Source organism: Haemorhous mexicanus, chromosome 1 (assembly GCF_027477595.1).
Source record: "Haemorhous mexicanus isolate bHaeMex1 chromosome 1, bHaeMex1.pri, whole genome shotgun sequence".
Taxonomy (NCBI): domain Eukaryota; kingdom Metazoa; phylum Chordata; class Aves; order Passeriformes; family Fringillidae; genus Haemorhous; species Haemorhous mexicanus.
In genome coordinates, this window is record NC_082341.1 from 112,606,462 (window position 1) to 112,667,409 (window position 60,948).

General features: G+C 38.4%; 1 protein-coding gene across 3 annotated transcripts; it reads right to left on the reverse strand.

Annotated features, from left to right (window-relative positions):
* Positions 1 to 9,814: 9,814 nt before the first annotated feature.
* Positions 9,815 to 52,135, reverse strand: SS18 (SS18 subunit of BAF chromatin remodeling complex). Of its 3 annotated transcripts, XM_059859607.1 has the most exons (11): positions 51,958 to 52,135; positions 48,406 to 48,482; positions 47,167 to 47,251; positions 35,537 to 35,690; positions 28,956 to 29,177; positions 20,805 to 20,972; positions 19,985 to 20,089; positions 17,717 to 17,809; positions 16,857 to 16,979; positions 14,024 to 14,157; positions 9,815 to 11,878 (listed from the first exon to the last, which is right to left on the reverse strand). In XM_059859607.1, the coding sequence occupies exons 1-11, from the start codon at positions 52,024 to 52,026 to the stop codon at positions 11,852 to 11,854; spliced, it is 1,257 nt and encodes a 418-aa protein (XP_059715590.1). In that variant the 5' UTR covers positions 52,027 to 52,135; the 3' UTR covers positions 9,815 to 11,851. The 3 variants fall into 3 exon arrangements, with proteins under 3 accessions (XP_059715590.1, XP_059715599.1, XP_059715608.1); XM_059859616.1 differs by lacking the exon at positions 17,717 to 17,809 and having other exon boundaries at positions 51,958 to 52,133; XM_059859625.1 differs by lacking the exons at positions 17,717 to 17,809; positions 19,985 to 20,089 and having other exon boundaries at positions 51,958 to 52,134.
* Between the last annotated feature and the right edge of the window lie 8,813 nt (positions 52,136 to 60,948).

Consider the following 60,948-nt stretch of genomic DNA (forward strand, 5'->3'; position numbering starts at 1 on the left):
ACTCTATTATAGGTGCTGAAGAGCATTTCAGATACAAATTTATTTGCAGTGGAGTAATGTTAAACAGGTGTTTGTGTTTCAAAACGGGAGGATGAGATGCTTGTGTTGGTACCTGATCTTATCATACCAGTGCACAAATTTTGAGTTGCTCTGAAATGGGAAGAGGACTAAGTAGACATTTTTTAGCCATTCAGTTACACGGAAATAGCTATATGCGTATGCTTCTGGTTTGAAATCCCACCACTGTTTCAGCCTCATTTCATCACATGAGAAGGTAGACTAGGGCTTCCACACACTTCCTTGCTTTCATCCCTAAGCACTGGATGTTCAGACAGGAGCAGAGCAAGGATGGATACCTTGGGTGTAATTTCCAAAGACCCCTGTAAAAGCTGGGACACAAATTAGGATGGGGACCACCCAGTGAAGCAGAGGTGCCCAGACTTGCCTGTGTACAACTTCTATAGCACCTTCCACACTCATTTAAGGGATGCTTTCATTAGCCAGTGTGGAAATTCTACAATATGGGACATCGGAGGAGCTCTGGCCAGAGACAGCCAGGAGAACCTCTCTGGACTCGAAGCACAGCCCTCCCTGATCCTTTCCACTCCTGCCCATGCTGGGATCTTCCCCAGCCAACCCCAGCAAGCCAGGCGCTGTGCAGGCAGGAGAGGCAGCTCCAGCCTTGCAAAGCCCAAGGCTCCAGCCCCAGCTGTTTGCTGCTGGCACTTGGGGAGCAGCTGCAGCTCAGCGATGGGCAGCTTTGGGCTGTCCTGTCTGGGTTATCCCCTGCATCTGCTGTCTCTTACTCTTGCCATGCTGTGCCTGTCAGGTGTCCCAGGACAGTACTGCTGGCAAGAGCTTGAGAGATTTGTCTTCTTGTTTAGGTTTAGGGTTTTTTTAAGGTTTTCTTTTTCAAGCCAGTTGAAATTCTGGATTGTGTCCAAGTCCTGGCACAAATGTGAAGGTAAGGCACTGAGGTACTGGCAGAAGGTGGCAGTGCCTTAAGCTGGTACTGCCAATGAGGACACGGGCAATTTCTCAGATGGAAATCACTGGCCTCACAGCCATATTTTGTTAACAGAGCTGAACATTTCCGTTCATTGCAAGCTGGCTTTGTTTGAGTCCTACTTCTGATTTTCAGAGGAAGAAAAACAATTCTAAGTCACTGCCTCAGAAATTAAGTTTTGGGGTTTGGTTTTTTTTCATAATAATCTTCCCTAGCTCTTGCACAATTTTACCTTTTTTATCTATAAATGTTAGCATTGTCACCTTAGTCCAAAAGTCAGCATTGCAGTCCTGCCCTGCTGATCCTCAGCCATCTGCTGAAAGACACAACACAAAGCTCACAACTGTAGAAAGGAGCTTGGACAAACTTCATTCTAAGGCAAAGACTCAGATTTCATTGATCTACAACTTGACATTCAGTTCCTGCTACTGAATAGAAAAAAGGCATTTATAACCTATTAAAAACCCAAGGATGATTTTAGTCTTCTTTTTTTTTTCTTGTTGGAGAAATCAGTCTTTTAGAATAGCCTGGGAGTTGCAAATAAAAAAGAACTTTGCTATGTTTATTTAGAGAACCTAACCCCTTGGAGCCAGCATTTTCACTAATGCATTTTACATTAGCGGGCTGCATCAGGAAATCCTGACTTTTGGTGCCAGGGGGGTAATTAATATCAGATCATGTTTGCAAAATGGTTGTGTTTATGTGGGAATGAGGACTGAGCTCTAACTGGCAGGGTTTGAAGTTCTCAACTTTTGCTACAAAGCTTCCATGACTTGCTAGGATGGGATGCTGAAATTAAAGAACTAGGACTTGGTAACTTGGTACAACTACAGCTGCTGAGGAGAGCTGCAGCCTTTAGGATTCTGTTCAGAAGCCTTTAAGGGGATTCTGAAGAATCTTAAGAGTGGGAAGGGATTGGAGGTAACATGCAAATTGTTGTTTTGCACCTGCGATCTCAGATGTGGCAGCAAGTGCCCAAAATGTGCATACTAGGATTGTCATTTCCCAGTGTATCCCACCTCCACTGCTCCCAAATCCCTGTGCTTACTAGATAAGGAGTATCCATAGGTGATACAAACGCGTTTTATCAGCACACCTCAGAAGCAGTACTTGCTTTTGTGCACGCATCAGCCAGCATGGTCCAAAACAGGCATGGGTCAATTAAGGAACTTTGAAGCCCAATTTCTCCTGAGCTCTGTGTTTTGCAGGGGATCTGCAGTGCCACTCCAGTGTTCCCCACTCGAGGAAGTGCAGTTCCCCCTGCACTTGCCACTCAGCTGCTCTGCACACTTGCTTCTTCCTGAAAAGAAGGAGGAAGCATACAAGATCTTCTTTAACTCCTCTTCCTCCCAACTCAAAGCCAGGGTATTTAGGGAATGTGAACTCTTCTCATGATGGTAATTCAGTCTCCTTTGCGAGCACAGGCATGGTCTGCAGCTCCAGCTGGGTCATCTCCAGCTCATCTCCAGCTGAAGAGGATGATGGAAAGATATCCTGAACAGCATTATGTTCTTAGTATCAAAAAGAGAAATAAACTACAGATGGTTTGAGCAACCTGATCTAGCGGAAGGTGTGCCTGCCTGTGACAGCGGGGGTGGAACTATATGACCTTTAGGATTCCTTCCAACCCAAGCTACTCTTTGATTCTAAGATGGTGCCCAAGAGCAGCCCATTTAGTAAAGACCTTGGTTCCTCACTTGCCCAAAAAATCACAGTTTCTTAGCACCAGATAGGAAACTTGGAATAAAGTTTAATAAGGTTGAAAATCACTCAGGAGTACAGGACGCACTGAATCATAACATTACAAATTGGTGTAGGCAAAGTTTAAAATTAAAGGATGTTTTCTGAAGTTGAAAATAGGAAGAGTGCAACTGAATAACAGCAGCAACTGATGTTCAAAATGGGTTTTATCTGCTGGTTTCCCAGCATCCATTTCCATGGGATGTGGCAGCTGGCAGGTTCTCTGCAAGATCATTTATTTACTCTCTCCCCATCTCTCTCCTTTGCTGGAAGTTCATTACTCCCTCAGCGCTGGTGGGGATTAAAAGTAAAGGTGTAATCTATGTTAGAACTAATATATGTTTTGTACTATAATGAGCCAATATACTATTATGGATCTTGTGGTCAGCTCACTGTGTTTGATAAATATGATCAATAGATGTTATTCCCCTCTGAGAGACCCCACCATCATCTTTCCATACTCACCTCTTGCCAGTAGTCATTTGGGGATAATTATCCCCACCAAGATCCTACCTCTAATGTGCCCACTGTCTTTCCTTCTGTCATAAATTGGCCTGATAAGATAACAAATCTGAACTCTATTGCTATTATTGCTGTTATTTTACTAGTTCCTTGATCCTAGAATAGGGCTAGCAATCTTCATGGCAACAATAGTAAAATTCTATGTACCTAATGAATTTCTCCTCATCTGGTATTTGTGTAACTGATTATTCCTACCTGAGTCCAGGAACAATGTCCTAAGCTTGAATGCTCTTCAGCAACACTGTCTACAGCTTTTGTTCTCTGAGAAGTAAAGGATCACCTCTTCTTTTTTTTACCAGTATCTCTCAATAATTATAGTTCAGTTTGTCGCTTGCCTTGATTTTATTTCAATGTGTTCTACTGTTATTTTAAGCCAATTCCTAACAATGAGAGCCTTCAGTGGTCCTTTGTTTGAAGACACTGATGAGCTCTTGATCCTCCACATTGGGATAGTTTGTACATCTACTATAGTGTAATTTTCTTTAAGGACTTGCCAGCTTTTCTGAATTCCTTTTTTAGAGTTTTTTTTCCCCCATTAAAGTTTCCTAGGGTAAAATCTCACCGTGATGACTGTATTTGGTCTTTTCCAACTTGTGGTTGCCATACATTCTCAACTGGTCAATCTTCCATGCCTCAGAGAAATGCCTTATTCGCTGACAAAGCATCTCCTCTCTTCAATTGTAAAAAAAGATGTGTGTATGTTAATGTTCAAAACAAGTAAATAGATAAATAGAACTATCAAGACCTACTCGTGCAGAAGATGGTGAAAAGAAATGTTTGGGCCAGTGAGGTCAGTCAGTGCATCTGTGAAAATCTAGGAATCCTCATATAAAAGGAGTAGCAAACTCTTCTTGTTGATGGAGTCACAGGTGCTCACAGCGCTAAAAATTGAGGATTCAGTGCTGGGATAGGTTCCACACAACTTTATAGATTTTTTCAGGCAAAATTTGCCAAGGCAGATTTTGTTGTTCATCTTCCTTGCAGTAGACTTTCCCACTCCTAAGTCATCAGTTAGTGAGCAACAGAATCAAACCTCTTGGGCACCCTCTCCCTCACATGCACTGGTGCTTGGAAGATGCTGTGATCTTTTAGAAACTCAGGGAGCACTTCACTATAGAGATCTTCACCCAAAGGTCCTGCTTCCAAATATAACCTAAGTTCACTAATCCACAGCTATCCCTTGGGCTCAGAGCCTACTCACAACAATGGAGAAAGCACTCTCAAAACACACACCATGTCACAGATATCTCCCAGTATCCTCAGCAGCAATTCTGCCTTTGCATCTTCGTCAGGTGTCCAGCAGTCTTGCCTGTTACCCTTCCAGAAGATGAGCATGGTCAAAAGGTAAGCTGTTGTGGCTTACAACAACAAAAAGACAGTCAACATGGTCCCACTGCTGTATGAGAAACAGCAGCAAAGGAGAGAGCTTTTGAGTACTGATTGATATATACAAACTGTCTGCATTACTGATGCCATAACATGTGATAGCCTCTGAGTTACTGAGTGATTGGATCAGCCTGTTGCAAGGACACAACCACACACCAGCACCACAGCATGCTCCAGCATCCTCTTGCAGTAACTCTCAGTGAAAAGCAGGCAGCCCAAAAGGTGCATTGACCCACAAGCTCACTCTTACCAAACAGCTGATACAAGCCGGACATGCAGCCATGTGCCAAGTGACCAGCGGCTGTCAGTGGTCTCTTAAACAGTGATAACAGGGCATAGTATCAAGCAATCCTGGACAGCCGGTCAACTCTATCATGCTTGATCTTAGGTCTGTCACAGATCTTAGGTCTGTCACATTTTAAACTCCAAATTTTTTAACAGTCAAAAGAACTACTGAAGCAGTCAAATCAATTAGTCTCACGTTCCTTGTCAGCAGATTCTCACATAAGACTCCTGCTTTCTTGCCTTCCTCTTTTGCAGCCAGACAGGCAGAAAACATGAAGCAATGTGAAACTGATGGGCAAATAACACAGGCAACTTAGAACTAAGCTTCTGAGGCAATAGAGTATCAGGGCTGTCTTTACAGCAAGACCACAGCAGCAGCTGTAACAAGCACCAATGAACACAGGCTCCATTAGACATGTTTGCATGCACACAAGGTGCTTGTAGCTGTGACAGATATCCTCGTGCTCACCACATATTTATTTCAGTCCTAAAATCAACCTCTTGCCATCAACCAAAAACACTGGGCGATACAACAGAAACCTTCATGCTGCCTTAGATTTGCCAAATGTACTTTTCCCAAGCCTACATGGACACTGAAGCAGGAAATAAATTCTAAGCCAGTGTCACTCTAGCAAATAATTCGTCATACTCAGATGTGTTGAATCTCTGTGCTTATGAAATCAGAAACTCTGGTATTTATAGGCAGGACCCTTTTTACACACTAGTAAGCTAAGAAAGCATTCCAGGATAGAAGGCAAACATTTTTGCCAAACTGGAAACAGTGTTGTGAACAGACAGATACAGTTATCTAGGTGCCCAAATAAGAGCTAGCTCTTAAATAATCTGTGTCCTTGCTGGGGTGAAAAAAAAAAAAAAAGAGACAGAGATTCTGATCATCAACCTTTGAGACTGGCACTGCATCAACTTGCCAAAAAACTACCTTAACAAGTAAGGCCATAATTAGCATTTAGAAAGAAACTCTAAGAACTGCAGCACTTGTTTACATTGTAGCCCTGTGGAAAAAAAGTCTAAAGGCTCTGAGCTGAGAAAAGCTACATGTGGAAAAATGTCAACCAGGCAACTTAATACCGGAGACCAAAAATTCTTGACTTCAAATTTGCTAAAAGCATCAGGAAGTACAACTGATAGAACTTAATTTCATAAAAACAAAATGTGTGTTTCTACCAAGCCTGCCCTCGCAAATGGCATTTTTCTATAAAAGTATCTGTAATGAACCTGTGTCAAGATGCCAGCGCACTTCTGGCAACACCAAGTGCAGTAGGTGATTAGAATTTATGCTGTGTAAAATTAACTGTGAGATTAAATGAAAATTATGAACCAAAATGCAAAAGCATTTATGTGGCAATTCACCTACACCATTTGTTTAAAAAGTGCCAAGGCAAGTGAAAATAACACAGTGCCCTGAAGAGTTCACAGACTATTGCATTTGGCTGTTCCAGCAGCTTCCTTTCCAGCCCCACAGCTCTTCCCACCACAAACCCCAGGTGTACCTATGTGAAGCCACTGACACACTGAACTACCTTCATTTCCTAAGACCAACATGTGAATGGTTAAGAGAAAATTAGAAAACTTCATCTATGGAAAACAGAGAAATCTCTTTTAAAATCATCCGATCTCAAGCAGGGAAAAAACAGACATTCTGCTGGATTAGTCAGAACTTTCCTGAAAAATTATGTCATGGGAAAATTAAGAGAGTTGAGTGAAAGTACCCAGCCAGCATCTTGCAAGACTGAAGTACTTCACTATTCACATTATTTTGGAGATGTATTTCACCATAGCAAAAAAATAGCTTTCTGAATAGAACATTGCTACCCCCAGTTCAGCTCCAGTGTGATACTGGAACATACACCAACAGTCTTCTGCTAGTGCTGCCTACTTCCAGGTTTTGCAGAATGACATTCTAAATGTGACCGTTGTAAAGAAAAATCAAAATATACTCCTAACATTTACTGTCAAACCACCAACAAAGTTCTACACTCTGGAACACTGCTCATTGCACAAAGCTGTGAAACATGAAGTTTTAACATTCTTTCAAATTAAGCTTTTCATCTGCCCTAATTTAATTATTCATGTGAAATGAGGTTGCAAAATCAGGCTTTTCTCCAAATAAAAGCTGATAGGACAAGAGTCCTATCTCTCCTCACCAACTTACCAAAATGCACATGGGGAGGTTTAGATTTGGTATTTGGAAAAAGCTTCTCTTCCAAAAGGGTTGTCAATTATTGGAAGAGGCTGGCCAGTGAAGTGGTGGAGTTGGCATCCCTGGAGGTATTTAACAGACATGGCACTTGCGGACATGGGTACTGGCAGACTTGGCAGTGCTGGCCTAATGGTTGTAATCACTGGTCTTAAAGGTCTTTTCCAACCTAACCAATTTTACATTATTGTACATCTATCCAATTCATTTTTTAATTCTACTAAACCCATGGGATTGAGTCCGCAGTTCCGCATGCCATAAGAAGCATTTATCAATTTCAAAGGTGTTGCTTTTAATTTTGGTCATGTTAACTGTATCCTTACAAAAATTCCACTGTTATTTACTGCTGGTTTACACATACTGACATTTGAAATAATCCCAAACACGCTGTATTTGTCCTTGGCCATTGTTATCCACTTACCTTTTACCTGAGCTATCTTTTTGATGTGGCAGAGACAAGGTTGAACAATAATTCTGAACTGAAAAGAATTCTTATCAGTATTAGAGTATTTTGTTAAGCATTTCACAGCACAGCTTTTAAAGTATTTTGGTAGCCCTGTGACTCCTGACACCCACTGAACAGAACTTTCACTGTGTTAGCTGCTGGACTACTCCTGACAGCTAAATAGCTGGGTATGAGTAAAAAGGAATTATCTCACCCAGTACTGTATTTATAAACATCAGTAATTTCTTAAGTTCTGCTACATATGTTCCATTGCATTTCTAGTTTTAAGTCCTGCATACTCTAAGTAGCACCACTTCCACCTCATGTTGCTACTGAAATACATATTCTTTCCTCCAATTTATTTTTAAGTGTTAATCAGTGATCCTTAGAGAGCTCCAGAGTAACTTACTATCAATCTCTATTACTTGTGATACTTAGCATTTATTCCTATGCCCCTTTTCTGTCTTATCCTATTCCTAGCGCTTCACAGTCAACCTTACTCCATGCTTCATTTTTATGATAACAGCTTCTCAGAGAACTTCATGCATTCTGAACACGAAGATCAATTCCATCAGACTGTGCTGTGAGTTGTTACTATAACTCTACAGGACGGAGGGTCAGCTTTTCTTGTTTTGCATTTTTTTTTTAAATGAACATATTTAGCTGAGGTTGTTGGGAGTTTTTTTTACTTACTACTTTATTCAGGTATCTATTCACGTCAAGAAGGTTTGTTTGGCTTCATTTCACAGGATTTCACTCTTATGCTTCTGTTCTATGATACAGCAATTGTTGTTCCTGTAGGGAAAGCCTGCTACTTTCTTTTTGAACTTCTTCAGGGCTTCTGGCAGAACTCCACCTAGACTTGCTGAAGTAACAGATTCTCTTAATTTTGTAAATTTAAGTATTCTTTTTTTGAATCTAAAATCTGATTTTTTTTTATCACATTGTAGTCTTTTAGCATCCTCTGTGGTGAAAACTGTAGAAATACAATTATATTTTTGCACTGAAGTCCTTGCCCCTCTTTAATCAGGTGCATTTTCTCAAAACAAAAATCAATTACTTTACACATTTTAGAGTAATTTAGGTATGAAAGTGGAAGTGGTATGAAAATGGAAGTGTGTCTTTTGCAAAATTTAGCCTGCCTATAAAGCAGGACATCTGCTTTCTTATGGCAAACATTGTGAAGTCAATTTCAAGAGAAACAAGGAGCCAGCTTCTCCCTTCTGTGAGTCATTCACAGAGCAGAAAAGGAAATAAAACAGTCTGAATACAGAAAAAATACAACAGCAAAAATCATAACCCTATGATAACTAGAAGTCACTGACTGCGTTAACCCCTCCTCTTTACTCTTTTAACATTTTTATCATTTCTGCCCATGCGTTTGATTTGCTATGTCAGTCCCCCTTATTTTCTATATTCTGACTGTAAAACGCCAGTTGCAACACCTTTTTTACTAGTTTTCTGTTGGCTAGATTTTATTTAATAAGGAAGACTTACGAAAATGAACTTTGCATCTTGCCATTTTCTCCTGGTCCTGTCATGCACTTCTGCTTTTTCTTTTGTTTAGGGAACACACATTCCTTTCTAATATATTGTTTTAGTAGAAATACTTCTGCGTGGAGCTATCTCCTCTCATGTTGTTCTTTTGGCATAGTATCAGAGGAATAAGGTAATTTTTGTCACCACCAATTAAAAAGTTTTACGAAACAGGACTGTTATAAAACAATTAAACCTTGCAAATGCAGTAGTCTCTAGGAGGGAAACCCTGGAGGAAATTCTGCTTATTAAAACTGCAATTTTAGTTTCCATTAAAAAGGAGAATAAGACAACAGAAGATGGGTTGGCAAGACAAATTATTTCTTAATGTCAGTTGAGCCTATTTCAAATGAGATAACGTATCTACACCAGGTTGGGTTCAACACATTTTTGCCTCGTCAACTCATTTATCTAATTCAGTCATCTTGATTATAGCCTCATGGACCTTCATTTTCAGAGAAAGAATTTCTTAACAAACAACCTACACAACATGCTGATTACTGAACAGTTAATTCTAATTAACTTGGCTATGGCAAGAGAATTTTGATAAAGTCCTAGACTGCAAATAAGGTCTGGTTATTCTGGCCAAACATCTTTAAAATCAAAACCCACAGCAGAGTCTCCAGATGAGACATCAGAGTGATAGGGATCTAATTTAAAGAAACAAATGAGAAAATTAAAATCACAAATAATTTATTCTTCCGTTAGAATTGATGGAGTACAGTTTTAAATAGCAATGAAGTACACAGTGGTGGAAAATTGGCACAGAACCTACAAGATTTTAATTCATAATAATGCTCCTCATGCCATATCTGTTCAAACCTTGATGTGTATTTTCTACTGACTTTAAGAAAACTGTTTACCTTTTAAAAACGACGTACAAATTGAAAATCTTGCCTTCCATATATAATGTCACACATACTATGAACATGAGTTGTTTTTTATCCCCCTGAACATTGATTGCAAACTGAAAAAACACAAAATATTATTTTATTCCTGGCTTAATTTTAGATTTTATCATTTATAAAAGTTGCAAGGGATTCTTGAATGCAAATATTTCTGCAGAATAGAATATCCATTTATTATCTGATACACAGTTGTAGGGCAGTTTCAAAACCAATTTTTTTGTGTATTGTTATTGATCAAGGTGCTGCCTCTCTCACATGCAACACTATAAGCATTAATGCAGTTCCAAACAAAATTTGGCATTTGCCTCACCAACAGGTTTTATACTTAATGTTATAAAACATCCCCTTGGTCTCATGTTAACCAGTAAGAAAAATGGGCACAAGAAAATGCCCCTTTTCCAAAGTTATTAACTCCCAGTTATGAAAGCTGTCCTGGTTCCGGCCAGGACAGGGTTAATTTCTGCAGTAGCCAGGAGGGGACACCTCATTCTCAGGGGACCCTTCCAGGCTGTGTAGCATGGGGTGGAACCAGGCTCTGTGTGGTGAGCAATCATGAAGCCTTCACCTCTTCCTTGCACCCTCTGGCACTGGTATTGCTGCCGTTACCTTCCTTTTGCTGTTTCCAGTAAATTGTTCTCTCAAGCTGTGATCTTTACCTTTTGTGCCTCTGATTCTCCTCTCCAGCCTGCCACAAGGGAAGGGGAGGGAGAGTGGGGAGCAAGTGAGCGGTGCGTGGCTTGGAGTGTGTCAGTGGGAAGACTAAAATTGGGGGACACCATTCCTAAACCATGACAAAAGTTTAGATAGGTTTTACAAAGTCCTCTAGGCTATTTTGATACATACAAATTATTCAACTAAAGGTTAAAATACACTTATACAATACAGTCCTGTTCTCCATATTCTTTTTCAAGTTCTTTGCATATTCAAGCCAAGTAAAACTAACGCTTGTCGTTTTCTTTGTTATTGCAATTATTAAGAAGGATTACAGCTTGCTTATGCAAAGCTCTGACAAAACACTTGAGAAATAAAACCCGAACGTTTATCTTGTTACCCAAAAAATGTTGCAGAAAATTGTCAAACTATGTTAGAAACAATTTTTACAAAACCGCTTCACTCAGAAAAATTGGAAAGCTTAAAAAATGTATCTTTGCACAAGACTATATTACACTGTCCTTAATTATGTTCCCATTTAGATAAGTGGGATTCTCAATCTTTGTACGTGAACCCATCAGTGACATAGAATGCTCTCCATCTTTTTACCGTTATCTTTATTGTACACCATTTCGAGACTAATACAATCAAGCATTTACCATGCCCCTACCCATTTTAACAGTAGATTTGTTAACCTGCCCAGCGAGTAGTGTACTGTCTTGCATATTCACCACATGTAAAACATAATATACAAAATATTGCTGCTGTAAAAAGTGTGCATTTCCCCTTTCCCCCTACAAAAAAAATCTGCGGAAAAAATATTAAATTCCCATAACCTTCATAAACATACAAAGCTGTTCACACCTCTCAGTCTGTAACAGTATATTTGACATACAGTTCTCGACTCACTGCAAATTGTTATGTCACAGATTTTCTGTCCAATATTGCCATCTAGAGTAGAGATGTGAAACTAGTTTCTGAGAATCTACAGTCTTTAACAATTAACCCATAAAGACTGTATACCATAAAACAGCCACAAGATTTTTCCAAAATCTAGATGGACTGGGAGGTTCTCATCTTGGGAAGATGTCCACAGTGCTGAGGAGAAAATATGGCTGCTAATAGATTTTGCCTACCGGAATGTGAGTACTTTTTCACTGTTGGTAATTTCCATATTGACCCTAAAAAAAATTCAAAACACAAAATTAGACCACAAGGCATATTTTCCTGCATTTAAAGCTGTAATTGGAAGACCATCCAAATAAACCATGATATTAAAAGGTGGAAACAAATACAAGTAAAAGATATACTGATATGAGTAACCAGTATAGTTTCATCTCACTAAACATATTTTGTGCTCTAATGTAGAAGTAAGACCAAATACATGAATTTAAACCCAGGAACCTAATTTGATCAAAAGAGTATACCTTCATATTCAGCAGGCTGCTGTGAAATTAGCAGAACATCATCAAGAAAAAAAAAAAGATGGGGATTACTTCCCACCTAAACTTTGAAAATTATTTCAAAAAGTCAAGGTCACTGAAATTCAAAGTAATTTAGGAAACTAACCATGACACAGAAGTATCTAAAATTATTAATCTATCAAGCATTACAGAATAATGGTACATGTACTTCAAAACCAAGGCACATCCTGGGGATCATGAACAACCAGTCTACATATCCTAGAGGAGGCAATTATTGAACATATCTGATACACAGAATTACCACCGTTATTGATATTCTCTATTTCGTTGGACAGAATGCCATGTACTGCAGAGGTGGACAGAGGTGAAAGCATCAATGCTGTAAGCTCACCATGATCCTTCACCACAGGGTTCAAGGCTTGCAGAAAGAAGTACTGTGCTAGGAAGTGAACATGCTCCAAACTGATCCTGCCAGTGGTTCCTTGTAAAGTACTACCACAACAAGGCAGTGTTTTACATTTAATTTTATATTGCAATGTCAGTTATGTTCCATTATAATATAACAATCAGTCATGAAGAAGAGTTTCACAACAGCTGCCAGATGAGAATTTAAGCAGCACAATTCCTATGGGAATGGCCAGTATGAAAGAGAGGTCTTCTATAACTGAGTTTCTCAGAGGAACATACAAGTACACAAACTGGAGGAGTACAGCCTATCAACAGAGAGGGTTATCCACCTCCACTGCAAGGAGAGCTGGAAGAAACTCAGCAATTTGTGATTTAGTTTCTTTGACCCTATACCGGCCACAATCAAAGAATTCTCCTGTAGCTTAATGTTTTCAGGGGAAGCTATTGGTTCAGTGCATAAACATTTTATCTGTTAAATAATTAAAAGTAACTGCATCTCTAAACTACCACACAGAGAATTTGTTCCTTTTTCCTTGTCTTTTCTAATTTCTCTAGAAAGAAAGCCAACTGTTCTTCAAAATTGTGGGCAATTCTCACTTCCTCAGAGAAGTTTTTCTTGAAAGTTCAACTGATCTTCTACTGACATAGCAGGATTTTATTTAAACATTAGAACCTCGGCTTTATCATTTAGTCAATCTTAACATTATTTATACTAAGGAAAGTAATAGTGTACATTTTAACGACGTTTCTGAATGATTCACAGTGAAAAGTTTGGATTTTTACAAGTTAGTATCTTTTACAGGAACAAAACCTGTTCATCCTCAAATTTTAATACAGCTTTTTTACATGAGCCCTTCACTACAACTGCAGCCTAAAGTTTTGGTGGCAATTGTTTGTTTGTTTTAATCTTGTCTTAGCAGTGATAGGAATGAAGCAGTTGATTTTCAGGTCACTTCTTTCCCATGTTCACTGCTCCCTTATACTGCTTAGAGAAAATCTGCGCAAAAACAAGTTCATGTCTCCCCATAAGCTCTGCAGATGAAGGACCTCAGCTGCATGCCTCAGGTGCTTTTGCGACTGAAGAGGAAGATTATGATTAGACTTTGTGTTTGTGGAAAATAAATTCAACCATTTCTATTGCAAAGAAGTAATGAAAAATGATTCACCATGAGATTTAGAAACCTCATCTTTCATATTAGTCATTCACCATAAGGCTATGAAACACATCACCTTAATTTTTAACGTCCAAAAACACTGCTGGGAAGGCCTCACTTTGCCAAATTGCATTAAAACTTATCAAACTCAGGAGAGAATGACTAATCACAATTCCATACAAATGATTCTTGGTAACTCACCAAGAAATAAACTCGAGGAGAATTGTACATACATACCTGAAAGACCATGTCCTAAAATTCTTTAGTTTAAGTGCCCAGAATCTAAGATTATCAAATGAGTGTGTAAGAATCACAAGTTTCTCATCTAACAGAAGAATACCTGGTCATATCCGTAAGGCCTCTGCTGTGGTGGTTGTGGTGGCCCAGGCTGCGTGGGTCTGTATCCCCCATACTGTTGTCCTTGTCCCTGTGGATAATTGGGATACTGAGGCCCTGGACCACTCTGGGAAGGACCTGGGGATCATTAAATTAAAAAAAAAAAAAAAAAAAAAAAAAAAAAAAAAAAAAAAAAAAAAAAAAAAAAAAAAAAAAAGATGTTGGAAAGAAGAGAACAGGAAAACCACTGAATTTTACAGCTAAAACCACTGAATTTTACAGCTAACCAGGACTAAGAAATACCACTACTATGCAATTAGGTCTTTCGAGTGCCCCACCCCCCTCCTCCTGGAAAGCACCTTGGCTGCCAGGGCTTGTGCACCAACCACAGAAACATTTACTTTTATTTATATATTCACTATTTAACATCAATGCATGTAGTTCCACGTACAGGACAGAAAGAACAAGGCAAGAAATTATAAACATGAGCCCTTTCCAGGATTTAGGAAGGCAGTCTCCTGATGTACGCTGCTTGAGTTCCAGAATTTTCTAATGCCAAGACAAGCCAGATAATCAGCTATGTTTAATATTTGGACTTTTTGAAGAGACCAGCAGTACTATGCTGCCAGAGAGTGAAGTCCCACACCACAGCAGGCAATCATGGATGGGTTGTCAGGCAAGCAAGCTACATAAGTATAAAATGTGAGATGTGACAAGCAGTAAAACGTACTGTGAGATGGAAAAAAGCACCCTCTACTCCATATTCCTTTGGTATTATTAACTTTCCAGAAAAAAGTTAGGAAAAAACCCAAAACCTGGACTCCAGACTTTTTTGTCTGTAAAAGAAGTAGTTCTTTTGCAAGCACACCTCTCTGTTACTATTCACAGGGACTTGGCCTGTCTACCACTGCAAGCTGCACGTTACCACCATTAGGCAGTGCAGCCATATTCCAAACAAAATTATCCCCATCCCCTCCAGCACTGGGAAAGATGTATTCTGTATTTCAGTGGCACTCCCTATGAATCCTCTGCAGTGGATCTGTTAGCTTTTTCAACAATACTCCTTAAAAACTGAGTCTCTCTTTTTCAGAGCTGAAGATCTGCAGCTTTTCAGAAGGGCTTTTCTTTTAAACAAACCAAGAGTTTTGTTTCCCTCCCTTCAGAAGAAACAATGTGTTTTTAGCCACAGTGATTCAATGCTAGAGAGGGCTAGTTTGAGCTACAGGCAGTGGACATTAAGATTACATCAGCTGGTAACTCCTTCAGTAATTCTGGATCTGTAAGACAGTGAAAAGATGACCTGGAGAAGAAAAGCTCCATAAGCTATTATCATTCTCCTCAGGCCTCAAATCCCCTTGAACTATGCAGTTTCAGCTTTCCACGGTGAAACAAAACCTTAAAGATTGATAATAATATCTGAGATATTGATTTATTTCTGAAAATTAGAAAGCAATTAAATATTAAATTGAGCAAGAATACGATATCCTAAAAGTGCTGTGTTCATCTGATAAATGAACATGGGTTTATTTATTCATGGTAATTCTTTATAGCTGAATTCTAAATATTCATTGACACATTTCACAGAAAAAAAATGGAACTTCAGTAACAATTCCTGCTAAAAACCAGAAACTGAAAAATATGTGATTCTGTTTTACAAATTATGCTGGGTAAGTGGCTCCAGACGATTTCCTAGTCCCTTTTCTTCTAGTATTTCTTAACCTAAACTTTCTGAATAAATCAGATTTTATTTCTTTACTTACAAAGTTCAGAGCAGATCTACATGAACCTCTACTCTGACCTTTACTCTGTCCCCGTATTATGTTTAGTAAAATTTAGGTACTCGTATTACTTCAGAACTATCAATTCATCTATAAACACCAGAAGTAGAACTTGGTAAATCTCAGTGGATACTCTTAAAGCTTAACTCTGTCTCAACATAACTGGAGTTCACATCCATGTGAATCTGACATCTTATCAACTGGCAAACAAATTACCCGTGCATTTCCCCACATACACACAATGCTGAAAGCTTTAGCATTTAAGCCTGCAAAAGAGCTGAAAGCTAAAATACATGGAATTTATGGAATTTCAGAGATTCCTTCTTCTGTCATAAATTTATGTATATTGCTTTACAGTATGCAAGCAAATAAAACTTAAAAGAGCAGTAGTTTCAGTATGCTCTTCTGACACAAAGTTTTTTATAATTAATGCACAAAAATTACATTCTTCTGCTTAAAGTTTCCTTTTTTGGAGGTCTTCCTTGAATCCAGGGACTTGTGGCAGAGGATTTCTCATTCCTGCCATGTATAAGAAGGTTTTGACTACTAGCACAAATTTATAAGGCACAGTTTCTTTAAAGGTGTGCTGTCAGTGCTTACAGTCATTGCTCTACTTATCAGTACAAGAATTTGAAAATAACGGTTCATGTATGTTGAATGAAGTTTTAAACCAGTTTTTAAAAGACTGTTTTAATTGGCAAATCCACAAATGAAAGTAGTTCTTTGTCATCTTTGTGAGTATGTTCACCTATAGAAGACAGAAAAGAGCAGAATCTTTCTGGGTCCTTCTAAATTACAGACACCCATTGCAATGCTGTTTAGTCACTCTTGGTTTTCTGTGCTACCACACTCTCCTAGACTGCCTAATCCTCAACAGATCTAACTCCCCAAAGACACTGCCTTCTACATTTTCTTGTCTCAGCCCAGTGAAATTGCAGGCACAGAGCTGTTCTGTCCAAGCCTGGCCTCTGGACACAGTCAAACAGGGATGTAGTACCACACAACAAAGGTCTCTCTCAGTCCTTTCTGCAACAGCTGTCTGTGTCCTCAGGTTCTTACCATAACCCTGCTGTTGTCCTGGATAGCCTTGTTGGCCGGGATATTGCTGCTGTTGTGGTGGATAACCCTGCTGTTGGGGTGGTCCTTGATATGCATCTTGCTGCTGACCATATTGCGAGTTTCCTGTAAGATCATTGCAAGAAAGCAAAAACTCATAAAGACACCTATTTTATTATTTTTTTCCTTCTAAGATGCACAGCCAACAACACAAGAACAAAATGAAAATGCAATATTGATTTCAAAAACTGAACAAAACAAAGAAAACTCAAACCAAACAGAAGGAACTCGGCCAAACAAACTGCAGTTAAAGCCAATTTTGCAAAGTTGAACTGCAGCATTTTCAGCAACTCTGCCAAACGAGCATTACATTTACTGGAACATCACAATCGTAAGATCATGACTATGCTAAATAAAATAAAATAAAAACAAACAAAAAAAAAAGACAAAATTAAGGACAGCTACAAGAGCACGGACTAGCTACACAAGATCAGCAAGCTGTTTCCTAACGGCACTATAATTATACAAAATATATACACACACAAAAAGATATATAACTGAACCAACAAATTTATGTTAAAATAAAAATTTCCATTGAGGTAAAAAAAAAAAAAATATCTCTAGAGTGTTTTAGTCATTTTACTGTTGTTAGAATGGCAAATTGTGGTTATATATTTAAGGTGTTTGCAAGAAATTATTCTGAAGGCTCCAAGTTCCCTGCCATTTCCAAGACAGCCAGCAACTAGTATTCTACAAGAGCTTTGCATGGGTATAAGTTGTGTTGTGCAAGAATTTCTGTTCCCGTTGAGGGTGGGGGAGGAAAGGGAATGTCTGTGCGTATGTGTGTGAAGGTATATAGATACCTCCTTCGTAGTAATGTTGTGAGGAATCCTCATAAGGCCTATCGTAGCCTTGTTCAGGATACGACGGTTGCTGATAACCGTAATCATTATGACCTACATCAATTCGACAAGAGACAGGAAGAAACGTTAATGGCCTCTGAGTGAAAACCCTAAAAATATTTCATTTCTCAGAAAAATGAAAAAAAAATTTTTTCAACTGGATATACATGAAAAAGAATTTTCAATTGTATTAGCCAAAGACTTATTAATATGATTTCCTTTCATATTGAATTAACATGTGACAGGGGAAAAAAAAGGCTTAATGCAGTAGTTCTAGAAACATCACAGTAAGGGATGGTCTTAACCTTCCAATAATCCTTGTTGGGGGAGTCGGAGGGGGGGAGAGTACTTCATCTTTCACTCAAAAAAAAAAAAATGAAAGCATTTAGGCCTTTCACATGTAAATAACCTGAATTAAATTAGAATGAACAAAGAAAGCAATTATCATACTTTGTCTAACACCTGTTCTGCTGATCTCCAATTCAAAAAGCATATGCTAAAAGCAGTGTGAAATATAACAAATAAAGCTCAATGAAGCTATGAACCATCATCTACATTAAATTCTGGTTTTGAATGACAGAAATACAACACACTCAAGGTTTTCCCTACAAATAGAATTCCTACTTAAAGTCTTAAGAAAACTTTTCCTCTTACATTCCAGTCCTGAGCAGATTCATTACAAACAAACCTTTCTACTCAGAGGCTACAGGCATCTCTGATTAAGAAAATACATGCAGTAAGCACCCCACCTGTTGTTGTATTTAGCACACATCTATTTTGTGTTACATATGATCAAAATATATCTTATTGCTAACTTGGTCAAGAATACATGCCAAAATTTTGTTTACATTTGAAATTAAATAGTATAAATTTGGAATAAAATTTTAAGGAAAGGAGGTAACAGTTCTGAAACTCAGTGGTTCTGTCATCAGGTCTGCAACTGTACAATACACCACTGACTGAATCTTACATGCATACATAACCATTAAAACAAGCCTTAAAATATTCTACTTGTGTTCTAGGCAAGAGTAATAATGAAGTAATGATAAAGATGACTCTTTAGAAGGAATAGATCCTAGAAGTCATCTTGCTGCCACAAAGCTGTTGATGGTAACATCAAACTGCCTTTACTAGAGTAAATTGCCTGTAACAATTTAGTGTTCATGTGTATACATAAATGTTCCAAAATGAAATCTGAATAATTACCAGTTAATGCAACTTGTAAAGTAACACTGCACACACACACCTCCAGAAATTAACACATGTAACCCTATACAGATACGGCTTGATGTACCTTAAAATCAATTTGATGGAAATTGAATTCAAACAACTGACTTGCATCCCTTTATTTGCTATGAGTAGTTGCTTTGGCAATTACACAGCTTTGCTTTGTATATATTTTTTTAGCATTAACATCTAGCACATTTCTTGAGCTTCATAAGATACCATTAAGTTGCACACATGGTTATCACAGTAGTCAGGAGTTAGCATCTTTGTTCTCCCAGTCTCTGCTCAGCCTGAAAACAAGTTAATTTCAACTTTTCTAACTTATTACACAATCCAATAGTCTTCAGCACTCCATATTCCAAGAGGTAGGAGGACAGATTTATGAATTTTAAAGAGTCAGTCTTGTCTTGAAAGCACTGAGGGGACATCTAAAGAGGATTCACATTTTCAATATCCTCAGGGCAGGGACCACTTTATTCCTATATAAATGTTAACCTGAAGGCCCATACCATGTCAGCAATAACACATTTGTGCGACTTACATGAAAATGAAACACTAAGTTAAAAAAGTAGAGTATTTACAGAAAAAAACCCACATCTTTTTAGCAAGTTTTTTCAGTTCAGTAAAAATTTAATAAAAGGATATCGCCCCCTTTCTTATTGATAATAAAGTTATGACTGTTTAAATTCATGTCAATCATATTAGATATGCTAAGGAACTCTCCATTCTTTGAGAGAAACGAATTATTTCCATTCTTTTGAAATACTAAAACTGTTTTTAAGTTTCAAATGGGAGTAATAAAAATTACATGCTTTAAGTTGCAAATTTAACTAGGCATAGTAACTTAAACTGTAGCAACAATTCTGAATTTGGAGGGTTTTTTAAATGTGAGGTATGATATCCAATTACTATTCTTGCCTCATCCCCTAATTTTGGGCATATGACTACATTAGTATTGGGCAGGTATAGAAAATGGGAAAGTTAACATTTATGAGAGATTACCATCAGGGTAATATTGCTGGTTCATGCCTTCTGGAGGACCTTGTCCACCATGACTGTATTGGTCCCCATAATAGTCTTCCTGGCCTGAGTACTGCTGTGGTGGGCCTGAAAAACCACAACCAGTCAATACGTAAATAACTTGTTTTCTCTGTTATAAAGCCTGCTAATTTCTGATTTTAGTATGAGAAATATTTCTCAAATGTATTCCCCACCCATATTGTTGCATTACAGACAACATATGTATCCTGGTTTAATTAAAAAAATAAGTAAATGTATCTATCCACATATACACAAACACACAGTTGTTTGGCTGCACTAGACTGAGACTAGATATATCAAACTTCAGTTTTGAGCTCATTTTAGGAATATGTGTATAACAGACTAGAGTGTTAAAAATAAAATTATTCCTTGTTGAAAAGGACGAAAAAGAAAAAAGAGAACCAAAATCGTGGAACATCATTCCTTTTTTGTAATTGAATGAATCCAGAACCAAGTAGGTATTCTGTTCCTTTTCTGTACCTATCATTTAAATATCAAAACAGAATTCTGCATCAGCATATCTGAGATGCATAATTTCAGAACGTATAATCTCAGAAAGAATCGAAAAAGAAAACAAACTTGTCTTCACATTTCATGGTGACAGCAATAATCTCTTGCTGCAAGAACCACCCTTAAAATGGGTAACAAAAAGAGTGTGCAAACAAAGTCTGTCACACCAAATGACTTAATAGAAATTTGGTGTAAGCAAGAAAGTGATGTAAAGTGGTTTTTAAACATGGTTATTTAAAATCAATGCAAAAATACTGAAGTGAATTCCTACCTTGCTGTGGTGGCCTGTATGGAGGAATCTGTCTCTGCCCCATCATGTGATTTCCTTGGTTAACTTGGCCCATCATTCCCATTGGTGGCTGCTGCCCCTGGTAATGCTGGCCACCTGCCTGTGGCATGTTGTACTGCTGGGAGGGAGGCTGCTGGTGCATCATTGGACCTGCAAAAGGAGAAGCAGCAAAAATGTCAAATACACAAAAATGATTTGTGATTAAATCTTTCCAAAAGAACATGGAAAACCCAACATTTACAAATGGACCAAAAAAAAAGCTCTGTATATCCACTGATCTGGTAGGGGTTTGTTTGTTTCTGGACCTATGCAAATGTAGGTGAACAATTCAGCATCCAAACTGCAAAACAGAAATCAGCCTAAATAAGGTTGCTCTTTAGATTATTTTTCTTCAAAACCACAGATATTAGTTTACACCTACATAAAGATAACTTTCGTGAAACACTTTCACGACTTTTTGTTTAAAAAAATATCTTCCAAAAAAGTGTAGGTGAAAACCTGATGGTGAAACCTTGGTAAGTCATAGAAAAATTATTTAACATTTGTGATCTCTTCAGCGCATAGTTTCAGTACACATACATAGTTGCTGTTATATTCCACCAACAAACCACCAAGCTGCTATCACAAAATCAACAATTTTATTTAGCCTGTAAAGACAAACCACATGAACCAGACAGGCAATTACACACCAGGCATATGCAGAAGGCCCACAGAACACAGGTTCTGCCTGACACTGAACAGTCCTAAACAATGTGTAGCAAAAAAATCTTTCATACCTAGTTGCACCAAGTTTCTATGAACTACAGGAAGAGACCAGGAGAGATCAAGTACTGTCCATGTTTTATCAACTGACAAAATCTGATTAAGGCTGTACTTGGAGAAATGCAAATTTCAGTAATGAAAACAGACAGTTAAAGAGCACCCTACTGACACCTCACAGCAATGAAAGTGATGATTACACAATTTCATTATATGAGATTGCAGGTTAGACTGATACAACATTTAACAAAAAAGAGCCTCTGTGCCTCCTCTGTAGTACCACTTCAGAAAAGAGTTATTCCAGTATCAAAAACATGATGAGGAAAAGGTTTTGACAAGGAGCTAAACTTTTTTAAAAACAACAGACTTTTATAATATGTTAATTCAAACCACTTCACACATACTGCCCAGTCTATAATAGCGAAACCCTAAGCTTTTTTTGGCTTTTTAAAAAATAAGTTATTTTATAAACTACAAAGACAAGAAGAAACTAGCAGCCTCACTAAAAACTAAAACAAACCATGACATAAAACATCAAACTAGAAGAGCCACTCCTAAGTACCATCCAAGGAGAAAAAGGAAGATATCACCTTCTTTCTGTATGCTTAATTTTTCCATTCCACTTAGTATTTTTGAAAAACTAGGTGCTGAAGCACAAGCAGAAAGTCATGTGTGAAACTACAGTACTGGAAAAATACCTAGATACAGCCAAGTGACAATGGATTTACACAGGCAAAGGAATATGTAGTTAATGCAGAGTTACAAGTGAAAGTTATGACAAATTAATTAATGGTATGAATTCAAAGTGCATTAGTTAAATCCCGTAAAACCCTGGTGTGGGATATCTCACTGGTAAGTAAAGTGGCCTAAGCTTCATTTTCCTCTAAAGATAAATACTGGCCACTCTCAAGAAGATCCAGTTATGCTTCTGTCCTTCAGTAAGGCAAGTTTCTGTGTCCCGACTTTAAAGTAAAAAAAAAAGGGGGTTAAATTCAGATTTACTTACTTTAATTATTAGCAAAATACTTTTCCTTTTTTTGATCTTCTAAATGAGTAGGTAATTTAGATTATTCCATTTCATTGCTCCTCTGTTTGGAGGTACTGAGAAACATTAGGCAGTCTTGACAAAAAATAGAAACTTGTTGCCATAATATTCCTAGATCTCAAGAAAGCTTGTTAATTAACAATATTAATATTAGTCACAATACAATGTGATAAAATGTGTTGGGTCCCTGTGGTGCAATGTAGAGATTTTCTGTTTGCTTTTTAAATTAGAACTTCATTAACGCTTTGTAGAGCCACAATGAGAATTCACTACCCTGTATTAGGCTGTGTGTTGTGTTCATAACAGACGGCCTGGCTTCCTTCCAGTTTGGTTCTTCTTATTAAAAAGATACCTAAAAGAACCACCATGGTCTCTACTCTACATAACCATTTTATGCAGTGGTTTTGAGGAAACTTTCATTTGAAAAACCTAGCCTAGGAGAAAGCTATGTTTATTCATCGTGCAATACTTAACATGTCATAAAATCCCAAAACTTAATAAAACACTTAGGACTCTTAATTCATTATTTACTTGGATATGGACAAACTTGAGAAGTGGGCCCAAGAGAACCCCATGAAGTTCAACAAGTCCATGTGCAAGGTGCAGCACCTGGGTCGGGGCAAATTTAGATATGAGTACAGAGTGGGAAACTCACTGAAAGCAGCCCTGAGAAGAACTTGAGGGTTTGCATTGATGAAAAGCTGGGTCTGATCTGGCAATGTGGGCCTGCAGCCCAAAAAACCAACTGTATCCTGGGCTGCATGAAAAAACATGGCCAGGTGGTCAAGCGAGGTGAACGGGCCCCTCTACTCTGCTCTGGTGAGATCACACGCAGAGTGCTGTATCCACCTCTAGGGGCTCCAGCACAGAAAGACAAAGATTAAGACCTGTTGGACCGAGTCAAGAGGAAGGCCACAAGGATTATCAGAGGGATAGATAAGGAAACACTAAGACAGCATGGAGCAGAGAAAGCTGAAGGGAGACCTCACTTTGGCCTTCCAGTATTTTAAGGGGGCTTTATAAAGGGAAGGAGACAGACTTTTTATACAGGCAGACAGTGACGGGACAAGGGGCAATAGTTTTAAATTGAAAAAGGGTAGGTATAGATGGGATATTAGGAGAAAATTCTTTAGTGTGAGGGTGGTGAGGCACTGGAACATGTTGCCCAAAGTTGTGGATGCCCATCCTTGGGTGTGTTCAAGCCACCAGGATGGATGGGGCTCTGAGAAACCTAGGCTAGTTGTAGCACAGGCAGGGAGGCTGGAACTATGTGATCTTTTAGGTCCCTTTCAACCCAAACCATTCAATGACTCTATGTTTTCTCATATTTGGGGCACAGATTTTTACAAGCACCCTAAAACACAGCTTTTGAATCCCCGATCAGGTAACACCAATCAACTAACTGTAGCAGCCCTCACCAAAACCTTTTTGTGTGTTTTTCCGCCTGTTTAAAAAAAAAAAGCTTCTTTTTTTAATGATGGTTTTAAGCCTTGTGCGAGCTATCTTATAATCCAGGGTCAATTTAACTTGACAAACACTACAATTCAGATGTGCTTAGCCAAATGAACCACCATCCCAAAAGTGTTTTAACACCAGGAGCAGTTTAAATATTATCTCAAAAGACTTTGAGAATACAAAACTTTTTTCTACTCCTAATGTATGATTCAAGCTGCAAATTAAAGACAGTAGACACTTCTCCACACTTTATTACTCCACAAATTTCTCATCTCAAACTGAATCACAATTTCAGGTATCATTTTAAAAAAACTAGAACACAAAATGTCATAGAAAAAAAATCCTTAGTTACCAACAATGCCTTTCATGTTTTACTCCAGGGAAAGAAGATGAAAGCACAAGCTCCGTGGCAGCTGTTTATATCTTTTGGTTTTTTACGACAAAACTACAGTGTCTTCTACAGCTAGACATCCTACACAATGCAGCTACAGCATGACGGCATTTCAGAATGTGAAGGCAATTTTATTTCCCTTTAATAGGCTAGACTTCAAAAAAAATTGAGACTGCCCTGCTTTTTCCATAACATCTTGACTACTGTAAACAGTCAAGGTACTGAAACGTAACAGTCTCAGCTTACATGGGAGTGAGCAGATGGGCAGACATCCACAAAAGGTAGTCAAACTCAGAAATCACTTCATCCTGACCTGCCATACCCTGAATATGTTTATATTTTAGCTAACAGTGGATGTTCCTATCTTTATGTTCCTTTCTTTACGCGCACAACAAAACAACCGGAATCTGCATCTGTCTCATCTCTACTCTTTCTATATCTTCATATTTGTTTGTAAGTGAAAGAGATCTGACATTTTTAATGGAATTTTTCCAAGGTTATACAGATGAAACTATCATTAAAAAATTTCAGCACCAGATTTGACAACTAGTCTGCAAGTGACTGAGTTAATGTGATCTTGTCCTGCAGAAGACATCTATAAACTTGCTCTCCTCCCTTACCACAGGAAACATATAATGCTTATTCAACAGATACTGGGAATTTGGCAACTTTGTGTCAAGCTCTTCTAGCACAGGACTGGAATCCCAGCAAAGGGATCTGACAAATGAGAAACAGTCTCTGGGATGGCTAAGCATACCAGAGTTTCTGAGATGACCAAGAACCAATTTCTTGGTTCTTACTTATAAAATGTATTAATTCCACTATCAAATATTATTCCCTGAGTATGGAATATTTGTTCAACATAAAAAAGAGGAATTTCCATGCAAGTTTCAAGTTTCAGAAAAATCATGCCTGTATCTTCCCCTCTGAAAAGTCAAAAATTGGCAACACATGAAATTTTTTTTCAACCTAAGTAGTTTACCACACACAAGAAGAAATGCACCCATAAGAACATAGTTTCTTCAATATTCATTCAGTTCCTTCTGCTTCCTATCTTTTCCAAAAAGCCAATATTCCATGCAGATGTCCCGGGCTGCTATATTAACTTTTCAATGAAGAGTCATCTACAGACTCTTCCACTTAAAATATTCTGCTTTTTAAGTCCAAAATTACTAGAATTCCTCTTTTAAACTGGACTGACTATATAAAATCAATACCATGAAAACTTTGCTTCTTGTTTAACGTATTCCTCTAGATGGCATTTTATAACTAGTGCAAATCAATAAGTACAGAGTGGATACAGGAAGTGAATCCAGCAAACAGTTCTGTTACTATGCATTTTATTTCTTAATTAGCACTTTTTCATTTTTTTCTTGCTAACACCATCTGCCTCACAAGGTGTATATACAGCAAGATGTTTTGGTAGCAAGTGCACATAAAGAAGTTATGCTCAAGCATAACCCAAGTGTTAGAGCAAGCCTTTCTGAGTGTTATGGCGGTTTTATCTATTATATAATAGTATGCTTCTTTTCCCCTAGAAGTACTGGCTTCATTCAGTACATGGTAGGTATTACCCACTGAAAAGCTATTGCAATATTTTGTTTCTTCCTAATAGTTCATGTGAGATGTGATGCCTAGTCAAACACTGAAGACTGACTTATTAAATTATTCATAGGTTTTCTTATGGCACCCATAAGTAATTTGTCCAAATCTTCATAATGAATATACTTTGACAACTCTCCTGTGAAATCAGATGGTATTGTACTCTTACCATCAGATTCATTCATCTACAGATGAGGAACCCACACAGGAAAAGATTAAGGCCAAAAACATCTACTAATTTTTAACAGCCAACTTGAGATGCTGAGACCTCATCTTGTGGAATATTTAGCATTATATTTAGCTAGTGCAGTTATTAACTGACAGATGTAATAGGATCTCTCATTTTCAGTATGGATCAATCCTGTAAGACAAAGAAACAAAGCATACTTAGGGGTTCGCAAATGTCTCCTGACCAACAACACTGAGGTTCAGAAATTTTGGTTCACTTGTGTTTCTGAATTGTTGTACATATGACCAGTTAAGAAATCTTTGAGTCCCCATCTGTTTATTCCCCTTTTCTTAAACTGCACTGGGTGCATTTCCTAGCAGTTCATTCTCGTTTCTTCACCTAGGAAAGAAGCATGAAGTGGCCATGCTTGGCTGAGACATCTGCCCAGTGAGACTGGGGCTTGGTTATCTACCCCTAAATTTCTCATGGTCTCTCTGTTGTTCTCTGCCCAGCTGTCCTCGAGTCACAAGAGAGTGAAGATACAAAAAATACTTCCTCTTATTTGTCATCAAACACCAATACACATGCAACAACTAAGAACAGAAAATGGAGGAAATGTATTAAGCAGACCTGATTGGGAATCAGATCAAAATAACAAACATCCCCATCTTCAGACTTCAGGCTTCCTCTCTCACAAGTATTTGGAAAAGTATTTTCATTTAAAAGCAAATAACACTTTGTTTGCATAACAGACAAGTTTCAAAGCCTTGCTTAAAAGAAAGGGGCACATGCACTCCTACATTTATATATGAAGTGCTCTGTTTACTAATGTTTTTTGTGAGACATTGAAACAATTTAAAGAATATGATTTTTCACCCCACTGGTCTCTCCTTCTGTGAAACCTCTGCAAAAAATAGAACCAGCCTTGAAGCAGACACTTGAAATGGGAAAAGTCTCAGCCTAAAGGGTCAAAACTTGGCAGAATTAGAGTTACACAAAAAATGCAAAAGCCTACTGTGGCCCTAATGGCATTGGTACCATTGTTCTAAGTAAAGATTTTGCTCCTGTTCTTCAACCTATAATTTGGTTAATACTGTTTTATTCTCTATTCCCCAAAGTCACTTCAGTACCACTATTTGTTCAGCACACAAATCTTTTAAGTTTATTTCTGCTTAGTTTACGACCAATTTTCAAGTTTGACAAAAGTACTAAAAACACAATAGGGGAATATTATGTGGAAGAGTAAAGAATACTACCTTGAGACGGAATCATCTCCTAAAGTTTAGACCAGTCACACAAAAATGTTTTCTGTAGAGTGACTTATAGATTGCTCCCTCACATATACTGCTACATAATTATTGCTAACTCTGCAACTAAAAAATCTGAACTGAAACAGCACAGGACTTTTCCAAAGCATCTTACAATAGAATTACTACATTATGTAATGCCCAGAAAATAGACATAACTTCCCAGTTCAGAGAGACAGTCAAAAGTATTCCCACTTATGATTTCCCCTACTATGTACCTATCTTTTGTTTCTTCCACTGTTATACATTAAGAAAAATGCAATTAACTATGTGGATGTTAAAGGCCTCAGATCTGCTAAGAAAAAGGCAGAAACAGCTTCTCTCATCATGACTTATTTTTAGCCTCTCATTAAGTTACTCTTTTGTCTGTTTTGCACCTTTCTGTAACCTAATAATCAAATTGATCAGTATGACCTGGTCTGTCTGTACACCTCAGGAACAGATGGTATCTACATATAAAAAAGTGGAGCTTTAGTTTGTCATATGTCTTCTAGCAGGTGCTATGTACAGATCCAATCCAGTAACAGACTTAACAGGTAAGCTGAAAATACTGACTGCTGACTTGTAAAGCACCTCTGTAAGAATATGCAGTACATATACAACTTAGTAATTTGCTGTGCTGTGACTCTAATGCAATATTTTAATTCCATAATGTCCTTGCACTTCAACAAGGACATCAAAACACCATCAGTTTATGCAATGGAAATGGAAACCTTAGATATAAAATTAGCTTTGATTTTTACTATATACACAAGGACATCTCATTAAAACAGTAGGGCATACCAGATTTGTTCCTGGAACTGAATTTTGTTTCTCTAAGACTAAACAGACATTTCATGCTAAAACTGCTGAAACAGCATGCAGCAGAAAACACTAGGTATAACAACCTGAGGGCTATCTGACTTTGATTTTTCCATTTAACCGAGAGACTTAAAAGTAGAAATGTATTTTATCAACCTGCATGACAATAACCAGTAGCTAGAAGTGTATTGTCTGAAAAAGACAAACAGCAGCTCCATAACTGCTGAAAGTAGATCCATTTTCAGATTCTCACATTATACTTGAAAACAGTTAAATGTCTGCAAATAAACAAAAAGTCACAGATATATGGGAGAAAAGAGGTGTAGAATCCTCCAAACATGAATATGTATGATTCTCCAAACAGAATTTTCAGAGTATTCTGAGATGATCCTTCCACAAGGATCCTTGAGTCCACGTCTTAAGTAAATGGCCCATAGGGTGACTGAAGTCACAATTTTTGTTCTTTAGCACCATGCTCTAAGCAACTGAGCCAACCTCAGGGTACACACACATTTAGAAAAGGAAATCTACAAGATAAGACCTTTAAAAAAAATCTGCACACAAGATGTTTTCCTTTTACAGAGCTAACAGAGACCTCACTTACCTTGGTTTGGTTGCATATTCATGTTTGGTCTGGGCCCATAGTTGCCCATCGGCTGTCCCTGGCTCATTGTCATCTGATTCTGCACTGGCATGCTCTGTGACGATGGCACTGAGTGATTATAGCCACCCATGGAGCCATGGCTACTTGAAGGCATATTCATGGAACTGTTTGTCATATTGAGCTGGTTAGGTCCAGGTCCTTGCATAGGCATATGGTTGGGTCCTTCAGAAAGAAAAACAGGGAAAATAGTTGTACATTAACTATCATAAAAGCAGATGAAAACAGTCATACTGAATCACAAAATTAAACATAAGTCTTTAAATACAATTACATGAAAATAAACTTAAAATACAGTTTGCATATGATTTGCTCACTTTAAAAATAACAAAGTGAACAATGAAGTTCATCTCTACTGTGAAATACATTTTCTTTTGTTGAGTAACTAAAGCTACTGAAACAAAGGTGAATTATCACATAGCTCATCTTCTATCCATATCACACACAAAACTAGTCTTTTTAGTACTTGCATAATACAGTCTGAATTTCGTTCTGAATGGCAAAAGACCAGTGTAACAGAGAGGCTGAAACTTCATCAGAGCTATAATTGTTACAATCAATGTAACATTTCCGTGTATTCAAACAACTCACGCTAGACAATTTTTTTAAACTAACAATTATTGTTATTTTTAAATGCAGGCAGTATTAACATTGACATGGTATAATTACACAGAATCATGGAAACATTTTGGTTGGAAAAGACCACTAAGATTGTCATGTCCAACAACAAATTTAACACTGCCAAGTCCACCACAAAATGCTAACTTAGGCTAATTTTCATTCTAATGATTATACAGTCACCCACAGAAGAGAAGGTGACAAGCACTCCATGGATCACTGATGCAAAGGCTTTTATGGAAAACCTGTGAGCCAAATTCATTCTACACAGGTGTTTTAATGTCCCTGTAGATAAAAATGTAACCAAAAGTTGCTCATGACAAGGAAACAACTCCTGAGTTTATCTCCTGAGATGGGAATGAGAACAAATCTTTGTGGTAAGATAGCAAGACTTTTTTTTGGATACTTCAATCATGACTTTTTTATAAGAATGACATGTAAATGGAAAGCATTTAGTGACCTAGGCTGGTAAACACATCACCTTTGCTGTGAATACGTAAAAGAACAACCTTGGAAATAAAAGAAAGGTGTGAAAACAGGAACAAAGGGAAAATGTTACAAGCAATGTGCTGCATCTTCTCTACTTGTAAATAAGGTGGAAAATTTCAACACAACAGAAAATCAATGCCTTTGATTTCTAATGGACCTAGCATTGCAGTGATTCAGACAGTATGAAACAACGTAGAATAAAAATGGCTGAAGAACTATTTAACATTTTTGATCATATACTAGACAGCCAATATTCTGCAACTGTATTTGCAGATTACTAGTGTGGGGGATGATGACTGGAAGGACAGTCTCCAAATTATCGGTTCGACTCGTGAAGATGCAAAGGAAAAGCAACTTGCTCCAACATCCATGTGCCAACAACATCATTTCACCTTTTATTTCCCTTCTTCCTGACAACAGAGGTTGAATTCAGATTGTTCTCTGAATTCAATCTACTCTCAATAGGTACTTAAACAAGTACAACATTATAATACCATCTGGTCAGTTTACTCATTACTTTAGGTGGAATAGGTGAGCAGCTACTAGAACTAAAATTAGTAAAAGGTGGGACTGGATATAACTATGTCAAGTAAAAAAGTAGGTGAAATGCATGGATTATGCCCATGACAAGCACCACATGAAGACCTCATGAAAATATGTAGAACCAGAGGACATGACAGACCAGGTCAACTGTAAACAAGGCAAATGCTGATATGTACAGGTTTCACTAAGAAGATGCTGCTGCTTAACATGACACAGGCTTTTTGTTAAGCTAGCAAAGTCTAAGAAGATGAATTTAAAAGAAACTACACTAGTAGAGCTGTAGGAGGGTACTGATTTGTTTACATATTTCCCAGTGAAAATTAAAAATAAAAAAAAATCAAAAACAAAACAAAAAAAAACCACCCCCCCCCCGCCTTCAAATGTAAACAGCTCCTAAGTCTTTGGCTAATGAAAAAAAAATGCACTAATCTAGGGCAGAATGACGGCAGAAATAAGGACACAGAGAGCTGCACGCAAGGTCACAGATACAATACTAACTGACTGAAACAAAAAGATGCAGAAGAAAAAGATAACAATGATAAATGAACATGGCTACTAAAGCCAAAGTGAAGAAACAGAGAATAAGTTTTAAAATGTGTTTATCCTCTTGCCCTTAAGACACCTTACTGAAACAAACACAAACCTATTTTGTCAAGGAAAGTGTAAAAGCTGAAAAAGGCAAACATGCAGTTCACTGCTCCTGCAAAACAAGGTGAGCAGAGAATGCTGATATGTACAAAGGCAGGTCCACCACAAATACAGAAAAAGTAATTCAGTGAATAGGATTATGCCCACAAGAGTACTACAGATGCCTATGCTGCCCCTCTTCAATTCAATACTGCTTAATTCTGTAATAATGAGAACATGGAGACAGTTTAATTATGAAAAAGTGAGCTTGTCTCTAACCACAAGCTCAATCATGAATGTGCTCTGAGGTAAAGCTACAGTGAAGAAAAGCTTCCTACTGTAGTGCCAAGCAACTGTTGCAGAGCTGCTAAAAGACTATTTTCCTAAGTAAAGGAAGGAGTACATAGGGTTAGTGCCAGAAAGTTAGGGCCTGAGAGCAGCTTTGTTTCTTTCTGATTAAAGGCAGACATTGTCAGTGATAGACTTCAGAGAGTTAGACAAGCACACAGGGAGCAAGTTTTGAAAAACTGGTAATGTAAGAAGCAAAATGAGGAAGACAAAAATCATCACAAGAGATAGCTTGAAAAAATAACACACCATCTCTAAAAGGTTGGTTTATACTCATGTCTCAGATAGCACTAAAACAGAAGAAAGCATTCATAAGAAAAAGCTGTCATATGAAATGCGAGGTATGTGTATTTTCTGTGGTCAAAATCTAGGGGTTTGTCAGTGAGAAGCTAGAAAACAAAAGAGAAAAACCTAAGACCATAGGATCAAAAACCTTGCAAATGAAAAATAATAAAAACACACTTTACATGTTTTTTTAATAGCTTGTCAAAACACTTCATTGAGTTCTCTTGCGTATAAGCACAAAACAATTGATTTTCTTTTTTATACAGATAAATGAAACAGGAAGAAGAGAATATGAATGAACTGAGAGTGAATTAATGAGGCATGAAGTATGTATCTCCACTTTAAAGTAATTGCTTTAAGTGCTATACTTAGATATATATACTTATAATTAGATTTGTGTTATAATGAAGTTAGTAGAATAACTATCTATCCTGAGTATAAACAGAAGTCCTTTTTCCTTTAACCACCTATGCACATATCTTACCTCCAAGAAGCTGTAATCCAAACTAAATACATTTGAGACTACATTTGCAGGAAACAAAGATTTTGAGAGAACTTGTTGGGAACACACAAACACCTGTGTTGTGGTTTAGAAATGCTATTCCCCAGTTTACCATTTCTACTAAAACACTCCAAAGCACACACCACTTTGCTTGCTCCCCTGTATCCCCTTTCCTGTGCTGGGGTTGAGAGGTGAACAGGAGGCAAAAAACGTAAAGATTACAAGATGAGGTAAGAACAATTTACTGGAAGCAGCAATGAAATAAGAAAAAGAACAGTAACAGCAACAGTATTAATAACAGTGTACAAGATGCAAAGGATTCACAGGCAATTGCTCACCACACAGAATCCCCACAATATCCTGCAGGTCAGAATAACCCCCAGGTCCTGGCCATGCCTCCTCCAGGCTACTGCAAAAATTAACCCTATTCTGGCTGGAACCAGGACCTGTTATTCAGGAAGGTCACCTACCAGTGCCACAACAAAGGACAGCTAGTCTTACCTTTCAACTTTTTATATGTGAGAAGACAACCTCAAGAAATCAGGAAGATAAGTTGCCCCCAGCATATCTTAGTTCATCATCTCCCTCCCAATCCAGACCACCCTTACTTTACATCCCATAAACTCAGTCAAAGTAACTCTTCAGACAACTATTTTTTCATCTAAAAACCACAATCTGTCACAGGTACAAATAACACTCAAGTGTATCACCACGTGAAAAAGGTTTGTCATGACTGTCTTGCCTGGCAAGAGGATACAGACACAAATTTGTCAGGGGATGCAATTAAAGGCCCCAACAGCACTTCAGGTTCTGTATTAACCAGGACACAAGTACAAGAAAAATCATCCTTTGCCCTTCAGGCAATGGGACAGGTCTGTAGCAGAACTTTAAAATTACTCATGCCCTGATGATCACTAGGCAGTTCTTCTACTCCTCTCATCAACCCTTCTCTTCTGCCCATACTCAGATCTGTGGAAGCCCCTGCTCAGATCATACCTGAAATCCTTAGCTGGCATTTTTAAGAGCCTGTGTTTTATTTTTTCCATGCTGGTCAACTGATGACAGTCCTGGATTCTCTTGGTTTAAGATCAGGGACATTACTCCTTTTATATAGATCATCTCTACAGATATTTAAGATTTTGTATCTGGTTTTTAGTACAAATGTTTATGTAAGCCCAGAGTAAGTGCCCTAAAACCAGAAAGCAAATGCATACAATGCAGAAAGTATTAGAAATACAAAGAGAAATACAGAGAAATTTCTCTGTGAAATACAGAAAGGCTCACAAGCAGGTAAACTAACACACACTTGAAAAGATATGTGTAATTCAGCTTTACACTTACCACGATGATTCTGTTTCCCTTTTTCCAACCTATGAAATTATTTTAGCAAGCCTTTCTGATATTAGAGATGCCCTCATCCTAAGCTGTTTATCTTCACATCCTCAGAGAAAACTTCAAACTGAGATGGAAAGAACAGACATTCAAGAAAGGGAATATGTTGGAGGAAAGGCTAAATTAAAGCTTAGTTGGAAACTGTATTTAAGTATCTGTCTAGGTGAATACCAAAACAAAGCTATTTACCTTTCACATATTTTCCTAAGAGCTCTTTTCTTATTCTATCTAATTACAAAATATGTATGTTTAAGGAGTGACTTTTCTCCCCCGTGGCTCTGCAGTGAAGTCATTATGCTCACATTGTGACTTAGTAATCCTTCTCCTTGGAAAAGATCACTATAATAACAATAATATGATTACACTTGAGGGTCAAAGAGACTGATTTTTGAGAGGCAATGCTATTCTCCATGGGAACTGATGGATCTTAGATGGATAAAGGACACCATAATCAGAATATCTCTGCCCTACTTAGGGAGCAGCATATATTGCCCTTTACACTTCCAAATGCAGACCATGACCAACATGTATCATGAAACTACCTTCTCTAGATCTTTTATTGCACTTCTTACACACAGCCTCTGGAGGCTATTCAAGCTACTCTTTCAGAAAAGCTGCCATTATCAAGTCCATTTTATCAAAATTTGCACAGAAATTAGAGAGTACAGCAATTGTTATATTTTTTACTTTGTATTAAGTTTTGCATAGTTATTACTGTGTTTGCTGTCAGGAAGGTTATCCTTGATACCAGTGAGACATGAATTTTCAAAGATCCTTTGACAGTAGTTTCCTTTCTTGAAAGTATCAATACCTTAAGGAGCTTTTGTATGAAAAGTTCCTCCATAACAAAAAAAAAAAAAAAAAAGAAGGGATCCTGAACAAAAGCAATCCTGGGAATGCAATTTTAAGCTGAAAGCCATTTCACATGAAATAGGCAGTATGATTTTACAAGTGGAAATTCAGGAAAATAGCCTCTATATAAAGAAGCATGCTCTTCCATTGCCTACTGCACTCTGATCTGACTGCTAAAGGGAATAGTTACCCCAAAGCCAGTATTGGTAGGTACAATGTGGAATTTTATCATCCTCCTTCTCTGCTTTGTTTCTGTCTTGCCAAGTACATTTCTTTTTATTACAAAACAGGATGGCATAGAAACTGACTTAAAATTTACACCTAGAACAATAATCTGGAGGCCATTTCTTTACAAATCCCTTACGATTCAACACATCTTCAATAATAAAGAACACAGGAGATTAGTGGAAGCTGTATAAAAAAGACGTATTTTTTCTTTTAAACATTTACCCAAATCAGAAACAGCCGCTTTCAGATGTATCTATTTTATTATTATCTAATTATTTAGCTACAATGATTTCACATTATCTTTTTATGGAAGGATTTGTGTTCGCTCAGCCACAGGCCAATACCTTTCCCCAGTAAGCCCTCTAAAGCCAGCTGTACTGCATGGTTTCAAACAGACTAAATTTAGCCAGTTCTGTTCATCAGAGGAATGCTGTGTGTCAGCTACATCAAAGCCCAAGGGCAGCCTGATAAACACTGAATACAGGTCACGTAGCTCTGTAGCTAACAAACTCTAAGAGAGCTTGTACTCGGGGGCATTCAAAGCAGTTTTGTCATCAACAATCTAGTATCCCTTGAGCCCCCATGTCGTTTCAGTTGCCAGGCAACGCTGGTGTTAATGTCTTAGAGGAGAAAAACTTACCAGGCATCTGGCCGTTCATCTGGTTCTGCATGTGTGGTGCAGGAGGGCCCCCACCTACCATGCCATCTGAAGACATGTTGTGCGAGCGCGGGGGTGGGGGAGGGCCGCTCTGACTCATCCCGCCCGGACCCATAGGCATATTCTGTGTGGGTGGCTGAAAGGAGACAGTTTAGTCAAACACGAGAAGCAGTTAGTCTGACAAATATATTATATGTACATATGGTACAGCACTTGCCTATATTGTTCAACAGTGTATGAAAGAAAGCGGTGAAATGTATTTTTCATTTCTTTCTCTATCTGATATGTTTAACTCCTCCCAACATTAATTCTGGCAAAACGTTTAACATTTTAATAAATTTTACATGAAGTATTACATGCAGACAACACCACAGCACCTTTGAGCACCACTTCCAAAATAAAAAAAAAACCAAATCAATGCCTCATTAAAAATTACATCTGAACAGTTTAAGATTGCTGGAGTCACTCACACACACACAAAAGCTTTCATTCAACAGAGAAATAAGTGTTCACTGCAATTCTCTTACATCAACTATTTGTTGCTGTTAACAGTGCTTGCACTGGGACAAAACAGGTACAACATGAGATGAAAGCCTCTGAATGCTCATAGACCAGCAAAAAAATTTGCACCTGAGTGTGGTAAAACACTAGCAATCTCTTCCCTGCTCTCCCCCAAAGCAATGAAGGCCTAGTTCATAATTCCATGCCAAACACCCCCTACAGACTGGAAGCACATTAGTGCTGGCCTCCAAAGGTCCAGAGACAGCTGCCTAGAAAGGATGTTTTTGGCAAATTTCCTAATGAAATTGTGAGGAAAATAACTGAATAACCTTGAGAGTTCAAAGAGGGAGAGCAAGAAAAACAATAAATACAAGGGGGAATTTACTGGTAGGTTCTCCTCATAGCAATGTAAGGAGACAGAGAAACTGCTAGTAGCCAGCTTTGTTTTCCAACTAAAAACACCTGTGAGACTCTACGATCCTTCTCACATACCTTAGCCAAGCACTTTCAGGGGAGTAAAAATCATCTCAGTGAGAGCAAATTCCTGGCTCTCTGGCTTGTTAGGACTCTGTCTACAGGTTATAACTATTCATAAAAAACTGTCCCCATGAGACAACCACGCGTGCGTTTTTCAACATTTCTCTTCACAGACAGAACCAAGCAGGTGAACCCTAAGTTCCACTCTAGCCCAGTCCCTGCCTATGCCTACACTATTCACCAGGTTCATAAAGACAAAACACAATACAGTAGTAAAGAGTAAGGCTTTCCCAGTGAGTGTATGTTGGAGATGGTAACAGCAGAGTAACACATACACACACATATATTCACTTGCCACAGGAGGGGACTGAACGGTAGTCATTTGTTGTCTCAACATTTCTTCAAATACCTCAAGCAGGTATTATTTTCCCTGCAGTACTTTAAAAAATTCTTCAGGAAATTAGTGAAGGCTTTTTTTTTCAGCAGGAAGAAGGAAGGAGATGAAGAAAAATATAAGCAAGTAGGCAACTTCTCTTACTAAATTCCTTTCATTGCTCCATGATGTAGAGAATAACATTTTATAAGCAAAGTTCCTTCTTCAGCCTATAGCAGTAGCGGCAGGAGGTGAAGAATGTAAGAGTGAAAGGCAGCTCTACCCTCTGAACACTGTGACTGAAATGCTGCTCCATTCTGCTTGTTCTTCCTCCACTAGTGAGCAACCAAGGCAAGGCTGCTTCCCCTCAGTTAGTCTTCTGTCCCTTCACCTTCAAAACTCACTATCATCCTAATTTTGCATTTAAGAGAATCTAACAGAAATTATCTAAAACTGATATACAAAGAAACAAACAAAAAAGAAAACAAACAGACAATTTTCATTTTTATTTGTAATGTTCAGGAATACTATCAAAACCAACACACTTGGTAACCTCCACATGAACAGTAAGAGCTCAGAGCCTATCCCATGTCAGCCTCAGAGAAGGCCCATGCCAGCAAACTGAGAGTAAAGTCAAAAATCATCCAAGTTGAAATGTTTTTAGAATTAAAATGAACTTCAATTCCAAGTATGAAACATTGGGAAGTCCAATGAAGTACTACAGAAGATCAGCTCATACCTAGATTTTAGCTATCCTGTATATAATATTGTACAAACATGGGCATGCCTTATCTGTGGAAAGAGGGACGAAAAAAGTTCTGAGGATTATTTAAACAAAACAATATATATTCCAACTCTATTTAGTCTGAAGTTTTCAAAACAACTATCCTTCAAGAAAAACACTGCAGTTATCAAAAAGCCAGCATGAGAGAGTGTAGACATGCAAGGACAGGGAAGAAAAAATTGTTAAAGACTTTAGATACAAAATCCTGCAAGAGACTTCACAAACCACAGGGAATTAAGTCAATTGAGGGAGCAACTGAAAACACCCAAAGAGGTACTACTAGAAAGTAATTCACCAAGAGGAGCTTCTGGATATGGAAACAGCCCAAAGACCTGTGTGAATCCATACTAGATTCTTGAAAATAATGCAAGAAAAAGGTCCAAGATGCTAAAAAAAAAAAAAAATCAATCTTCCATTAAAAGAAACTACCCTATCAGATAACTAGAAGGTAGACAAACACTATACGTCTACTTATAAAAAAAGTAGTAGGACCAATATAGTAAAGTCAAACCTTTCTAATTTACTAGAAATTTTTACAAATATAAATTAAACCACCTAGCTGCATAATTAACAGAAGCCTCTTAACACAAGTTTTTTGATGAAGCCTTTTGGAGCAATACATTGTCCAATGGCACTCATCAGAAACTGCCCAAAGGGAAGTTCAAAGAGTAAAAGAACATACAGAGCTCTCCTGAAAATATTTTAGTAAATGTCAACATATGAAGCTACTGTAGCATTACTGAAAATGTGGAAAAAAGAATAAGCAGAAGGTGCCAAGTGATGCGGATAAATATATGGCAATTACATGGAACTGTAAACCACTTTCTTAAGAAAGAGGAAGCTCCTATTGCCATTAATCCAGAAAAACAGTAACAAACAAAAAAGAATTTACCACAATCCAGAGAGTGTGGTGGAGGAAAAAAATCCCAAACCAAAACAAAAATGAACAGAAAACTCAAAACCCCATAAAATCTATGCATTATAACTGTGGTCACTTTCTGACTGTCTTCAGTAATATCCAAAGTCAGGTAGAATACTACAGAAAAAATGCCGATGTATTTGATTATCATGATACACATTCAATTTTGGCAAAAGAATCTCAAAAAGATACTGTAAAAATAGCAGGATTCCAAAGAGAGGCAATCAGTGATTAAAAACTTTGACTGTTTACACCTGAAACAGCAAAAAGGACAGATTTTTTTTTTTTTTTTGCATATAAAGGAATATAACTTAAGAGGATATGACAGAAAGACAATTTAATGCATAATACATACAAAAAGTAGATCATCCAATTTATGGCTTAACAAGAAAGAAAACCTCAGGAGAATAGTAAGTAAATTGAAGAATAACATTAAACATACAAGACACGCCATAAATCACATAAATCTGAGGTATTCATCAACACAGTACGCTAGAACTAAGTTTAAATAAGATTAAGAGATAATTACACATACATATATGCAATAGAAATGGTTATATAGGATATTATATAGGATATTTTAAAAGAGCATTACAAGCCTTTTTGTCAGATCATAAACCAATCACTACCTGATAGTAATTAAAATGAAATGTCTCCTGCAGATATAATTATTCCCCAGTGAAGTTCCTCCAGAGTATTTTTCTAGTGGATGCAGACAGAAGAAAACAAGAAAAAATTGTTTTTAAATGGTAACTTCCTGATTTCTATTGATCTGGACTTTTACAGATAATAACTTCTTTAAATTAACTTCAATTTAAAAATCCCACAACAACAAAAAAAGCCCACCCAGCTACACAAACTAGATTATTTAACCTTTTTTGAATCTTACAGAAGTTAAGAAAATTGACTATACCCAGAAACATGCACTAAATGCAGCAAAGACTTCTCAAAATGCAAAATGATCACACAGTATTCAAAAGAAACAACCCACCCTGTGCGAAAGAAAAGCTACCCAAAATTAATTCCAGCCATTAAGCCTAGAAAGGAAAGGTAAAATGACATCCAAACACAGGTTAACAGAACCAAAGGAAAGGCTACTTCCCTCCTTTTGCTGGAAGTGTGACAAAAAGGAATGAAAATTAAAATCACTGCTGATTTTATTCCATTTATGCAGTAGAAAATGTTAAATATTTTACTTCAGTAAAAAGTAAATTAAAGACTTAGAAAATGTTAGCTATAGCTTCACTTGCTAAATGCTAACTTTTGGCTCATTTCCCCAAACACACAGATTACACTTATAGTGGCTATGAGCATTTAAAATTTATCAGAGCATGAAAAAAAAAATTATAAGCTATTTAGTGAAACTCTAGAAATTTGAACTGGAAAAAGACTGAAACTGACCCAAGAGTTGCAACAAAAGAGACAAGAAAAAAAATCAGATTTTAACTGACAAGTTCCAGCAAACAAAATCCTACTAAATCCAAAAGTTATCTGAAAGCATGCATTAAAGACAACAGCTACACTGCATTTTTTAGAGGAATTTCTTTTAAATACTAAAATAGATCAAATACAAGACACAATAAAATCTCCTAGGGTAAAAATGTGCACTTGAAGATGGTATATGATTTTTCTTACCACCACCAGCAGGTTCAAAGATTTGTTTAGGGAACATCTATTGTTATGAAAACTGAGGTGGAATACCAACTCAGTCACCAGAAAAAAAAAAAAAAAAGGCAAAAACCAGGAAATACTGTCAAGCACATTAAAACACACTATTGCTAATCAATACAACTAGCAATAGATACTTAAAGTACATTATCAAAAATACAATTTTCTTGAAATTCTCTCAGAATAACAACTAAAATCTACAGGAAATGCAAACATAAATAGCCTTCTTTTCTTTCCAAGAGAAGCCTTAACTCTGGATTTAATCAATCATCTTTGTTTTCAATTCTCAAATACCATTTTCTGCAAAGCAAAACATCCCTTCCCAGGGGGTAACTCTGCCCTGCTCATATCACATTGCTAATATCACAGGACCTGTCCCAGTCTCAGAGAGCAGTACTCTGTTGATAGGTGGTGATGGCACCTGTGGAGTACTTACTGAGGTGTCAGACTGGGAAATAAGATTGTAAAGGAATATGCTTTTGAGATTAGGAAGAACAGAGATTTAATTGGGCTACAATTCTTCCTCTACAAGGTACAGGGTATTCTGGTACTGTCTTCAATGAAAAAATAAAGACCCTGAATCAATTCTCAGCTAGTGTAATATTTGGGGGTAGGGAGGATTTCTACAGAAAAAAACATTTACAATCAAGTTTAAATAGTGAAGTTAATTATAAATGTAATTTGTGCTCTTGCTGTTGGATTACCAGTTGTGACTCAGAGTAAGGAATTTTAAATTTAGAATGACAACCAGTTTATATATCTTGATTTACATCAATATCTTCAAAAATCAGAGAAATTATGACTTAAACATTCTGTTTAAAGAGGAAATTGGAATCTTTAATTGTTTCAAATTGCATACGTCACTGCATAAAAATATTTCACTGTCCCAATATTCTTTAACAACATTTCAACAAACAAAATTTAACCCTGAAATATCTGATGTCCTCTTAGCAATAGCTACTCTGATATAAAATTAATCCTCCAAAAATTCTTTGGGGGGGGCTTTAGTAGAACTAAAAATTACATAAATCAGAAATTTTAAAAACTGTATTAATTCATATGTGTTTATTAAGAGTGACCATGCATCACTTAACTGTGGATGTTAACTCAGGGATCACTAAATTATAGAAACTAGACAACTTCTGCGGTGCTCTGTAACTCCCCCATAAAATGCAGTTCCTATCTGTCCTCAGCTTTGTGTTCCACAGCCCTTGTCTCTTTTGCTTTTAAGATGGTTTATTGTCTAGTCTGATACTTGAAGGTTTTGCTTGCATTTAGTAGTCTAAAAGGAAAAAAAAATCCACCTCTGTTCTAGCTAAAAGGCCTTATGTAAACTCACCTAAAGCAGAAAGAATCCAGCAGAACCCTCACAGCAAAGCATTTGGGAAAGAGCAAAACCATAGACTCTGCACCTATGTTACCAGACTACCTGGTACAGCTCTCAGGAAACAGCCTACAATTGAAAATGTATTTATTGTGCAGATACTGCACTACAGAGAGGCAAATGACATCTTTGAGTATGAAAGAATTACACTTTAGAGCATACTCCTCATTCAAACTGCCAGCTATTTTTACTGATTTCTAAATCAGCCACAGAAGTTCACAGGCAATAGAAGTAGTTTTTGTGTACAGTGCACTAGCTCCCCGTGTGGACACACCTGATTAACAATACATGCAAAGTAGCTTACAGAACTCAGAGCAATCCTCTGGTTTAAAATGGCAGCTACTGGGCTCTGAAATCACTCATAACAACTGAAATTCCCATATTTATTTTTTTCTTAGTGTAGTTTTTGGGTTAAGAAGCTCCCACCAGTGACTCTTCATTTCCAACCGCACCCTTTCAGTTGCGCCAACAGAGCCGCCTTCTTCTCTTTTAGAACATCTTAAGAATTTTTTTTTTTTTTCAAAACTATTTAACATTTAATCAGAGCAATTATTCTTCAAAATCGAAGCTCCACTAATCACTAATAGCTCCCTTGCCTCTTGACAGGAAACATTCAACCTTCCTTTTACTCTGTTCTCTATTAATTCAGTTTACAAACAGTTGAACTGGGCATGGACTTGTGTTCTGAAAGATTAATGCAAAATTATGCAGCATACTCCACATACCAGAAACAGATTTTCTGCTATGCTACCGGTCCTGATTTCTGCTGGGATAGAGTTTATTTTCTTTCCCAGTAGCTAGTGCAGTGCTGGGTTTTGGATTCAGTAGAATAATGTTGATAACACACTGATGTTTTAGTTGCTACTAAGCAGTGCTTACTCTTAAATCAGAGATTTTTTGGTTTCCCAGGCTCTGCCAGCAAAGTGTGCAAGAAGCCAGGAGGGAGCATGGCCACCACACCACCACCATAGCTATCCAACTTTACCAGGCATTGGGTGTATAACTGGACAAGAATCTCATTAATTTAGGATTCCTCTCATCATCAGCAATAAAAGTTTTACTTCACAATTTTATTTTAACGTGTGAAAACTGAGCCATATTTTTATTCTCAGGATGCCATCTTGCTTTATTCAAGAAAAGTCAAGTCAAGGTAATCTAATTAACATTTATTTTAGACAACTTTTGCGTGCAAAATAATGGCTACTAAAAAACCAGAGTGCACAGCTTATTTCTTAAGACTCACATTCTTTTCTACAAACACATCACAAGAACATTAAAACCATAGATTGAACATCACCCCTTTGAAAAATAAAGTGTGCAAAATTATATGAGTTTTCATTGTTTGAGTGAAACCATGCTTATATTGAAGATTTGTATTTAGGCAGCAGAGCTCCACAACTTAGAACCATTAAACATCATTAGTAACACTTCATGAAAGCTTGTCTTCAAGTTAATTTTTGGAAGTATTTTTATTATTTTGGGTATGGGCAGTGGTTGTCTTTGGTTTTTGTTTGGGAAATTTTTTTGTATTAGCTTCGTTTTTTGTGGTTTGGGTTTCTTCCTATCTCTTGAAACAGTTGCTTTGGAAAGAACCAGCATTTCAGTGCCTGTTGAGATCAGGTGTTTATAAAAAGCTACCATTATCTTTTAGAGAAGTATTTTATAACTAAAGTAACATGGACTCCTATAATCTGTGTGATAAGTTTGGGAACAGCACAAAATAAGGGATTTCGCAAGTGCTACAAAAAGCTTCATGTTTTAAAGAAACAGCTCAAGAAAAAAAGATATTTCTGGTTTGTAATTAGAAAGTTTATTAAAAACCTTGACAATATTATGAAATTTAGAAAAACTATTTAATGCAATATCCAGATTCGTCTATGACTTGGACACGGTACATTTTCTTGGAAGTCATTACACATACACACTGTAACTTAGTACTGGAAGAAACTGGCACTTCCAACATAAAAGAAAGCTTGATGTTACACAAGTGAGTAATAATCAGAAGCACTTATTTTCAACACCTTGAAATACACACTGAAATCTCATGCTCTGCAGGCTGACAGAATGTAAGAAAAAATGAAAAAAAAAAAAAAATCACTTTCTATACTAAAAAAACCCCCAAACTCAAAAAACTGCCCCCCACAAAACAAAACCCAAAAAAACCAATAAAAACCGACACATCAGTGTTCCCAAATAATTTCTGCAGACCTCAATATCTGCCCATTATAAAATGGAGAGTTTCTCACCACATACCAAATAAAGTGATGGTCATGGGTTGTTTCCTTTAAAATATCGGGCAAAATGAAGACATATAAGAGAGGGAAGATGTCCAAATAGAAAAGCTGGGGGTTTTTTTATTCAGTAGTCTTCAATGACTTTTTAAGAGCACTAAAAACACTTCAGAAAACAAAAAAATATAAGTCAAGGAGGATGCTTGTTCTGCAGATTGAAATGTCATGTGTTTAGAAACAAATACACACAATACCTCACCACCGCTTCAATTGCACCTTTGCTCTCTACAGTTCAAGGACATCAATATCTTGCTGTAGGCCTCCCTCAAAAGCAGCACCAGTGAAAAATCACAAGAAAGCAAGTGTTGTGTTCCTCATGGTGCAAAAGCCCCTTTTGGGAAGCTAGCTTATCTCATAAGGTGATGGTAAAGAGACTCTTGACAGTGATCCAAGAATACCTGTCACAACTCAGAAAGAGACAGCAAAATGTTGCATCAATTTCACATGCAAACTTAGTCACTGCTCTAATCCAGCTGGGAAGACACCACATAATAGCCCTGTCCTTAATAACACTGCTGTTCACACAGCTGAGAAAAGACTGGTTGACTTAAGAACCTCACACTTTGTCTTTTAATGTGAAAGAAGGTGTCTTACCCCAGAAGTAATAATTTAGTACTCTAGTAGGCATACAAGACCACAGGAGCTTTGTTATGACACTGGATATTCAAAGTTTTCCTGGCTCACTTCACCCAGACTCTGCAGTGCTTGCTTCACCTGTTTCATCTTTCCACACTTCCAGGGCCCAGTTATATAAACATTTCTCTGCACAGCACTATTGATTCACTACACTTTTTGTTCTCTAAGGCAATACCAGAGTTTCAGAAATGACATCAGTCATTTCATTAGAACAGTGAATTCTGAAAGGCAAGGGAAAAGGCACAACAGCCAATTAAAAGCATTTCTCCTAACAATATAAAGCACTGAGCAATTTTGGCTCATATTAAAAATTTCAATGAACCTGGTAACTTATTTCTTTTGTTCAGTGTGAATGATACCTGAAGAGAAGCATTCTCTTTCCAACCTCACTTTAACACGTAACTATTACTTTTTATGAAATGCTTTAAAAGTTGTGAAATTGTGAAATTTCTTCAGAGCTTATTTACCGGATTAAAACAATAACAGGATAAAACTTAAGCAAAAAAGAAAATTTAGTCTACCGGGGGGAACAATCTTCCAGTAATGAATAGATGAGACACAACCCAACTTAGAAGGTATCCAAATTCAAGGTCTCCTAACTTCTGTGGAATGGAACTGCAATAGTAGTAGCATAAAATTGATATATTTTAGTATTAAAAATAGTAGATGTCTACACACACACAGTATCCTGCTCTGTATTTACTGTTACCATCCACACCTTGAAGACTGATCAATTGCTGATACATAAGCATGGTGAAGAGAATCATACTACCTCCAAGTCAGCATGAGCCTCATCAGCTCTTACATGGAAAGCCAGTGGATGAAAAGACCCAGAAGTAGTTCATCATGCATTGAAAAAAGAAAGATAACATGGTATCTCACATGTTCCCAAATTCTGTTAGCTAAAATTTACTAGCAAGACAGAAAGAATTTAAAGAATATTTTCCTGTAAACCCTGACAAAAATCATATTGTCTGATTATGCTACATTTTGGGACAGTCTTCAAAGACTGTAGGTCAGAGCATCTACATTAAGGTAAGACTGAAGATCTAAATTTCATTTAGTATTTTTGAAAGAAAACCCAAAGAAACCCAAGAACCTTTATTCCCTTCCTCACCTGTCCAAAAGAGACTTTCTCTACCCACTCAAACACACACACTATGCTATTTTTCTCAGTACCATGGAATATTCCTGTCATTGAAGATCAGAAACATACTTCTGTCCAGATCTGCAAAAGCCTTTCCCAGCCCTATCTTCATTTTCTTTTAGGAAGAGAATGTCATCACATTCAACTTTAACAACAGGGCTGTCCACCAGGGACTAGGATAAGGTCAAATTCATTTCCAGTTGTCATCAGAACCAGGATATGAATTAAGCCTCCAAAAACATATTAGTTGAGGAACACACACAGCCCTCTTAAAGGGTTCTTTCCCTCCCCCTGAGCTACAAGCATGGATTTATAAAAGAGAAACCTCTCAGGCACAACAGGTTGGACATAATAAAGCACTGGTTCTATAGTCCTCTAGGTACCAACTTGAAAGGATGCTTCACTAGTAACAATGATTGGAGAACACTTCTCCAGAGACCAAAGAAAAAGTAATTCAATTTCAGTTGGTGAAAACTAGTATCTAGGAATGGCTGTTTTATAGACATTCTTTTTAGCTTCATTTTGCAGAAATGAATCAAGACTATATTAATTCAAGAAAAATCTTATTACCAAAAAACAAAGAACTTCCTTGTGTTACTCAGAATGAACTCCCCAAGCTTTCTCATTAGCACAAAAAGCAAACAGACAGCAAGCTATCTTTAAGCTGCTATTTCTTTTCTTACTGCTGCATAAACAATGGAAAAGGGGAGAAATTCGAGGCATCTTGTAAAATACAGAGTTCAGAAATACAGATTCAGAAAAAAATCAGACTAAAAAAGAAAGCAAGTAATATCCAAGACATGTAAAGTAATGCAGTGTTTCAAGGGCCTTTGGGCCCTTACTTCTTTCATTTTATCATAATCCACCCTAAAACAAGGTTGTTTTCCAATACAGGAGAAAGGCAAAGAATTTGAGACTCACCTAGAAGGTGGAGAAGCAGCAAAAAATTGACCCAGCCTCATTCCACTGGGGCAAGAGAATGGATTATATTCCAGTGAAAAATAAAAAGACAAAGAAAAGATCCCATTCCCTCTCCTTTCCCTAATCTAAGAGAAAAAAGTACTGCTGTAGGACTTGACTAGGAGCCATACCATTACAGTTCTCAGCTGAGGCAGAAAAACAAAAGAGGGGAAAAAAAATTCTGTCTTTGAGGCAGGCCAGATAGTTGAGCATTGCATATCTAATTCACACTAAGAGTCTACATTTAAACAAGTCAGATTTTAAGCAATACTTAAGCAGTGAGATTATTCCAAATACAGCATAAAGAGAAAGCATCATGAATTTCCTGTAGACTATATCAGAGTATAAACATTATCTCAAACATTTGGTTTGTTGGTTTTTGGTTCAAGTGGGTTTTGCTTTGGGTGGGTTTTTTTACCTTCAGGAATCCAAATGAAATATATTCCCTACTTTTACACTACTTTGTACTTACTGCTGGTAGTAGAGACTGCATGTTCTGGTTGGAGTCAGCTATGGTGGCTAGGTAAACCAAGTTCGTATGCAGCATCTGCTGGTATCTATCAAAATAAGCAAAGCAAAACAAATCATAATTCATAAATACAGTAACATCAGAATTTACTTTACTTACACAAATGTAAAGCTACGCAAAACAAGACTCAAGAGACTCACAAGAGTACCATTACTAGCAATCTTAAGCCTTTCCCTTCACACTTAAGTATTTCCAATCTTTCCTAATGTCTCTATCATATCTGTGCCTAACTGTACTACTGTCTTGCTATGAAAAAAATCTAAAGCTGGGTGACTCTGTTCTCACTTATTTCACTTCCTGCCTTAAACTAAATCACTGGAATACATACAAGGAGTGTGTTTGTGTCTGGTGTAGTTTCCATCACAAACACTAGAGAAAGAGAGCTGTTTATTACGTCCCCATATTCAAGATATCATAGATTTACTTGACCACATTTCATCAGGACATCAGATTACAAGTACATAACTACAGGCTTGCAAACAAAAGTAGTCCCTTAAACCAAAAGCACCTACTGTTTATGACCCCACTCCTATTCCCAGATTACCAGTTCTCTTGGCAAGAGAGTAGGACGTCCTATCTGTCCATATTTGTCTGATTACACGGGTGTCATCATCACCTCATGCCAGAAAAGAGTAATGGGAAAATAACACTCCTTAACAATTCACTCCTTCTATAGTTCTCTCAGATCACTCTCCAAAGACCCCACTAGACAGCAACTCTATGATGGATATTTTGGCAAGCCAAACTTCTACAAGAAACCTGTTTGTTCTTGGGCACATGAAAAGTTTTCACACATGCCATCATGTTTGAAAGGTCCATTTTGAAGCAGAAAGGTCCATTTTCCTACAGGATTTTGAGAATTTTTCAAACAAAACTACCTCTTTCCAACAATGTAATTACAATACAGAAAAAAAAAGATCTTTGTTAGACAATCCTTATTTTTATGAGCATCATCATCATGACATCAACTTGCAGCAGGGAAGTTGCAACATTTCAGTGACAGAAGTTATACTCATAGAGCAAATAAAATCCATCCACCCCCACAAGAATTTCAAGTGTAGTATCTGTAGCAATGCTTTTCTTCACAGCACAGCTGTCCTGTAAGGTAAGCTAAACAAATCAAGAATGACGGTCTAGATATAAATTCACCCAGTCCACAGCAGGTATAGATTAAGGTCTTACTGAGAGCATTCAGAAGTCTTTCCCTTGTTCTGATAGTCCATTATACACTGGATAAGATGGTTGTTTTCATCCAACATCTGAAAAAATAAAGAAGAAGTTTGAAGTAAATTCCATGTTCTTTTTGGAAAGGAACTGAAGATAAGTTTGAGTCTTGAGTAATACTCCTCTACTTAGTTTTAAAAACTAACAAAAAATGTTGTTTTCCATTAAGTTCTACTTCACCACTTATTTGCAGAACACTTTTGCTCCCATTTCCCCCCTCTGATCAGTTTTACAGGTTTTGGCCTAAGGGTTTCACAGTGCTACCATCAGCAGCCACATTTATTAAGCATCCTGTTCAAACACCTATGCTGATTCTGCACCAAGTTCTTAGAAAGTTTTAAAAGTTTTCTGCATTCCTTCATTTGATTGCTAAAAAATTCACTTAAAAGTCTACGCCCCAAGCTTCCCTTCTAAAGCCTGCAACTGCTTATAAATTTAACTTTAAAAGACACTGAAATTGTTATTGGTGAAAACTGAGCTGACCAGATTTCTTCAAAGCAAATGCACTGGAAAGCCAGGCAATATTTACATGAAGAATCTCTAACTAAGCTGCATTTTATAAATATGCGGTATAAGGGCACATTATGGTTTAGGAATGGTATTGCCCAATTTAGTATTCCCACTGAAACACTCCAACCATGCATCCTTCTCCCCTCTGGTAGGGTGGAGGGGAGAACAGGAGGTACAAAAGGTTAAGATCACCAGTTGAGACAGCAAAAATTTACTGGAAATACCACTGAGATAAGAAGCAAACAATGACTGCAAAAAATACTACAAATGGAAGGTACAAGAGGGCAAATGATTCACATGCAAGTGTTCATTACAGAGAGCCCCCAACAATACCTGAGGACACCACAATACCTGACCCCTTCTCCCGTGCCTGGAAAATGGAGCGAGGTGCTACAGAACAACCTCTATGCCATGAGCCCTCCTGGCTACTGCAGGAATTAATTCTGTGGTGGCCAGAACCAGGACAAATGGACACAATAAATCTATCATACTTCAGCAGTGTCCATGAAAATTAACACCTACTAATTAGTTAATTTTCTCACCAAAAAAGAGTAGTTCTAAAAATCATGGGAAATGGCCAATTTCACAACTTTCTACAAAAAGTTCATGAAGTCAGACTGTTCCAAGCTCTCTAAACAGGGAAGAACCACACAACCTGGTATCCTGGAGTGCATGTGGCCCACACTCTTTCTCGCTCATGCTCTGCACTCTGATCAGGCAAGATTCAGCAGAACCATGGCTAATCTGAGCCTCCAGCCAAGTTATCCAAGTGAACTTACAGAAATGGAAAATTCACTGCCAAATGCAAAATTTTGCATCAATTTACTCCTTTCCCTTCTCTCACTGGAAAGCTAGTTTAGATCCCTTTACCCAGCTGCGGAACTTGACAAAACCAGCAGAATCTTAAAACATCCCACAGATTCTCTCCTTCTTCCAAACATGGTTGAAACTAGCCTTGACTAGACTCATCCTTCCACAAGGAAAGCACAACATCATTTCACAACCTTTATTTCCCTAACAAATTCTACAGGGAGGCGAAAAAAAAAAGAAGTAGTGACACTTTTCTGTACCTAATCCATCTCTACTATGAAAAGAGTATGGAGTCAGAAACATTATGCAGTTCACTCAGGACTTCTATCCAGTAAGAATGAGCCAGTCAGCCACCTTTTCTTAAACTTTAAACAGTAATTCACCAGAATGGACTAGAATGATCCTAATGCAAGTATTTTGCCTGAAACTGCTGGAGCTGGAAACACATACATTAAGCACTAAACACAGACATAACTGCAGTATTTTCAGCTACTATGTGAGCCTCAGAAAACAGGCAAAGCTACAACTTTACTCTCTGAAGAGGATCACAAACCCACTGCTACACTGGCATGCAGCACATGTACTAACTTCAAGTTTTGTAAGAAACACAGTGGCCATTTTCATCAGAAAAAAAGGGAAAAAGGAGATAATACCTTTGATACCAAAGTCTAATAGAGCACTTGCAAAGGAAGCTGTGAATCAAGGCTCTCCACAGAATACCTCCCACAGTCCTGAGGGAAGCAGCAGATTCTTAAGGCTTAGCAGACAAGTAGACCTTGAAACTGCCCATTAGATGGTCACATTCTTCATTATAGCCATGTAAGCCAGACCTCTTGGGGAGGAAAGGATCAGAGAGGGGCAGGAATGCTAGGGCTAAGAGGAAAGGGAACAAGAAGGAATACAACTGTATCCTAGGTGGGGCTGCAGACAACTGTTTTTCACAAGTTTAACTGAGTGTTTGCCAAGAGAAAATTGAGATAGTTATGAACATCTACCATCAAAAGAGTATTTAGTTTCCAGCTGGATGAAGATACTTTCAGGGCTTCTGACAACTTAGTGCCATCACAAAAATTCTTCAAATTTAACACTGGAGTTTTGCCAGCATACCACCATCAACTAATGGTTTGACTAGAAGCCCTGAAGAACTTTATTGTCTGTATTCTCCATGTGCACCTCAGCATCTTGAAGTCTCTACTGACTACCTCTGTGCAGCTTCTCACTCAATGGATATGTATTTTTCACCTACCGTTCCCAAGCACTGATTTCTCCTACAGTACCCAGGAGGTTTCCATTACAACTCTAGGGTTTTCTTTGAGGTCCATATCGCTGCAATACCTGCTTTGTAGAGGCTCTAATTCTTTACTGAAGCAGAGGCTAGCTCTATGTACCTAAAGGACTCTTCCACATAAGGAGCTGAAAACTGCTTGATCCACGGCGACTCACACCAATAATGGTACGAGTCTTAAATTCCTAAATACCACAGTTACCAGTGAACTTGAACATGCTCCCCTGTTGCTGCTGTGCATTATTATTAATCCTGTATGTGTTTTACTTTGACTGCTTTAGCGAATTAACTTGCTCCCTCCCACACAAGCTTAGGTGGAGTCGTCCGGAGCGGCTGTCATTGGCTCCAAACGCGATATTCTTCTTCAATCACACCTAAGGCTTACTGGGAGGCAGCCTCAACTACCAGGTCGACCAAGTTTGGGAACTGGTGCCGCCTCCTACCCCGCAGCTCCCGGAGTCAGGCAGAGGGTCTGGAACAACCCGACTGCGGTCTCGCTGTCAGAGCCCCCCCCGCAGGAAGGACTTACTCCACTCCTCCACTTTCAGGCCGAGTCCTTTCGGCTTAATTCAGGCCCGCGGGGGCGATCAGGGCAGTCCAAGTGGAGGATGAAAAATGCGGGCTTGAGGCGCCCGCGGACATCGCCCGCCTCCGCCCGGCGCCTCCCGCCGGCCCCGGGATCCTCCAACAAGTGTCCGAACGTAGAGAGAGGGGTAGCGCCCCGTCGGGGCCGAGCCCCGGGCACAGCGAGTGCGGCCCGGCCGCCTCTCTTCCCCCCCGGGGCCTCGGCGCTCCGGGCCTGAGCCGCCGCCGCCGCCCCCGTTCCCCGCGCGGCAGGAAGCGGCAGCTGCAGCCCCCGGGGCCGCCCGGGCCGGGCCGGGCCCTCCTCTTCGCGCCCTCCTCACCTTCTGGATGGCGGCCGGCGTGATCTCGCCCTTGCCCCGCTGCCTCGGGGCCGCAAACGCCACCGACATGTCTGGCGGGTGACGGGAGCCTCCGCGTCCGCTCCCGCCCGTTCACGCGCGCGCCCCACGGACCCAGCAGCGGCGGCGATCCGGGAAGAACGCGGCGCGCGGGGGGGCGGGGGCGCGCGCCCGGTGGGACGGCCCATCCCCATCCCGCCGGGGGAAGGGGTTAAGGAGGACCGGCGGCTCCTCCCTGCTTTTCCCCCTGGCGAAGGGGCGCTTCAATCAGACCGTGGCCGCCACGCACGGCCCGGCCAAAACAACTGGACCGAGAGGCGACCCTGAGCCGCTTCGAAAGTGATTCCCCCCCACACAGCCTCGTCAGGCGCCTTTCTTGTCTATCCCTTTCCCTCCGCCGCTTTGGTACGTTCCTGCCCGACGAGCCTCATAGCAGGGAAGTGGTACGGTCGACTGGGGCGGGGGGGGTGACGGTGCTGTGGCGCGCACGTTGCAGGGGACACGCTCGGGCTGTGCCGGGCGGCAGTCTCTACTTCCCCCTCTGCCCAGCGCCGCAGTTGGTTGCACCCGGGGAGCCGCTCTGGCGGCAGCGCGGGGCGGGGCGGAGCGGGACGGGACGGGAGGTGCTGAAGGGAGGCAGTGGGAGTTGGAGGGAACCTGGTTTGGAGTGTCTGTCATGAGGAGAGACTGGGGGAACTGACCCTGTTATTCTACAGAATAGATGATTCATTAATGCATGTACACATCTCAGAAGAGGGGGCCAAGAGAGTGGTGCCCAGCGTCAGGACATGGAGCAATGGCCATAAACTAGAACACAAGAAGTTTCCACTTCGACATGAGGAAGGACTTTTTTACATGGAGGGTGGCAGAGCAATGGAATAGGCTGCCCAGGGGCTTGGGACGGCTTTCCCCGAAGGGTTGGACGGCTGCAGGTTCCCTGCCCTCAGAGTGAAACAGAGCAAGAAGAAGTTCGGCTGCAACATTAAACATAAATTTACAAACGCTGGAAGCCCTGAAACCAGCCTTCATTTGTTTCAATGCAGCCACTGGAGGGAATCTCGGTGTTGCCAAAGAGCTTCATGAACAAGTTTGCAAAGTATAAGACAATTTTTGGAGGAATGAAGAGTTGCAACAGGCAATTGGTACAGGGACATTGAAAGTCCCCAGCCAAACCTCCTTTTTCCTGGGCACATCCATTGCTCAGCCTGTGTGCATTCCAGTGCCACACTACGGGCTGTGGGTACAGAATTCCTTGCATTTGGCCAACTGGTGGCTGCTCTTGCAGCTGGCCGAGGTGTGTGTGCTTCCATGGCTGGCAGGACACTGCCTGCCCGGTGACAGGGTACCACAGCCACAAGACTTGAATCTTCATCCTTACTTGCTTGCTCTGTGTCTCAGCAGTTGCTGGTGGAAGGCCTTGGCTCTTCCCTCCAGCCCTAGCCGGACTTTTTGGTCACAGCACACATTTGTCAGTGGCATCCGTGGCCACCCCGTGGCTGTGCAGCTGTTTCCCAGCTGGCATGCTCTCTCCTCACACTGGATCTAGGCTGGCTCCTGTCCCCAGCCCCGTGCCGATTACTCGTGCTGGCTCTGCTGTCTGAGGATGTGCTGCGACTGCCCCTTGCTTTTTCCTCTTGACAGGCAGTTCCTGGGCTTGCTGGCTCCAAGCTGTTGTTACATTCCTACAGCATCCCACTCCCCAGGGGCTTGCCACCTGGGCCTGATGCTCTGTGTGGCCAGAATGACACTTCTTATGCCCTGTCTCTTCAGATTATACAGGACCCAGAGTTGATGTGATGCTAATCTGGTTTGCTTTTCTTATTTATCACAGAATAAATATCTGTGGCTCAGTGCTCACTCTGTAGGTTATGCTAAGATGGAGCAATGCCAGCGTGTCCATTACTTTGTGTTTCTAACCATTTCAGTCATCACTGTGGTCCATTTTTTGGACTATTTTAATCCATTTTTTCTGTCTGCTACACACTTTATCATCATTGTCATCATCATCATCATCATCATTGTCACTACTATAATACTTGTAGGAAACCAAAAATTAAGAAAGAAAATTTGAAGAAACCGTATTTTTCTAAAGTTGATATGCTTCATGGTGATCTATGGTTATTATTACATGGTCTTGGAGTGAGCTCAGAGAGTAACTGTTGTAGTACCTGTGTGTTCAAATTGGTACTTTTTTAGTTACTACAAACAGCAGCAAAACACCCTACAAGTGAAGAATGCATGATGGCCATGGCTAAATCAGTGTAATCAGAACCAACCATCTCCCACCCTGTTAGTAACAGAATTATGAAGACTGGTTTTTTTTAGCACATACTTGTCCCTGGAGTACTGGAGAGGTGTCTGAAGGTGTCCCAAGGCTGCAGGCATAGCAAACATGGTCCCATGAAATACACTGAACGCTGGGAATGCCACAAAATGTTTTTCTTTTACCACAAGTATGACATCCAGATGTTGTGCTCTGGTTACCCAACCCCTGTGTATAAAATATTTTGCACTGGGGTGTCTTGGTGATAGCAGTGTTTGAGACAATGTGGGTTAGATGCCAGGCACATAAACACTGCTCTTAGGATCTGAAAGTTCCATTTTGTTCTTCCACACTTTCAGGTTGGCTTTTGAGTTGAGGAAGAAAAAAAAAAACAAAAAAACTTATGGGAGGCCACAGGTGAGGAACCTTAAAATGAAAGGAGTAATTTCCCATTTTATTTCCACAAATGGTCCAAACTAAATTCTTTTAGTACATTCCTATTTCCATGCAAAATACAGGAGAGCAGTGTTTGAAATGCAACTCTGTCAGTTTCTAGAGGGAAGATACAAGATCATTCATTCATAGTCATTAAAACTATCTCCTTTGCCTCATTTTGTCTGAGGATTAAATGAAATTCTTTTTTTTGCCATTTGTGATTTTTTTTCATTCATGTGTTTAATATTTTGGACTTCCACATTCATAAATAGCAACAAATCTAAACAAATATTGAAAAAAGCAAGTCTGAACTCGGTGTTTTTTTACCATGCAAAGGGAAGTTCACATTCAAAATCAAAATTAAAATAATGGCACAGATGCATACAAGCAGGGAAATAGCTACAATGGAAATGTGCCACATGTCTCAGAACACATAACCACAACAGGGTGTCTCTTTTATGACTTCCTTAATGCACTGCAATATGCCTGGATATCAAAAGACATATGGTATATTTTCCCTTTAATTGCACATTTCTTTGGTCTTGTGAGTTACTCACAACCTTAACATTATTTAATTGTAATTTAGATCCATAAATCTCAGTCATCATCAAGAGTTTTAAATGCAAATATGTTTCACTGAGATCTTATTTCCACCTCTATTTCAACTTTTGTCAGTGAAGACTTTCTTTTTTGTTGATGTGCATTTGAGTATGTCATATTTTTTGGAGAGAGAAGAATTCAGACAGAGGAGGATCAATCCTTTTCTGAAATACTTTTTCCTATGTTTCCAACTCATATTTCTCAGAAACAAGTTGTTTTCTGCCACTTGTATTATGTAAATTCCCACAGAGTCACAGACATTTCCATCCACTAGAAGGAAAATACAGAATGCTGATTCATTAACATTTTTTAATCTACATTTAAAATTAAAAAAAGTTAAACATAGTACTTATGAAACTATATATACAAGAAAGGGACAGCAAAGAATTTTATGGTAGTACCACTTGCTTAAAAACCTTCATTACTACAGGTCTTGGTATGAAATTTAAAGGTTCTTCCTATGAGCCAGGTATTTCTTAGACAAAGCTTTTAACATCTTTTTTGGTCAGAGCGCCTAATTTTGTGACCTCACTGCAACAGACAGCAACCCACCCACTTTATAATATGGATGATAACTCAGGATATACTGCTAATAGATAGCAGAGTGGTGAATTTGAGCCTCTTTCTTTTTAGGGTAGACTCTTTTTTCATCTTGAAATTTAAAAAAAAAAAAAAGGGGGTGTTTATGCTGGTGTTTTGTAACATCAACAATACTATCACGTAATAGAGCAGATCCCAAGGAAGAAGGGTCTTCCGGTTGATGAAAAAGGAAGATGGAAAAAAATGCCATTTTTGGTTTAGTATTTCTTTACCAACTGAACTTAGTGATCTCATAACTTTTTTGGGATTTTCTACATGTCCAGTCTCTGTGTTAATTCATTTTGTGGCAAAATGAAGCTTGCACCTGAAGGTCTGCCTATGTAAATGGTTGATGTTCAAATTCTGTTTATTTAAAACCCAGCAATTTCTTATCAAAATACACAACAATATCAGAGTGGCTTTTAGGGTAAATGGTGCTTATGTTTCCTAAAAGGGATGATGCTAACAGAATAAATTTGTCTTGAATTTAATCTGCCAGCTTCTTACCTGATTGTTGGGGTTTTTTTTCACAGAATTTTGTAATTTCAATTTTGCATTGGCTATTGTGTGGAATAGTAATAAAAAGGACAACGAGAAATGCAAGCCTGTATGTTCCAGTATAAAATGAAGTACTAAAACAGCATTGCACACTTCAAGGATATTGGCGGCTCTGCCATATTCCAGAGGGGCAATAACAAACCCAGAAAAAATCATTGGGACGCTAAACTTTTATTTTACTACCTGTCATTTTAGTCTGCAAATATAAATATTTAGAATAAAGAAGCTCACAGCAGGTTCAGCAGTTTGCACTAATGGGAGTAAGTGCAATATCTGCAGTGAGAAAATCTTCCCATGTCCTGATTTTATTCTTCAAAAGGGAATCTCCAGCTACTAGGAACATATGCTATAAATAAAAAATAGCAGAACATCTAATCTAAGCCTCCTTAGAGCTGCAAATTCCTCAAGTATTCTTAGAGGTAAATATTTTATTTTATGGAACAGAAGCAAAGTGACACAGTTCACTAACTTCTTCCATTTTTGAATGTTGAAAGCAAAGCAGGAAAGCCAAACATGAGAAGGCACTGCCAAGCCATACTGAAGAAAAGGTAGCAATGATCTTGAAGATCACTGAGCTTTCATATCTGGTAAAAGGTAACACATTTGCAGTGGAGAGTCATACTGTTCTTCTTGGGACTCTCACTTCTGCATCATCTGCATCATCTCCAGCATCTGCCTTCTGAAGACTGACCATGAAGGACAGAGGAGATGACTGAACAACTAGAGGGCAGTACTTCCACCTTGTCACAATTCCTATCAACTTCCTGAAGGGAAAGTGCAAATTATGTCAAATGTAATTTCCTTTCAGAGACTGATCACATGAGGTAAAGAACCCCCTGATTCTGCTGGCAGTGCTCTTTCCAGTGCTGTCCAAGATGCTCTTGCCCTTTGTGGCAAGGGCACGTTGCTGGCTTACAGCCACCTTGTCCACCAGGACTCCCAGGTGCTTTTTGCAAAGTCATCTCTCAGCATGAGCTGGTACGTGGCGTTGGTTCTCCCCAGGTACAGGACTTTGCTCTCCCCTTTGTTGAACTTCATATGGTTCATGTCTGACTATTTTTTCAATCCACTGAGGTCATCCAATGGTGTAACAACAACTCTCACTCTTGGAATATCTGTGAACTTGCTGAGGGTCCAGTTCCCTGCTGTCAACCAGGTCAGTAGTGAAGAAGCTGAGCAGCATTAGCCCCAGCAGTTACTCCTGAGATGTATCTCTGTTGGCTGGCCCCAGCTGGACTCTGTGTTGCTGATCCCAACTAATGTTCAGTACACCTTGCTGTACACGTTTTCAGTCTGTACTCCATCAGCTGCCTATGAGACTGTTGTGGGAGATAATGCCTAAAGACTTAACTAAAGCTGAGACTATTAAAATACTCCTCTCTGCTCAGGCAATATTTCTGTATTATTCCTCCACATTGCCTGTCCTTGCTTCCACCTCTGGTATGCTGCATTTTATGTTTGGGTTTTATCAGGAGCTCCTTGCTCATGTTCATCCATGCAGACCCCTTGCATCTATGCATGTGTGTTTCTTTTCAAGAAGGAGCAAAAAGGAGGAGAAGGAAGATGCTTTGTGTGAGTACAGTCTGTAAGAAGAGGGTCCCAAGGCAGAGAAGGTCTGCTGTGAATAACAGGAGAAAACATAGAAAAAATAGTAACTATGTGGATTTCTGGTATTTCTTTTATGGATGTAGCAATGCTTTTTACCACTTTCTTTTCCTTTTATCCAGCATGAAATTTTAAAGCATACCTCTCATACAAAAAGGTACTTTTAAAAAGTGTTATCCCATAATTGCAGTATATCCTTTTCCAAGTGAAATAGCAATATATCTTGCTATTAAGTCAGTCTGAAAATCAAGTTGAGTTTGTTCTTGGTATCAAAAAGAAAAATTCTAAGTTAAAAGACTAATTAGAAGCCTTGCTGAGGGGAATGTGGGCCATAAAAATACTTATGCCTCATCTTCGAGTAATGACAAAATGCGGTTTTGTGTAATTTTCTAAATACATTCACAATCTTGCTATTAGTGTGTATGTGTTTTTCAAGGGATAAGGTACTATTGCTCAAATAAATTCATTACCCCCTTTTGCTCTTTTGCTACTCATAAATACTCTATTCTTCTTTAGTCATTCCAAGTGAACCTTTGATTCTCCATCCATGATGTACCATTTTACCCTGTTGATTTATCTAGTGAGAATAATGCAGTTTGAAATAATTATCTTTCGTAGGATTCCATATTTAGATATCTGTTGAAAATACTAAGCATGGATTTTATTTTTCTTTGTCTTTTTCAGAATTCCTCATAGTACCTGGTGAGCATCAACTTGGAAAGTTGATTAGATATAGTCAAGGAAAATAAATTATAACCCACGAATAAAGAATTGAAATGACTTTACTCTCTGGAGAAAGGAAACAAAAAATTTGAATTCATCAGAAATTATGACAAGGAGAGCCAAGTAGAAGAGAGAGTGGTCAAATCTGATGAGTAGAAGCAGATTAAACCTTCTTTGTTTATTGATATTTATTGGTTTAGACCTAATTTTTCTAAGCAATGTAAAGAATTTTAAGGCTAGGACAAAGGACAGAATTTTAGTGGAATGACTTATAACACGAAACTGTCTATAAAAACTCTTTGGTGGCATATTTTAAAACAGAAGTTTTATGAGCTCTAAAACAAGTGTAATTGATGGCTAGATTCTATGTACCTATTGGTTTGGACTTTTGAAAAGAGCAAACATTTTATATTAGAAGTGTGAAATCATAGCCTGTTATTCTTCTTAAATGACCAAAATATCAGCTTATGTCTTTTAAAATATTACACCATTGTCTACATTTATGCATGTGAAATTTAACTTTGTATATATACTTTATATAAAATAGTCACAGAAATTGTAAAGTTTGATGTTGGTTGTGATATACCAAAGCTCTGGTCTTAGGTAAATGATAAGGAGAATATTTATCATAAGAAAATTGTGTAAAAAAGGGATGAGTTTTGTATGTAATATACTAAAAGAGCTCTTCTTTCTTGAGTACTGGGTAAGAAGATACATTTCTGCAAGGGAAAGACTATGTGTGTTCCTGTAAGCCCTCTTTTACATCAATTCGTTAGAGTTAGTAGGAGAGCATCTTTGAGGAAGACTGACTAAGCAAGGGAGGGGTTGCTTGTATTGTATTTCAACCATGCTTGAGATGTTCAGCTCCAAATCCTTGTTTTTCACTGTTTATCACCCTATCATTCATTTAATTTATTCAGCCCATTTACAGATCTGACACAGTACACAGTTTCCTTTTTAATTTATTTGCATCTTCTAAGAAACAGGTTTTATGAGGGGAAGTGCTGGGCTTCAAACTGAGAAAGCAACATAGTTCTTACCTGCTCTTGAGATGCTGACTAACATTTGTTCCATTAGTCTCTCTCAGAAATTTTCAAAGCAGAAGTTGTTACCCTTCTTTCTTTTCTTTCTTTCTCTTTCTTTCTTCCTTTCTTTCTTCCTTTCTGTCTTTTTTCTTCCCTTCTTCCTTTCTTTCCTTTCTTTCTTTTCTTTCCTTTCTTTTCTTTCTTTTCTTTCCTTTCTTTCATTTCTTTCTCTATAAAAGGAGCTTCTCATAAGTCTCTGTTGAGCATCTGCCTTCAAAACTCATCCCCACCAAAATACTTATGAAACCAGTGACTGCATTGAAGTTCCAGTCTGGTATTACCTTACACTAAGTAAACCTCACAGCAAGCTGTCACCAAAATACGTATTTTTCCTTCAGTCCCCTCTATACTCACTTGTGTTCCCACTCTGTCTCCTGTGCCATCACTTTTACTTGTCTGATCATGTAGTGAGATGTTTAAGGAAGCTAACTTGGCAGAAAACCAATTGCCTTTATTTAAAAGCGCTTTTCTGCCCGATCAGTTTCACAGACTGGGAGCAGATGAGTTTCAATATCAAAGCAAGGGAAGATGATTCTGGGGCAGAAGAGTGGGGCAGCTTTACCCTTCTTTGCCAGCAGTTAGCTTTTAGAAGATTGTAGCCATGACTGCACCCATAAACAGTGAATATACTGAGAATACTTCTCACCACATTGATCTGTGCTGAGTTGCTATCTGCCTGGGCCCTCATGTCTGTAGCCACCTAGTTCCTTTCTTTTCTACTTGGCTATAAGCCTTTTGTCCAGGGTCTACCTATCTGTACTGTATTTGTAAATCACAACTTTTGCAACTTCAAAACTTTTTGGTGTGATCTTTACCATACCTTAGAATTTTTTCCTTCCTAACAGGTGTCAGACCTTATTATTATTTCTAATCTGGGGAGGATGACGCAGCCTGAAGCTAACTGTTTGCCAATGTCCTTGTGAAAAGACTTATTATTACAACATCTCCTCTGCATAACATAAATAAATATTGGGGATAAGAAAAATTTATCCTTACTTAACAGGATGGAATTTGAGGGCTGGATACAGCTGTGTTGTATATACAAAAACAAAAATGTTGCCGAGCTTCAAGAGGAAAGAATTGTGAGGAGAAGGTGTGCACTGCTTGATCACACCAGTTATTGGT

Bases quoted from the DNA above. Each gene is read 5' to 3' on its own strand.
- SS18 (XM_059859607.1), bottom strand. From the start codon at position 52,026: ATGTCGGTGGCGTTTGCGGCCCCGAGGCAGCGGGGCAAGGGCGAGATC. The intron at 17,810-19,984 runs GTAATCTCTCAT...GAATTGATGTAG, and splicing joins CCAGCAATATTACCCTGATG to GTCATAATGATTACGGTTAT. The intron at 11,879-14,023 runs GTATTCTTCTGT...AATTTTTTTTAG, and splicing joins GGCCTTACGGATATGACCAG to GGTCAATATGGAAATTACCA.